Here is a 72089-nt window from a genome sequence, read left to right on the forward strand (position 1 = left end):
AGAGGGACTCTCTAGCTATGTCTAAGCCAGAAATATGAAGTAGAAATGGAGCCAATCATACATATGAATGAGGAAGGTAAGCCTGTATAAGGAAAAGGGGCTTTTCCTCCACCTCGGGCATCTTCCCTTTCTTTATTCATCCATTCATTCACTCAGCAAATAGCTATTGAGCCTTCTCTGTGTGCACAGAATTGTGGTAGGCACTGGAAAAACACAAGGATGAATTAAAATATTGATCCGGCACACCAGGAATTGACTAAGAGAAAAAAGCCTTTCCATAACTAAATATATATAAGATAGGGAAGTGGGAAGTCTCAAAAGAGGCACAGAACAGTGCTAGGAAGTAGGTGTAGGTGGTCCAATGTATTGGCAATTTTAAGAGCTGTAGCTATGGAATCAGAAAGAACAAGACTCAATTGTTCTGTGGACTTGAATGATATTGAGCAACTTACACAGACTCCCCATCTAAAAAGTAAGAATTGCTCAACAGATTTTATATATTTCCCTAGTCAGCACCCTGTCTTCCCCACAAAGCTGTTTTAAATCTTCTCAACTCCCTTGAAACCTCTAACTTACTATGCTTCCCCTCCCTCACAGTAGATGACCTCAATTCCCATCCTCCAGAGGAAATGGAATCCATCCGCTAAAAACCCACTCAACTTCCTGCCACCAGCCTACACACCTAACAGAATCCCAAGCCATCACTCACTCTCAGAGACTCACTTTATTAATTACTTCTCTGCTCCCGTCTTGCAAAGTCAAATGCCCCTCTTTCCTTCCTAGGGCTCATCGGCATTTAGAATTGTACCAGTCTTTACCGTCTTAAAAACAACAAAATCAAAACCTACCCTCCATACTCCTCAATAATCTCTCTTTCTTTCTATACATCCTGCACTCTCTGCTGTGTCCTCTGTGGTTACCACTAGTCACATGTAGTCATTCGCATGTAAATTAATTAAAATTTTTAAAAATTTAAAACTCAATTTCTCAGCGGTAACAGCCACATCTTAAATGACTAATGGCAATCATAGAGGACAGCACAGGGCCAGATTGCAAACTCAGAAAATCTGGAACCAGAGCCTGCAATTTCTATCCCCCCTACTATATTGCATATCTGCTGTGCACTGGGCACTGATATGTGTGTGTGTGTGTGTGTGTGTGTACTGAGACTGAAAGACAGTGAGTATTTAACACATATACATTGAATATGCACTGTCCATTTGACCTTCACAGACCTTCACAGTCCTTCGCAGTGAGCATCACCGTGCCACCATGTAGATCAGGATCAGAGACTACGTCTTGCCCAGAGCCCCTCCTTGTCTGTGCTGGAGTTCAAGTCCTCCACGGTGTGTACAAACAAATAATATTATTCTCTGAATATCTCAATCCACTTCTCAACATTTGACATGTATCTATGTTCACACTCACTTTTAATATAATCAAATGGATATTACATTTGAGGAGCAAAATTTTAAGAAAATAAAGTACACACTTCTCCATTCCACAGAATAAAACTAACCAGCAACTGAAGTCTCAGACAATTACTAACTTAGCTGCAAATCAATCAAATGTGACTGAAGAATTTCTGTTTCCAACTTGCCCCAGCTCATAAAGCCTGGCCAATAGGGTTTGAGCCTGGTACCTGGAGGCTCCCTGCTGTTTGTGTGGCCATGCGGAGTGCTCACAGCAAATCAAAGTCCAGTCTGCAATGTTCAGTGCTGCTGCATTCCCAAGACCTCAGCTTCTGCATGAATCTACATACACAAAGGGTAATAAGCGATATTTTGCACATGAAGCAGACAGCTTCAGGTCCACTCTAAGAACATTAAAAGTAATGTTCAGGCTGGGTGCTGTGGCTCGCCCCTGTAATCCTAATCCTTTGGGAGGCCGAAGCGGGCAGATCACAATGTCAGGAGTTTGAGACCAGCCTGGCCAATGTGGTGAAACCCTGTCTCTACTAAAAATACAAAAATTAGCCAGGTGTGGGTGGTGGTGGGTGCCAATAAACCCAGCTACTCAGAGGCTGAGGCAGGAGAATCGCTTGAAACCAGAAGGCGGAGGTTGCAGTGAGCCGAGATAGGGCCACTGCCCTCCAGTCTGGACGACAAGAACTAAATTCTGTCTCAAAAAAAAAAAAAAAAGAAAGAAAAAGAAAGTAACGTTCAGTCCGTGAGGTCTCTGAGCCCGTATTTGTTCTGGGTAGCAAGAAGTCTGATCTTCCTTTGTCTAGTGTTTCCCTCCATAATTTGAGGATTTCTAGGGTTGCTGACAGTGACCCTTTCAGAGACACGTTTGTTGCCCCTGCCCAGAGTGTAGGTAGAGGCTTAGGGTGCCTCTCAAGCGCGATCACAGAAACTGTGGCGTTCAAGAGAGCAAGCTCGCTGCCTTGGTTATCTCCAGCTGGGTTTCACAGCAACCTACAAAGCAGTCTTTTTCATCACCAGCATCTCAGCTCCCCACCATGGGGCCAGACTCAGATGTCTATCTCTAAAGCCAAAACCTCTACAACCCCCAACAACCAAAAAAAAGTTCCGATTAAATTAATATGTAACGATGTATCCAGCTTGGGTTAGTGTAGCCGGAAGTTTGATTTTTCCTCCTGTGACCGCATTTCTGCCCCGTCTGTCCCACAGTTTACATTTTTTAGCCTTCTCCATTCTATAGACACACACACACCTATTGAAGAAGCCACTCCTCCCTGTCCTGGAGTCTGATTTATATATTACCCAAGGATTAGCCACCTTCACGATTGTGGGCAATAAGTCCACAGAGACAATCACGCACATAATAAAATAATGTAAATTTGGGATTTAAAAAACATATTTATCTCATAACCATTAGGATGGCTACTACCAAAAAAAGATGAAAATTACGAGTGCTGATGTAGATGTGGAAAAATTGAAACGCTTGTTCATTGGTAGTGTAAATCAGTAGAGTAAAACGGTACAACCACCATGGAAAACAGATGGCAGTTCTTGAAAACATTAGAAGCAGAACTACCATATGATCCAGGTATTCCACTTCTGGGTAAACACGCAAACGAATTAAAAGCAGGGTCTCAGAAAACTGTACATTCATGTTCATAGCAGCATTATTCCCTGTTCATAGCAGACAAGAAGCAGAAGTAACCTAAGTCTCCATCAATGGATAAATGAAATATGATATCTACTTACAATGGAAAATTATTCCGCCTTAAAAAGGAGGGCAATCTGACACGTGCTGCAACAGGGATAGACCTTGCGGTTATTATGCTAAGTGAAATAAAACCAGTCCCAAAAGGACAAATATGTAACTCCACTGATACAAGGCAGCTAGAGCCATCAAATTCAGAGGCAGAAAATGGAATCATGGTTTCCAGGGGCAGTGGAGGAAGGGCATTGAGAGGTATTTTAAATCAGTACCGAGATTCAGTCACAAGATGAAAAGAGTTCTGAAGATACATGGTAGTAATGCAATGTTGATGTACTTAATGCCACCGAAGTGTACACCCAAAAATGGTGAAGATCATAAATTATTTTGTGTGTACTTCATCACAATTTATATGTATGAATATATCCATACATTTTTATATATATTTACTTATAAATTTACATCCCCAGAGAGTTCATATACAAACATATATATACATGTATACAGAAAAAGAGAGTTTTTAGTGTATGCCCAGCAGTGGACTAAGCATTTTGCTTCGCATAATCCCCACAAGAAGCCCAAGTAACGCTACTATTATCACCATTTTACAGAGGTGAAAACGGAAGCTTTGAGTGATTAGATGCTTTGTTCAAGGCTATCCAAATAGGAAGTGGCATCCCTGGATGCAAGGCAAAGTCCTCTTGCACTGGAGCTTACAATATTTACCATTCTGTTCTATCTCTCCACGGCCTGAACTGTTTAGTGTTACCTGATGTCACCTTGATACACTGAACAAATCAAGACCTTTAGTCACTCAAATTCTCTGTGGTTGCTCTATAATTCTGGACTAGTACTAGGGAACTTAGAAGTATCATTTTTTGTCTCTTAAAGAGACTATATTTTGTGGGTCATGGCTATTCAGGTTTTATTCCCTTTTTTTTTTTTTTAACATTTTTGTTTTTTATTTCAATAGGTTTTTGGGGAACAGGTGGTGGCTAGTTACATGAATAAGTATTTTAGAGGTGATTTCCGAGATTTTGGTACAGTCATCACCAGAGCAGTGTACACTGCACCCAATGTATAGTCTTTTGTCCCTCACTGTCCCTCACTGCCCCCCACCCTTTCTCTTGAGTCCCCAAAGTCCAATGTATCATTCTTATGCCTTTGCATCCCCATGACTGAGCACCCTCATATGAGTGAGAACACACAATGTTTGTTTTTCAATTCCTGAGTTACTTCACTTAGAATAATGGTCTCCAATTGCGTTATTGGCTGCAAACGCCATCAGTTTGTTCCTTTTCATGGCCGTGTAGTATTCCATGGTATGGAAAAACCCTTCTAGACATTGGTCTAGGCAAAGACTTCACGACCAAGAACCCAAAAGCAATGCAACAAAAACAAAGTTGCATTTTGTGTGAAGGAAGAAAGTGATATATATAACATTGAGACTGAAAGATAGTGAGTATTTAGCACATGTATATTGAATATGCGCTATCCATTTGACCTTCACAGTCCTTTGCAGTGAGCATCGTTATGCTGCAATGTAGATCAGGATCAGAGGCTACTCTTGCCCAGAGCCCCACAGTGTGATATATATGTATATACATATCATTTTCTTTATCCACATTAATTAATGGGCATTTAGGATGGTTCCATATTTTTTGCATTGCAAAATGTGCTGCTGTAAACATATGAGTGCAAATATCTTTTTCATATAATGACTTCTCTACTAGGTAGATACCTAGTAATGGGATTGCTGAATCAAATGGTACATCTACTTTTTTTTTTCTTTTTTTTTGAGATGGAGTCTCGCTCTGAAGCCCAGAATGAAGTGCAGTGGCACGATCTTGGCTCACTGCAACCTCCGCCTCCTGGGTTCAAGCAATTCTCCTGCCTCAGCCTCCCGAGTAGTTGGGACTACAGGTGCCCACCACCATGCCTGGCTAATTTTTTGTATTTTTAGTAGAGATGGGGTTTCACCATGTTAGCTAGGATGGTCTCGATCTCCTGACCTCGTGATCTGCCCGCCTTGGCCTCCCAAAGTGGTGGGATTACAGGCATGAGCCACCACGCCAAGTCTAGTTCTTTAAAGATCTCCATACTGTTTTCCACAGTGGCTATACTAGTTTACATTCCCACCAACAGTGTAAAAGTATTCCCTTTTGACCACATTCATGTCAACATCTATTATTTTTGATTTTTTGATTATGGCCATTTTTGCAGGAGTGAGGTGGTATCTCATTGTGGTTTTGATTTGCATTTCTTTGATCATTAGTAATGTTGATCATTTTTCCATCTGCTTGTTCGCCATTTGTATATCTTCTTTTAATAATTGTCTATTCATGTCCTTAGCCCACTGTTTGATGAGGTTGTTTGTTTTTTCTTGCTGATTTAAGTTCTTTGTAGATTCTGGATATTAGTCTTTTGTTGGAAGTATAGATTGTAAAGATTTTCTTATATTCTGTGTGTTGTCTGTTTACTCCGTGTGAAAAAAAATATTCAGCAGAGTAAACAGACAACCCACAGAATGGGAGAAAATCCCACAGAGTACTTTAATTAAGGCCCATCTGTTTATCTTTGTTTTTGTTGCATTGCTTTTGGGTTTTTGGTCATGAAGACTTTGCCTAAGCCAATGTCTAGAAGGGTTTTTTTGACGTTATCTTCTAGAACCTTTATGGTTTCAGATCTTAGATTTACGTTGTTGATTCAACTTGAGTTGATTTTTGTATAAGGTGAGAGATGAAGATCTAATTTTATTCTTCTACATGTGGCTTATCAATTATCCCAGCACCATTTGTTGAATAGGGTGTCCTTACCCCACTTTATGTTTTTGTTTGCTTTGTCAAAGATCAGTTGGCTGTAAGAATTTGCTTTATTTCTCAGTTCTCTATTCTATTCTATTGGTCTATGTGCCTATTTTATACCTGTACCATGCTGTTTTGGTGACTATGGCCTTATAATATAGTTTGATGTTCTTAAATTTATTGAGACTTGTTTTGCGGTCTATCAAATGGTCTATCTTGGAGAATGTTCCATGTGCTGACAAACAGAATGTGTATTCTGCATTGTTGGGCAGAATGTTTGGTCAATATCTGTTGGGTCTATTTGTTGTAGGGTATAGTTTAAGTCCATTGTTTCTTTGTTGATTTTCTGTCTTAAGGACCTGACCAGTGCTCTCAGTGGAGTATTAAAGTCCCCCACTATTATTGTGCTGCTGCCTATCTCATTTCTTAGGTCTAGTAGTAATTGTTTCATAAATTTGGGAGCTGCAGTATTAGGTACATATATATTTAAAATTGTGATATTTTTCTGTTGGACTAGTTATTTTATCATTATATACTGTCCTTCTTTGTCCTCTTTAACTGCTGTTGCTTTAAAGTTTGTTGTGTTTTTTTTTTGTTTTTTTTTTTGATATAAGGATAGCTACTCCTGCTCACTTTTGGTGTACATTTGCATGGAATATCTTTTCCACCTCTTTACATTAAGTTTAAGTATGTGTTAGGTGAGTCTCCTGAAGACAGAATAAAATTGGTTGGCGAATTCTTATCTATTCTGTATCTTTTAAGTGAAGCATTTAGGCCATTTACTTTCAATGTGAGATTGAAATGGGAGGTATTATTCTATTCATTGTACTATTTGTTGCCTGAATACCTTGGCTTTTCTTCATTGTGTTATTGTTTTATAGGTCCTGTGAGATTTATGCTTTAAGGAGGTTCTATTTTGGTGTACTTTGAGAATTTTTTTTGTTATTATATGTTTACAATTATCATTTATTAAAAATATACTGTATGTTAGGTTTGCCTTAGTTTATTTGCATATTTTCTGCAATACCTACAACATTACTACATGGTAGCATCCTCATTATCATTTGTAAAATAAAAGCCCTGAGGCTTTCTAAAGTTAAGAAACTGGATCACAGCACTAGTCAGATTGAGAGTTGAACCTCAATTTGTTGAACTCTAAAATGTGCTTCACTAAGTCATTCTCCTCTATTGCTCAGCAATCAATGGGCATATGAGCAACTTAGTTTCTCAATCTCTAATTTGGCCTTGGCTTAATATCCTTTCACAGGATTGGTGCCAATATTAACAGTCTGGTTATCTTTAAGACAATATGTATGCTTTTAAAATATTCTTTCAAAGTAAATATTTTCATCAATTCTCCCACCAGTAGGGTTAGGAGGTTGGACTAATAAACTCTCAGTTCTGACATTTTCTAAATTGTAATTCTGTCATATAACTGCATTAAGACAAGAAGACACATGAGAAAGATTGAGAAGCATAATTCAGAGAGGTAATAGGTTTCCCTATAACTTTAATGTCTTACTACAGCCTAATAGGTCTTGCCTTAGAAGTTCAGCCTCTTAATATTACTTTTCATATAACAGACTCTTGACAGCATTTATTATTAATGATCATCTATGAGTTATGAAAGATAAAATCATGTGAATGGAATCCAAAAGTCAAACAACGGTCTCTCAGAAGCAATTGAACCTTATCCAACTGCAGCATAATTTTGGGAATGAGCTAAAGAGTAGCACTAAAGAAAATGCTTTGCTTGAGGCAGTGATTTAATCTCTAAGGAGTGCCACCAGAAATATAAATGGAGCAGGAGACAGGAAAAAGTGGTCACGGTATTAAGAAGCAGCCATGGTCAATCCCACAACAGGTCAGTTACATGTGCATCCCTGAACTTTAAATCACATGGATTCTGAAGGCTTGGACGCAGATATATTTCTTCGTTCAACACTCCCTAGCTCCTCGGTATTGGCAAATTCAGGTCTGTAAAGGGTCAAATGTGTTGAACTCCTGTCAAACTTTCCAGGGTGGGTTAGTCAATAATTTCCATCTTAATCCTGAGGCTTCAGTGTGTTCAAGTTAGAAATCTACTCCATATGTTCATGACATTATTTCACAGAAGTCCCTAGAAGATTTCTTCATGAGAATTCCCTGAGGTTTCCAAACCTCCTTGGCCTCTTAAGATTGATTTAACTTTAAAATAATAAATAAAAATATCTTTAGTTAAAATCAGTATCTCTTATGGAGAATCTAGTATATGCAAGGCACTTTTTCATGTGTTATCTTATTGAATTCTCACAACCAGCCAGCAGATTGGATGGAAGCATCTCCTTTTTCAGATACAAAGGCACAGATGGATCAACAGCCCCTCAAATGTGTCCAGCTGGCTTATGGCCTCTGCTGAGTGCTGAACTAAAGTCTATCTGTCTCCTAAGCTCGTATTCTTTTACCATATCACACTGTTTCTAAAGCTGGTTTCTTTTTAGATTAGAAAATGATAGGTATTCTCTTGAAATATGGGCTATTCCCTTGTTTAGAAGAAAATGAAGCCCAGAACCATGTTCTCTGTTACCTAGCCCCTTTCCCAGCTGACCTGCCAGCCACAGTGACATTGAAATGTTATTATCCTCTAGAGAAAGGGCTCTTTGTGTGGGTCTTTTAAAACTGCAAACTAGTCATTCTGGAAAAGCAAGGCAGGCAGCTTGAACTTGTACTCATAAGTTTGCTTTGTGCCATTACTCGTGCCCCCTTTCTTTAAAATGAACTTGTCAAACTGTTTTTGCAAGTATTCAAAATGTTGCCACCCATTTAGACCTCTCTAGAATATAAATTCTAAATGGTTTTGTACAGAACTGGAAAGTGTTAGTTTTGCTAACATTTGGAAAATTTGAAATTAAAATGGAAAGATGTGAAATGATCAAAAAGGCAAGAGAAAAATCACCAGAGCCAAGATTACTTGCCCTGACTCACCAGCTCCATGGCTGCATTTTCACTGAAGTTTCTGCTATCTTTTATCTTAAGAAAATGCAAATTTGACTTACTCTTCTAAGATGCTATCAAAGTCAACTTTAAATCTAATAAAATAAAAAATCTCCAGCAAATTCTCACATAGAAGAATTAAAAATAGGAAAATGAAAAGTCTAAAAGAAGCATAAATAATTTTTATGCACCTACTCTGTGCCAGAACCCTGTCAGGTATTTTAACCTAGTACCTCTTTCTCACCATGACCCAGGAAAGTAGGCTTTATTCTCATTTCACAAATGAGGCATCTGAGGTCTTAACATCTGAGGTCATATATCTTGCCCAAGGTCACACAAGAAGTAAATAGAAAACCTAGAATCAGAACTAAGCTCTATCTCCAAAACCCATTTCTTTTTCATTTTATTAAACTGTTGCCTTGAATTTTAAAATACATGAAACAGTCACCACACTACATTTTCATTGCCTAATAACTATTCTGGGAGAATTCTTGTAGAGTAATTCATATAGCGGTAGAACTTGCCAAGTAAACATATTTTTAATGATGATGACCAAAGCATACTCATAGTCATTTAAACAGGTGAGGATATCATTATATTGCTCCCCTGTTTAAACAAGGTTTTCATTCATTTACAAAATATGACATGATGCATGTTAGGAAAAGATAAGCCATGCCTCTGAGCCACCATCTGAGGGGTGAAGGCAGAGACCCATGATGTGAGAGGAAAGACAGTGATGTAAAATGTATTTTATCTCAAAGAAGCATATGCCTTGAGGTCTTTTCATTTAAAGCATTAAAGTCCAAGAAAAGAAAAAAAAACTACAGAGCCTTTTTCTTATTTTTCTCATCAACACGAAACGATTTATCTTACTCGCCTTATGTTTTATGCCATAAATAGAAAATGTTGATAAAATTACTGTGCAAACCATTCTAAATAATTATTTCAAATAAATTAGTAAAACATTTTCTATTGAATCACGCTGATGCCGTTAATATTGAAATGAGTAACATCACCCAGCTTATCTGAATCAGTTATCATTTAAGTAAAATACACTGATCCAGGATTTTGCATTTTTCCTCTGTAAGAAAGAAGCATCAATGGAAAGCAATAGAGGAACATAAACAAAACAGACCACATTAAGAAAACAGGTGGCCCCAGAACCTGTGTGAGAAATCTCAGACTCACACTCTTGGCACCATTTCCCCTTGTGCCTTCTGGCTGTTCCTTTTTCCACAAGACACCACTCATCTAACTTGATGTGAAAACCCACCCTTGGGTCATTATCACCAGGTAATGGCGAATGCAGAGAAAACCCTGTGCTTCCAAATCCTGGATTCTCTCATTCCCTTAGAATGTGCTGCTTTTCAGGAAGTATTCATGTCCCTTATGTCAGTAAGCTCCTCACCAGGACTCTCAGCCCCAGTCCATGCAGGTTTGCTGTACCTCTCTGAATCTGAAAGCAGGTTAGCACAGCCTGATCTTTCCCAAGTATGGAGAATCTAATCACAGGCTCTTTGAGTGAGTCATCACTCCTCTTCTTGTCTATTCCATGCTTAGGAAGTTTTGTTTGCTCTTCTTACTCACCAGTCTTGTACCACCAGACAGCTTGGCTGCCTCTCAGTTATTTCCTCTGTTCAACTAGTGTTTGGTCACCCCCTCATCACGATGTGCAGCAGACGGCTTGGGTTGTCCTCCTTCCTGCCTAGCAGAGTTGTGTTACAATAAGCATGACTTCAGTGCCTGTCAGCTAACAGTGCTGTAAGCCACCACTTACAAACTCCCTTCATGAAATTTAATGAGGATGTTTCTTAAGTGGTTATCTTAGTCCATTTTCTGTTGCTTATAACAGAATACTTGAAACTAGGTAATATATAAAGAAAAGGAATTTGTTTCTTAAACTATGGAGGCTGAGAACTCCAAGGTTAAGGGGCTACATTTGATGAGGGCCTTCTTGCTGGTGGGGACTCTCTGCATATTCCCAAGGTGATTCAGGGCATCATATAGTGAGGGGCTGAGTGTGCTAGCTCAGATTTCTCTTCCTCTCTTACAAAGCCACTGGTCCCATTCCCATGATAACCCATTAATCCATTAGCTCATTAATCCATGAATGGATTAATCTTACCCTCATGACCTAATCATCTCTTAAGGACTTTCACTTCTCAGTACTGCCACATTGCGGATTAAATTTCAGCATGAGTTTTGGGGGAAACATTTAAACCATAGCAGTTGTGCTGCAACAACTGACTGTAAAACTCAGGAGTACAGTTTCTGGCATATAACGGTCTGAGACAGTTATACTGCTATCTTCCTCTTGACTTAACTTTGGTCTGGGATTCAACTTGGCATGCCCCATATGCTGATATCCCATAAAACATGCTACATTCTTTTATGTGGTTTTCTACTCTATGCCAACCTGATGCCATGTTATTCATATGAGTTTAATTTAAAACAATGTGTATTAGTCAGTTTTCATGCTGTTGATAAAGACATACCTGAGAATGAACAATTTACAAAAGAAACAGGTTTATTGGACTTACAGTTTCATGTGGCTGGGGAGACCTCACAATCACGGTAGGTCAAAGGCACATCTCACATGGTGGCAGACAAGAGAAGAGAATGAGAGCCGGCCAGGCACAGTGGCTCAAGCCTGTAATCCCAGCACTTTGGGAGGCCGAGGCGGGCAGATCATGAGGTCAAGAGATCGAGACCATCCTAGCCAACATGGTAAAACCCATCTCTATTAAAAAAAAAAAAATACAAAAGTTAGCTGGGTGTGGTGGCGTGCACCTGTAGTCCCAGCTACGCGGGAGGCTGAGGCAGGAGAATTGCTTGAACCCAGGAGGCAGAGGTTGCAGTGAGCTGAGACTGTGCCACTGTATTCCAGCCTGGTACCTGGCGACCAACTAAGACTCTGTCTCAAAAAAAAAAAAAAAAAAAGAGAATGAGAGCCAAGTGAAATGTGTTTCGCCATATCAAAGCATCAGATCTCGTGAGACTTATTCACTACCAGGAGAATAGTATGGGGGAAATGCCCCCGATTCAATTATCCCCCACTAGGTTCCTCTCATAACACATGGGAATTATGGGAGTACAGTTCAAGATGAGATTTGGGTGGGGACACACAGCCAAACCATATTACAATGCAAAATCATTTATTCTTTCAAATATTCTGTTAATATCACACATCAATTCAGAGCAAGAAAACCTACCATACAGCTAGGATAATTATCAGGAAAAAATATCAAAAGACATTATTTTGTTCGACCAATATAGACTAGTGTTTCTCACCACTGGGAGTATATTAGAATCTCCTATGGGACTTAAAAGAATTATAGATGCCTTAACTCCAGATTGCTTATGTTCCCTCCCAAAAGATCAAGCTATTCTAGCTTTTTCCATGGTTCTGACATAGCAATATCTTGAATTTAATTCTGAGGCTCTTAAAGAAATGTGGATAACTAATGAATATCTTGAGCATCTCTATTGTACAGTAAGAAATATTACTGTAGCCATGTAATATGTTTATATTCCAACCAGAGTTTGCCCTTCCCACTGAGGCTGAGTCTAAGAATTCCAGCTGGTAAATGGATAAATGGAATAAACATCCATGTAAATTATAAGGAGAGTGCAATTAGGATATACTTTTAATTTAAACCCTTCTATGATAGTCTGATTAAACCATTTACCTTTTTACAAAAATAAGACTGTTGTTCCCTTTCAAGTCATTGCCTGAGTTATCCTGAATGCTCAGGTTGCAAGAATAGATACATTCAGGCTATGTCAAATGTTAAATAAATATTGTAAGGCTTATAGGAAAGGAAAGAAACTCCAAAAACTGCAATGCACACCAAAGATTGAAAGCAGAATGTTCTTTATCATTTTTTAGGGTAGAATAGATGGTTCCTAGACAGCAACTCTAGAATTTATCTCCTTAGCAAAGTACGGCATTGTAGTCTACAAAGGAAATCTCTAGATGCTTCAAGTAGAAGGAATTTAATATAGGAATTGATTGCACAAGTCATGAAAAGGCAAGAAGATCAACAGGCAATGGTGGGTCCCATTAAAAACAACAATACTCTGCTGTCACCCCAAAAGCTGGAAAGACAAAGAGAGGAGGTGGTGTTACAAGAAACCACAAAGCATGGCGGAAAACTGGATGAAATAGTTTCCACCTGCGGGAAAACTGAACCACGTGGGCCTGCCTGGTGGGAACTTGTGTTATCAAATGAGGTGCTTTCAGGCATGAGCTGGAATCATAAGGTTATATAGCCTCTGTCAGAGACACCAACTCAGACAGGAAGAGAAGGAAAAGTATGCTGGCTTTTCCCTTCTTCCTGCAGCCACATCTCCTACCAGTGCCTTCCATCAGCTTAACATAACCAGGAGTTAGTGATAGACATCAGTGCTGGAGAAATACAGAGAATGGATCTGAGGCCAAAGAGGTAAATTTCAGCACAGATGGCATCCATGGCTCCCAGCTCTGTCACTTCACCATCCTGATGATACAGCATCTCGGTTTCTGCTTTGCCTTGGATTGCTTACTTCTCTCTTTGTATGTTATGAATTCAAACTCATAAAAAGAAAGGGTATGTTTGGGATGATTAGCCCTGCTCGATGTAAAGCAATGTCATTAGGTAGAGTTCTGTAGCAATATTGTTTCTGTAAAACTCCCTGTGATTGAGCCACTTACCCAATCAGCTATAGATTTCTTGACAAGTCACTTGGTATAAAGCAAGATAACTACACAAAGGAAACATCCGCAGTTCATGTTCTCAGGAAAGGGACGTGTTACATCTAGAAAGTACTTGGAGTTTTTCTAAGAAATGATCAGTGTTATGAGCTGAATTTGTTCCTTTCTCCCAAATTCGTATGTTGAAGCCCTACCTCCCAGTTGCTTAGAATGTAGCTGTATTTTGAGATAGGGTCTTTAAGAAGGTCATTAAGTTAACGTGAGGTCATCCGGGTAGGCCTTAACCCCATATGACCAGTGTGTAAGAAGGCGAGACTAGGACATAGACACAGAAGGAAGACTGTGTGAAGACAGAGGAAGAAGATGGCCATATGCAAGCCCAGGAGAGAGGCCTCAGGAGAAACCTATCCCACTGTCACCTTTATCTGGGATTCCTATATTCCAAAACTGTAAGAAAATTAATTTTTATTGTTTGAGCGACTCAGTTTGTGGTACTTTGTTATGGCAGCCCTAGTAACCTAATATAGTTGGTAATATTAGGCTGAACTGTGTGTATGGATCAGCTGTCTTTTGAAGATCAATGGTGTGTACAATATATTTAGTGATAAGTACTTCAGTCACCAGGTCTGTTTAACATTGGTCTCTGTGTTAGTCAGCAAGGGCTGCCATAACAAAATAGCACAGACCAACTGACTTAAACAACAGAAGTTTATTTCTTCACAGTCCTGGAGCTGGAAGTCCAGATTGAGTTGTCAGTTCAGTTTCTCCTGAGGTCGCTCTCGTCTGCAGATGACTGCCTTCTTACTGTGTTTTCATGTAGCCCTTTCTCTGGGCAAGCTCATCCCTAATTGTCACTTCCTCTTTTTATAAGGATACCATTTATGTTGGATTAGGGCTCATTCATCTGACCTCATCTACCTTAATTATCTTTGTAAAGGCCCTATCTCTAAATACAGTCACATTTTGGGTTAGGACTTCAACACGTGAATTTTGAGGGAATATGATTCAATCCATAACAGTCTTCAAACGTTTCATCTTTTCTACTTGTAGTTGTAGCTATTCAAAGTGTTCCCATCTGCGCAGCAAAGATCTGGTCTGGAGACCCATCTAGGACACTCCTTCTGAGTGTCATCAAGTTGATCACAAATTCTGATAATTAGTCTTTAGTTCTCTAAAATGGGAATCCAAACCCTTATCTCACAAGGTCTTTGTTGAAGTTAGACTTTTGATGAGAGTATTTTGTGCATGATGAGTGATAAAGTTTCATCATTGACATCCTCTTGAGTATCAGTGTAAGTCTTAATATTTACTTCTATCTGGAAGGTCATCCTCCAAATAATCACCAGGTCCAGCCTATTCTTTCCCCCACTGACACATTGTCTAGGTTATATTTTCCACTGGGCCTGGGTGTGACTAGATCTTGTGTCCTACATCATTTCCAAGATGATGACTATTTACAATTTTCTCACCTATAAATGGGATGATATTACCTGTTTCATAGGTGTTTTGAGGATTAAATGATTCAATAGCTGTGCAACACTTAAAACAGTGTTAACTTAGGCACTGTATAATAGTTGGCTATTAACATCACCATCATTATTGCTAGAATTGCAGATGATTTTCTTATCTAAGTGATGGTGGTGGTGTCCTATTCGATTTCCCTTTACCAGGCTCATGCACCCACTGCCCAGCTGCTGCAAGTGTGGGCTGGCACATGTTCAGACCTGCAGCCTTTTCTAGAAGATTGCCCCTGGTGGATGGGGATCGACTCCCCTGAGATATCTGGGGATGCTGTGCCTCCAACCCTGGAAACAATCCACAGCCGATGACTGACTCGTGGAGTCCCCTCTGTGTAGGACAAACTCCGCTGTGGGATTCACTCTCTAGGATTCTGCCATGGGAAAAATCAGAGGCTAGATGTTTTCTGAAACCTCATCTTTGCCCAGCTTCTTTCCCTGCCCCGCCTTGTTTCCCTTACCCTTTGCAGGATGCTCCCGAAAACATTCCCTCAATGAATCACTTGCACAAGAATTTGCATGTCAGGCTCAGAATCTAGGGAACCCAACCTGAAAAACTCACCTTAGAATTAGACCATGTTTTATATATTTTCTTGTCTCTACCATGACATCTAATTTAATACCAGTTTTTTATTAGGCATGTAAACAAATGTTTTCTGGTTAATCTGTTGGAATAGCTTCAAAATATCTCCAGGTATAAACACTGGTAATTTCAGTTTCAAAGACCTAGAGACCAAGAATGTAGCTGCAAAATACAGAAACTGTGAGATGAAAAAATGTACTTGCCTACCTTAACAGCTGATGTAAATCACAGTTAGTTGAGAGCAGTGATTGGTATTAAATGTGAGTACTGCCAAAATGATAGGATCAAGTGTGTCATTTGGAAACTGCATACACACCCAGAGTAAATGTGGAGAATATTGTCATTGAACACTGTCATATGCTTTGCGGATGGATTGTGTCATCTTAGTGACAGCACATGCTGCAGAAAGGGTCTCTGAGGAAGTCAGAGGACAGGTCTTTATCTCTTCAGTTCTCCTGAGATTACAGGAGCAAGTTTCAATTAAAGGCAATGAAAGAATGAGAGCATCTTACACTACTACGAACCACCAGAAGTTTCTACCTTATTTAACCTTACCATATTTCCCATTGACATAAAAGAAAAATAAAATATTATTCAAAGATATAGAAAGCCATAGGCATCTACAGTTGAATCAGCCTTGCCCTTCCTCTCCTGGCTTTCTCATTAAAATCACATAAAGTAACATAGGAAAGAGCTTTTTAAATAGCAATGCACGATGTAATTATGTGGTACTAAATGATTATTATCAACATTGTTTAAAAAATACATTCCCACAGGTATACATAAGGTGTTTAATATATATTAGTCAGAATTTGTTTAGTGGTCAGTTGTAGAATCCTAACTTACACTAGTTCTAGCTTTAAAAGTGCTCAGTCTCCGGGCACAGGGAGTTCCGACAACATATAGCACAAGTCAGAGTTCCAATTGTTAAAACTCACCGCAGAGCTGACTGGGGACAGCATTTCAGTAGAAAGGAAGGCACCAGCTGGCATGATCTATCAGGCATTTGAGAGGTATTAGGACTTCGTAACTAGGACAATGATATCCAATGATTACTGCTAAGTGATATTGATAATCTAAATCTGTGATTCTCAAACTCTGGCATTGCATCAAAATCACCTGGACGCTGGCAAAACACGCAGATTTCTGGGCTCCGGTGTAATGTTTCTAATCGAGAAGGGCTGAGGTAGAGCCAAAGAATTTGCGTTAACAACTTCAATGTGATACTGACGCTGCTGGCTCTGGGACCCTCCTTCGAAAACCACTCTTCCAGAAAAAAATTAATGAAAATGTGCAGGTGATTGACAGCCAATGGAAACCAAGTGTGAAAGCCAGAGGACTTCTGTGGCCTTTCACAGGGAATCCACTTTCTGCAATAGGAGGGAAGAAAAACCTGGACCAGGACCTGGTTTAAGAGTGGCCAAACTCCCGATAAGGGAAAATACTCACACGAAGGCAGGCTGTTAGATAAACATCAGCACCTGGTTGGGAAAAATGAGATTTTTCTGTTTGAAACTGTAGAACCTGGACAAAGGCACCTCAAAATTTTGAAACCAGAGTGTTCTGCAACTTTGGAGCCTGCAGTAGTAGCCCATACGTCTCTATTAAGAGCTGGAATTCCTCCCTTGGTTGAAGATAAAGGAGAGGCTTCTCTCCTGCCAGTTTCCCCCAGCCCCAACCCCCACGTAGGATTCATGGGCATTGATCCCTAAAAATACCCAATATGCCCGAATTTATCTCAGTGTCTGCTTCTGAAGAACACAACCCATGACAGCAGCCTCTAGCTGGTGATGACCGGACTCACAAACTCCACAGCTTTAGAACCCTTGCTTTCAAAATTTTTGCCCTTTTGCTTTTCAGCTTAATTTTCTCCCATTGATGATGTTCTTTCTTAACCCTGTGTGTGGACAGCACAGCTATGGATGTGTCAGACTTACCCTACAACAGCAATTCTGTGGCACGAGAGTCTAAGAGGCATCTCTTCTGATCCAGTTTGAAAAAATCCAGGGAAAAGCCCTTACTGGTCTTGTTACAGGTAGTTAGCCATGAGCAGGGCAGGAGAGGGCTCTCCCACAACACCCGCTGGAAATTTTGGGCGATGGTTCGGGAATTCTTGCATTGCTTCTCTAAAACTGATAATTCGGCAGCCAGGGAGAGTTTCCTTACGATCCACACCTGTCAACATTAAGAGTGTTAATTGAACGCAGGCCCCAGAGAGAAGCAGCTTCTTGGGCATGCGTGTTAAGACACGAAATGGCAAAGTATGATGTTTGGGAGGACACACAGGAGCCGAAAAAGGAAAAAAGCCTCAGACGCGCATGTGTCTAACTCCGTATACACACTGCACATGCTCAGTTCCAAGGGATAAGGAAAGCACTGTGCATGCAGGAAGCCCTCTAAGGGAACAGGCATGGGAAAGAAGCGAGCCTATAAAGTCCTAGACTCGAGGCCAAAGGCTTTTTTTTTTTTTTTTTGAGACAGAGTCTCACTATGTCACCCAGGCTGGAGCACAGTGGCACAATCTTGGCTCACTGCAACCTCCACCTCCCAAGTTTAATCAATTCTCCTGCCTCAGCCTCCCGAGCAGCTGGGACTATAGGCATGTGCCACCACATCCAGCTAATTTATGTATTTTTAGTAGAGATAAGGTTTCTCCATGTTGGCCAGGATGGTCTTGATCTTTTGACCTCATGATCTGCCTGCCTCAGCCTCCCAAAGTGCTGGGATTACAGGCATGAGTCACCACGCCTGGCCAGGCGTTTTTTTTTTGTTGTTGCTTTTTTTCCCGCTGTCTTCTCTTTTCTCCTTTTGACCTTCAGGCACCCACTTGGATCTCATCCAAGGGTTCTTTCCTGTTCTAAAGCCTTTTTTTTTGTTTTTGAGACAGAATCTTGATCTGATGCTCAGGCTGGAGTGCAGTGGCAGGATCTTGGCTGTCTTCAACCTCCACCTCCCAGATGCAAGCAATTCTTCTGCCTCAGTGTCCCAAGTAGCTGGGATTACAGGTATGAACCACCACGCCCAGCTAATGTTTGTATTTTTAGTAGAGATGGGGTTTCACCATTTTGTACAGGCTTGCCTTGAACTCCTGACCTCAGGTGATCTGCCCACCTCAACTTCCCAAAGTACTAGGATTACAGGCATGAGCCACTGCACCCGGCCACTCTAAAGCCTTTTAAATAAACTTCCATCCCTGTTCTGGAACTTGCCTTGGTCCCTTTTTCTGCTTTATACCCTTCAGTAGAATTCTTCTAAGGCACTCACAGTGGATCTCTCCGCAGAAACCCTACAAGCCAGAAGAGAGTGGGGGCCAATATTCAACATCCTTAAAGAATTTCATAACCAGCCAAATTAAGCTTCATAAGCAAAGGAGAAAGAAAATCCTTCATGGACAAGCAATTGCTGAGAGATTTCGTCACCACCAGACCTGCCTTACAAGAGCTCCTGAAAGAAGCACTAAACAAGGAAAGGAACAACCAGTACCAGCCACTCCAAAAATGTACCAAATGGTAAAGACCATCAACACAATGAAGAATCTGTGTCAACTAATGGGCAAAACATCCAGCTAGCATCAAAATTGTAGGAAAAACTTCACACATAACGATATTAACCTTAAATGTAAATGGACTAAATGCCCCAATCAAAAGACACAGACTGGCAAATTGGATAAAAAGTCAAAACCCATCACTGTGCTGTATTCAGGAAACCCATTTCACGTGCAAGGACATTCATAGGCCAAAAATAAAGGGATGGAGGAAGATTTAGAAAGTAAATGGAGAGCAAAAAAAACCAGGAGTCACAATCCTATCCTCTGATAAAATGGGCTTTAAACAAACAAAGATCAAAAGAGACAAAGAAGGGCATGACATAATGGTAAAAGGATCAGTGCATCAGGAAGAACTAAGGATCCTAAACATATATGCACCCAATACAGGAGCACCCAGGTACATAAAGCAAGTTCTTAATGACCTGCAAAGAGACTTAGACTCCCACACAATAATAGTGGGAGACTTTAACACTCCACTGTCAATATTAGACACTCTCTCAAGCCTAAACCAGGAAAAAGTTGAAACCTTTAACAGACCAATAAGAACGGCTGAAGTTGAGGCAGAAATTAACAGCCTACCAACCAAAAAAAGTCCAGATCCAGAAGGGTTCACAGCTGAATTCTACCAGACATACAAAGAGGAGCCGGTACCATTCCTTCTGAAACTATTCCAAACAATACAAAAAGAGGGAAGCCTTCCCAAATCATTTTGTGATACCAACATCATCCTGATACCAAAACCCAGTAGAGGCTCAACAAAAAAAGAAAACTTTAGGCCATTATCCATGATGAACATAGATGCAAAAATCTTCAATAAAATACTGGCAAACCAATTGCAACAGAACATGAAAAAGCTTATCCATCACGATCAAGTAGGCTTCATTCTGGGGATGCAAGGCTGGTTCAACATATGCAAGTCTAGAAATGTAATCCACCACATAAACAGAACCAAAGACAAAAACCATATGATTATCTCAATAGATGCAGAGAAGGCCTTTGAAAAAATTCAACAGCCCTTTATGCTAAAAACCCTCAATAAACTAGGTATAGAAGGAACATATTTCAAAATAATAAAAGCTATTTATGACAAACCAACAGCCAATATCATACTGAATGGGCAAAAACTGGAAGTATTCCCTCTGAAATCCGGCACAAGACAAGGATGCCCTCTGTCACCACTCCAATATAGTATCGGAAGTTCTAACCAGAGCAATTAGGCAAGAAAAAAAAAAATAAAGGGTACTCAATTAGGAAAAAAGGAAGTCAAATTGTCTCTATTTGCAGACAACATGATTGTATATTTAGAAGACCCTATCATTTCAGCCCAAAATCTCCCGAAACTGATAAGCAACTTCAGCAAAGTCTCAGGATACAAAATCAATGTGCAAAAATCACAAGCATTCCTATACACCAATAACAGACTAACAGAGAGCCAAATCATGAGCAAACTCCCATTCACAATTGCTACAAAGAGAATAAAATACCCAGGAATCCAACTAACAAAGGATGTAAAGGACCTCTTCAAGGAGAACTACAAACCACTGCTCAAGGAAATAAGAGAGAACACAAACAAATGCAGAAACATTTCATGCTCATGTTAGGAAGAATCAAATGGCCATACTGCACAAAGTTAGTTATAGATTCAATGGTATTCCCATCAACCTACCAATAATCTTCTTCACGGAACTGGAAAAATACACCTTAAACTTCAAATGGAACCAAAAGAGAGCCCACATAGCTAAGACAATCCTAAGCAAAAAAAACAAAGCTGAAGGCATCATGCTACCTGATTTCAAGCTAAACTACAAAGCTACAGTAATCAAAATGGCATGGTACTGGTACCAAAACAGAGATATACACCAGTGGAACAGAACAGAGGCCTTAGAGGCAATGCCACACATCTATGGCCATCAGATCTTTGACAAACCTGACAAAAACAAGCAATGGGGAAAGGATTCTCTGTTAATAAATGGTGTTGGGAAAACTGGCTAGTAGTGTGCAAAAAACAGAAACTAGACCCCTTCCTGATACCTTACACTAAAATTAACTCCAGATGGATTAAAGACTTAAACGTAAGACCTAACACCTTAAAAACCCTAGAAGAAAACCTAGGCAATACCATTCAGGACATAGGCATAGGCAAGGACTTCATAACTTAAACACCAAAAGCATTGGCAACAAAAGCCAAAATAGACAAATGGGACATAATTAAACTCCAGACCTTCTGTGCAGCAAAAGAAACAATCATTAGAGTGAACTGGCAACCAACAGAATGGGAAAAAATTTTTGCAATATGCCCATCTGACAAAGGGCTAATATCCAGAATCTACAAAGAACTAAAACAGATTTACAAGAAAAATCAAACAAACCCATCCAAAAGTGGGAGAAGGATATGAACAGACACTTCAAAAGAAGACATATATGGGGCCAACAAACGTGAAAAAATGCTCATCATCCCTGGTCATTAGAGAAATGCAAATAAAAACCACATTGAGATACCACCTCTTGCCAGTTAGGATGGCAATTATGGAAAAATCTGGAGACAACAGATGCTGGAGAGGATGTCGAGAAATAGGAACAGTTTTACACAGTTGGTGGGAGTGTAAATTAGTTCAACCATTGTGGAAGACAGTGTGGCGATTCCTCAAGGACCTAGAAATAGAAATTCCATTTGACCCAGCAATCCCATTACTGGGTATATACCCAAAGGATTATAAATCATTCTATTATAGAGACACATTCACACATATGTTCATAGTGGCACTGTTTACAATAGCAAAGACCTGGAACCAACCCAAATGCCCATCGACGGTAGACTGGACAGGAAAAATGTGGCACATCACCATGGAATAGTATGCAGCCATAAGAAATGATGAGTTTGTGTCCTTTGTAGGGATGTGGATGAATCTGGAAACCATCATTGTCAGCAAACTGACACAAGAACAGAAAATCAAACACCACATGTTCTCACTCATAGGTGGGTGTTGAACAATGAGAACACATGGATACAGGGAGGGGAGCATCACACACTGGGGTCTCTTGCGGGGGCCAAGGGAGGTACAGCGGTGGGGTGGAGAGGTCAGGCAGGGATAACATGGGGAGAAATGCCAGTGTAGGTGACGGGGGGATGGAGGCAGCAAACCTCATTGCCATGTGTACCTATGCAACAATCCTGCATGATCTACACATATATCTCAGAACCTCAAGTACAAAAAAAAATGTTTAAAAATGAACATTTCTTATGTTTCGGCCAAACTTATTATTAGTGATACTGTATAATGCTGTATGTACTAACATCTCAGTTTCTGTTGTTCAGAATATAGGAAACCTACATCATAAAATGTCATAAGTTAATTGTTAGATAGGCCGTCTTCCTATTTTTGCCTATTATATTCCATCAAGCCTTCGAACTTCATTACAAAGCCATCACAGCCATGGCACTTTAGAAGAATGTCCTTGTGCTCACATCCATGTCTCTCAGCTGTTCTTTGAGTCACGGTAGCACTTTATTTAGCATCAGCTATCATACCGTTTCTCTACCATGTAGCATAGTAATTTTCATATTTAGATAAGGGCAGGATTCCGATAAAAACAACCGTGGCTACGAGGAAAGATAATTTTTTGAGGGGGTTGGGGAAATGTTCCTATGAGCATGGGAAAGTTTTCTCTGAAGAGAGGTGGAAAATTGCCTTCATTTCTGATCCAAAGACGTGCCAAGTTCTGTGTGTTTCTAGAACTATAGCCACTCAGTTGATAAGGGCAAAGAACGCTCCTAATACAAACGAGAGTTCCAAGAAAGGAAGAAAGAAAAGGAAAGTGAGAGGAATATATGAGATAATATTTGCTTTTGTGGTGTAAAAATTAAGGCAGATTTAGGTCTTCACCAGGGGCAGTATCCTAATAGTATCTTATTCTTTAAGAGCCAAGCCTTTTTTGTTCATTTTCCTTATTTGTATCTTTCCTCCCTTCTCTCTCCCTTCCTCTTAGTTCTGCCCCCCTCATCTTTTTATTTAATGTCTATCAGAATGTTGAAAGTGATGCTTCCCAATGTCTGTTTTCTAGAAATCCCTGCTAAAGCCCGGAAGCTGCTGCAAAGCCAGCCTGGCAATACCACTGCCTTCTAAGGGGAGCTTGCAGTCAGGTTAGCCCTCAAGTTAGGTTCTTTAGAGGCCACTGAAGAAGCTTAGGGACCCACATCCAGTCACCTCTGTCCATACTCAATAAATAGATCAGGTATTTGAAGAGGGTGTTATAACTCAGTGACCTAGTAGAGAATGTTTGTGAGCTCGACTCTCCAAGATAATTGCTGATAGAGATAATTACTCACTAGGTTTACAAGAAGGAAAGACTAGTATCTCATTCCTGAGGTGAATGTCTGCTAATGAAATCAACCTCTGATCTACTCTGTGTGTATGTCCATGGGAGAAGAGAATCGGTGGGAGAAGAGGCCCCGGGAAGGGGTCAGCCATGACCTAGTACTATTGCTACTCCGTTGCTTGGAGAGGTTATGATGCATGAGTTTCCTGTGGGGCAGTTGACATAGCTGACCTCATGCCAGTTTTCTTCAACAGAGCTCCTGCAGGGTGAGGGGAACAACAGCAGAGGCTGTGGAGAATGCTACAGATGAAAGAGCTCTGGGGTGAATAGGAGAACCAAGCCAGAGCATTTCCCTGGAAAGAAACTATACTGTGTCGTGTCCCCACTGGCCGGTACCCTGGAAATGACGAATCAGCTCCACTAGAAAGACACCCACTACTCAGAGAAAATCCAAGGTCGGTCCCTGTCAACAAGGGGAAGGCCACAATAGTACTAAGTCAGTGATGTTTGAACTTTGTCATTTCTCCTAATCCTCTATCCTGTTCCCACACAGCCGGAGGAACGGAGATCCACAAGAGGGAGGGGGAAGAAAAGTTGTAGGAACTGACCACATCGGCCTTCTCTGTTGGGTCCCTTGAGGCAACACAGGGAGGGAGTAAAGCATTAAATAATTTAAATATGGAGTTGAAACCTGACTGACCTGGACTTGTTAGACCCAGAATCACTAGAACATGAAATGTGTGTAAGATGATGCAAAAGAGATGGGAATTCAGGAGAGCATGATTGAACACCGCTATTAGAAAAAGAGAAAGCCGTATCATGTTTATATCCTAACAATTTTTAGACTGCTCAGTAAACTTCATGCTATTTGGAGGCATTGCAATTGCACAGTACTTATACTGTCTGTCATAACACTGAAAGTTAACTGACAGCGTGCCTGGTTTTCATCAAGAATCCTGAGAATTCAATAATCTTCATCGAATGACTAGCATGATTCATAATCTAACTCTTTGATTCTAATAACTCGACCCACAATAATCTACTGTGATTTTTTAAAGTAAGCTGTTAATTGTCTTACGTACAAGGCTAGCTTCTGTTATTTGTTACATATTCTGATAAGAACTTCTCAATGGGAATGATAGATTTTCTTTTGATTTTCTATTACATGAAGAGAAGAAACTTTGACAAATTGGCATTTTAGATGCTGCTGTCTCTCAGGAGTCGGTTTTTATTTTTTAAGAGGAGAGCTGTTACATCGAAGCATGCGTTCAAAAGAGATTAAACTAAAAGAAGCTTGCAATGGGATGGATCATTAAGGACCTTCTCAGAAATAGATGAAATGGATGTGGGCTCAGCAGTTGTTGTCGTGGATGATTCGGCACTTCAGGAGCTTGAGATAATTGTCGATCTTGTGTGAATCCCTGCGTAGGCAGTGGAGCAGGTTATAATAAGCAAAAAGGCGAGACTCTTCATCGGCCATCTGCAGGGATGGAAGTCCCGACCAGACGGAGTAGATCTCATTTTCTTTGGTTTCAGGATGAACCTAACCACAAAAAAAGAGTGACTTATTCTTCATATTATTAGTATTTGTATGTCCTTGTTCTTTCTAACTGTTGAATTAAGATTTGAGAATGAGATAGGAACGTACAGTTTTAGCCAAAGGCAGTGATTTTTGTTTATCTGGGCCAGTGTATCAGAAACCTATTAATTTGAAAACTGGAAGAAGAATACATGTTTAGGTTTTCTGACATCAACGTGATTACAGAAAGTATGTTTCTGCAGAAGTAGACAGATGAAGAATAGAAAGTTGCTACGTAAATATCAACACGGATTTGACCAAGAGGCAACGGAGTAGCTAGCTTTGGTTCTCTCACTGAGGAACTATTTCACTTCCTGAGTCTTGTCCCTGATGTGTCCTTTGTGCTTCACTTTTCCTGACATCATTTATTTTCTTCCTGCTTTGAACTCAGTCTAGTCCCTGAATAGTGTATGTTCCAAAAACTTTAAAAATGATGAAGATTGTACTTGTACTTGATGCTTTGGGGGTACAGATAATCTAGTGATGACCATGACTAAGAAAACCTGCTGACACAGTCAGGAGATTTTCATTTCCTTAAATTTCTAGGAGAAATAATTGCTTTCTTTTGAGGTCCCCGGGCTGGGAGGTGCTGGGAAAAGCACCTACAAGAAAGAGGTACAGGCTGGGTACGGTGGCTGATGCTGGCTCACTTTGGGAGGCTGAGGCAGGTGGATCACTTGAGGTCAGGAGTTTGAGACCAGCCTGACCAACGTGGTGAAACCCCATCTCTACTGAAAATACAAAAATTAGCCGGGTCTGTTGGTGCATGCCTGTAGTCCCAGCTACTTGGGAGGCTGAGGCACAAGGATCTCTTGAACCGGAGAGGCAGAGGTTGTAGTGAGCCGAGATCATGCCACTGCACTCCAGCATGGGTGACAGAGTGAGACCTTGTCTTAAAAAACAAAACAAAACGTTGGGAGGCTGCTTGCTGTAGCCCTTGAGTGGTGAGGGGTGTGTGGTAGGGTTAGGGGCATGGCTGTGATAAAAGGAGGCTGAACAGCACAACAGAGAGCAGCCTTTGCAAACCAGGAATGCCCAGAGGTCTTAGAGACCAAGTGACCATTTAGCAACTTTAGGGATGTCAGCTAGTTTGGAGAGCTCTTAGGTATATAAATCTGGGACAAATGTAGACACCGATCTGCTAAACCTTTTCCTACAGAGTGAGAATACCTTTTAAATGTGGCATTTCCTATGGGAATTTAAAGTGTGTGCGTGCGTGTGTGTGTGTGTGTGTGTGTGTGTGTGTATTTATTGACTTTCTTTACATTTTTATTTTTAATTTTTGGTGCTTGAGTCCTAAGACAAAATTTACTGTGTAAGGGATAATTATATGAACAAGAATAAATCTGTGTAAAGAAAAGCAAACAGAAAATGAAGTACTGTAGAACAAATTAGGAACCTCAGAAATTAGGTTTACAGTAATGAAGAAAATAACTGGAAAATCAAGGTATTTATTTCATACGTCTCAAGGTTAAAATGTGCTTTATCTTTGTGTTGGACATATTTTTCTCCCATGAAAATGACAAAAATGATACATGATAGCAGGTACTTAGTACACAAAAAGAGAAATACGAAATTGTTCCTGTTATTATTCCTATAATCATTTATTTTTCTTTAGATGATACATTATCCCTGAAAACCTAAAAAGCTGTTGAGGTGGTATCTCACTAATGTTGAAATCATCCCATCTGAATAGAGATATCTATTGCAAATACTAACAGAATTTAAATATAACAAATTATTTGGGGAGATTAAATGAAATGACATGAGTTTTGATTTTGGAGTCCCAAGAAAAAAAAAAATTTAGAATGAGACAACTTTCTATACATTACAAAATAAAGATATTCTAGAAAAGATATACCCCTTTCTTTTGTGACTCCCTGAAATCTAGTGCTTCGTGGGACCCCCTGAAATCAACACAACGTGTGTGCATTGATGTCACGGTCTCATCGTGCTGACATCTGTGCAGCAGATCGGGCTGAGTGGTTGAGGGCTCATCCAATCTGATTCTGGTTTTCTTCTTTCTCCCCTTCCACTCTCATCCTCTGGTGAGGGGAAGTTTTCAATAGTGGGTGTCCTGGGTTACTCTGCAGAAAAACATGTATCTTGCAGATTCTATTCTCTAGTTTTCTCTCCCTTGAAAACACTTAACTTCCTGTCCTCAGGAAGGTGCAAGTCTTTGGAAGTTTTGCGTATAGTGTAGGGAAAACGGCACCTGTCACATAGCACTCTAAGATTCATTTACATCAGAATCTGTGACTAGGAATGAATGGGCTCTTGCTTTATTTAATAGTGGTCTAAAATACGGAATGCCTAAATTTCCTTCTTTCAAAGGGAAATATTTGTCATCACAGAGGTCACCGCTTATATTAATGAGAAAAACAAAGAAGCACCAAGAGGCTGCTCACCTGGCTGAGTATCAGCTCCATGCCCTCTAGAAGCCGTTTGGTTTGCTCCTCAATCTCTATGGCTTTGGATAGGATGGCCTCTGGGGCTTCTTGCATACCGCGTACTTCCGTGACTAGATGGTACAGAGGCTCATTCCAGGATCGCAGTATGCTGACTATCAGGCTCAGAAAGTCTTTTTGCTACAAAACCGTATAGAACAATTGCATTAAAATAGGTAAAATACAATGGGTTTAGTTACATGTGATTTTTGCTTAGAGAGGCTGGACTAAAATATCTCTTTTTGTTCCTATGTGTAGGTATATTTTTCTTTAGGTGACAGAAAGTATTGAAATGTAAAATTTAAACTACTGGCCTACACTTTGCTAAAATAAAAAAAAAATCTGGCTTATTTCAATGACTACTTTTTCTGATAAGAGTTCTAATTGATAAAAATGAAGAATTTTGTTTTTCCTCTGAAATTCTACCATCTGTCCACTTAGTAAGATCTTTTGTAGTTGTTTGATTTGCTTGTCCCCGGGGAGAAACTAAAATTTTGCTGGAACTCAGTAGGTGCCCAGAGTATCTGACTCATGAGAAACAGATTCCACTGGGTCCATGTCAAGGGGCCCAAATCATTCTCATACAAGCATTCATTCATACTAATGATTCAAATTGTTCCTTGAACTATTCATTTTTGATTTGTAGTTTCATTTTGGATCCTAGAAAAAAGAGACATTGTAGATGACATGGAATTCATTAACATGGTTTCCTCGATCTAGACAACCCCTTGCCCCATGCTGCTAGCAGAGCAGGCTGGTCTCTTGGCTTACGCAGGTGAATAAAATGGAACCAATGCTATCTTGAATGACCATGGAATTCACAATGGAGTTCTGGCTGCCTAGTTTTTTTCTTACTACCAGGATCCTGTAGGAGACTCCAAGTAGCTGATCATCTCTGATGTAAAATGCTTGCTTTGTAGATGTCTCTGAACTAGTCTAGTGGCAACAAAATGAAGAGTAAAGAAGAAATCAATGGACATTGCAATGGAAAGATGTACTAGGATATGAAAGAAAGGAGCTATAAAGAGGTACAGGCCATAAAGTGAGTGTCAGTGTAGTTCTTCTGGGAGCATTGCAACACAATGATTAAGCGTAAAGGCTCTGAACTGAATGAAGCCCAGGCCCACCACTTACTTACCATGTGACTGGTACAAATTCCATAACCTCTCTGAGCTTCAGTTTCCTTATCTCAGTGAGCGTAATAACAGTACCTTGTGCTAGAGGATTAAATATAGTAATGCCCGTAAAGTGTCTGGCAATGTAGCACAAGTTGAACATTCCTAATTAAAAAATCTGAAATCTGAAATACTCCAATGAGTATTTTTTTTTTTTAGCATCATGTAGGTGCTCAAAAAACTTAGGATTCTGGAGTATTTGGGATTTCAGATTAGTGATAACTCAACCTGTGGATCTCAGTAAACATTTCCTCTTCCTCCTCCTTCTCCCCTTTCTCTTTTTCCTCCTTCTGTTATTATTGTAATTATTATTAATGAACAGAGCACACAGAAATGTTGGTGTCATTCCTAAAATTGTAAATGGAGAATACATTGTATTCGTAGGGGGCCTGTACATAAAGATGTTTGTTTTAAATCATGTTAAGACCGATTATGGTGGACAACCAAAAGGGAGAGATTATAACAATAGAGGATTGAAGCTGAGATACATGATTGGGGCTTGATATACAGACTTCGTAGTCATCAGAACAGTGGCGATTGTTGTAGCTGTGAAAAGCAAAGCATAATGTTTTACAGGATCTGTTTATTTTGAGAGGAGTGGTGACTTTTAACCAAGAAGTAAGAGAGGGCAGAGACTCAGTGAAGAACAAAGTAGACGTCAGAGAAGCAGAAACAGAACCAGAGTAGAGTCTTGAAAGTCCAGAGGAGATGGTTCAGATAGTGCAGGGGTCAGTAACGTAACACGCTGTTGATGTAGGAGTCACTAGTAACATGTAATAAATAAAACTGCATTTGTTTTTCTTACATATGCATAAATGTATATTTATCCATAGAAGTCCAATTCAGTTCAAACTTTCATATGCAATCTTAGCAATGAGGCATTGGTTAAAGTGATGTTATCTGCAAGGACAATTTATGGATCTACTATCTAGGTGGCTGCTACCATCTTTACTTAGCATTTGATTTGACTCATATTTCATCAACTATATAATTTTTTGATTGCTTATTCTTCCTATATTTTTTGCTGCATGTACAATTGCCACTAGCTATTACAGCACCTTTAATAACCTGTCACCATGATAACACACATGCACTGCCTTGGTTGTTTTGGTGCAAAACCTGGATGAAGGACTCACACTGATCTGCTGGGCTTGCTCCTTGTCTTCGGGGGTAGCGAGGGAAGAAGTGTGACAGCTGTTGATGGCCTTGCTAATGAACCCCCGGCCTTGGGTATACCGTTTATCCTAGAAATAATGAAACAAATTCAATTAGTTGGGGTTGTTTGGGCATTGAATAAATGAATCTACTACCAGAATACTAATACACTTGACAGATGTGTAATTTTTTAAAATTAGAACTACATACATAAAAATGAAAACTAAAGAGTTAAGAAAGTAACCCTTTTGCCTACTTCCCACCCATTATCTCTATAAACTAATTTTTTCATCTAATTTTTCTAAATCTCAATCTCTTCCCTTCTTGGCAATTCCCTTGTTTATTTTCACTGTTCACACAGTCACACAAGTCACTGTTTGGAAAGCAGATGCTAAAAATAGCAAAAATATGAAACATTAAATGTTGTATTGAGAATCATCTTTCTTCAGTGTTTGAGCCAAATGCCATAGTACAAATATATTTACCTTTATTCATTTAATCTCTTATTTACTGTGGGTCCAAATTGATAGACTTCTGTTAATAGGCATTAGAAAATCTAACTGTTCTCTAAAAAGTTTCTGAGCCCACACACCTGTACCTTACCAAGTTTATCCAAGACATGGAATACAACTTTTGTTTTGATCACAACAAAATAAGTCAGAAACACAGGGCACACAATTTTAGGAACTATAAACAATGGACTGAGGAGAAAAACAGGATAAAAAAGGAGCTAGCACACTGACAGGAAAGAGTAGTCCTTAGTAAAACTTATAAAAGTGTAAAAGAATTACTAGGAAGGTTTGGAAGACAGAAGATGGCCAGTCAAAAATGGAGGATGAAAGAGAAATCAGAGGGAAAAAATACTTTTATGAATGCAAATTTAGTCTCTACGGGGGCCCTTGATTTATTAAAGCACCAATCGATTGTTTGCTTCTTGATTGACCTAGAAGAGTTAACCTATGATTTCCAAAACAGGTTAATCGGAAATAGAGTACATATTACTGAAAAAGAAAAGAGAGGAAGGAAGGAAGGAAGAAAAGAGGGAAGGAAGGAGGGAAGGAAGGAGGGAGGGAAGAAAGGAAGAAAGGAAGGAAGGAGGGACAGAGGGAGGAAAGGAAGGAAGGAAGCAGGGAGGGAGGGAAGGGAGAGAAGGAAGAAACAAAGGAAGGAAGCAAGGAAAGGAGGGAGGGAAGAAAGGAAGGTAGGAAGGAAGAAGGAAAGGAAGGAAGAGAGGGAGGGAGGGAAGGAAGGAGGGAAGGAAGGAAGGACCAAAGGTAGGAAAGAAGTGAGTGAGGGAGGAAGGAAGGAAGGAAGGAAAGGAAGGGAGGGAAAGAAGGAAAAAAGTCCTGGTTTCCAATTTTAAATTAGCCCTTTATTGTAATTATAAAGCCATAGACTGAAAATCTCAGACAAATGATTTCCAGCATTTTGGGGTTTTTGAAAAGTTATTATTTGTTTATTTTCCCCAATATGGATTCAGCTCAATTTAATTCTATTCAATCCACCCAGTTCGCTGCAGCGCAGTTCTTCATTACTGGATATGTATTCCTTGCTAAGTGAAGAATGCCTGTGGAGTCTGACCCCTACGTTCAAATAACAAGAAATCAACACTCTTCCTTCTCCTCAGCCCCACCTAAGCATGCTTTAGGTCCGGTGTTTAATTTTTGTTTTAGTTTTAAAAAATAAGGTGAGTTAAAGAAAAAATTTAAAAATCATTATATTCTTTGAGAATCTTTGAGATTTTATGGCACCATCCCTTTCCTCTTGTTCCACATGTTAGGAGCTGATGTCTTCTTTCACAAGTTAAAGTGTATCCTTTGAAATTGGGCTCAGGAGGTGTTCTAGGTGAAAATGTAGGATAGCCCTGTGGTTCATTCGAAGACTCCTTCAGGGAGGAAGCCCGAAGCACGGTACTTACGAATTCGCTGAACATTTCTGAGGAGAGGTTATGGATGTAGTGGGACAGCACGACGGCGCGGTCAAAGAGGTCTCGAAGGGTCACCTGGCATCTGACAGCCCCGCTGGGACAGATGGGCAAGGGGGTCACGCTCTGGCACAGAAGCAGGTTTGATACCAGCAGCAGCAGGAGGGACCCTGTTTACGTAAGAGCGAGAGCCACTCTGAGATGATCTATTCCACAGAGGTTTTCCACAGTAATCCTGCCGGGGGCAGCCTTATCGCTCCCCACTGTCCTCAGCTGCCTGATTTGGTATTGCAATTGCCAGGATGGGGGAAGAATCAACGTCTTCCACTGTGTAAATGTAGATATGCAATGAGGTTTGCACAAATAGATAGTTTGAGAAGTGGGTGACTTCCTGCATTTTTGTGTGTCTTCTAGAAGTGCTTTTGTACTTTGCAAACTTTAGGAACTTAAATTAGTTCTGAGATAGGGTGTTTGGATCATTCTCTTAAGATAGTTTAATGTCTTGGGAGTTTCTGCAGATTTTCAGCAGTCAGGCTTTCCAAGGGTTTGTATTTTTTTTTTACTAGGTGTGTCTGATATTTACATTTTAGACACTAATATAACAAAAACAGCTCAGTGGATCACTTTGATTTATCTTCCTGCCTGATAAGAATAAACACATGATTGTTTGATGGCGAATACTGAGTATGAAGAGAATTCTAACATAAAAATAATGCTGTAGTTTAGATCTTCATAATCCCATACATTTGTTTGACACTCTGCCAAAAGCACTAAATTTTTTTTTCTATATTTGTGCTTCATAATAACCTTGTGAGATACACTGGGTCATTGCAATTATCATCAAATTCTATTGATGAAACAGATGGCTGAGGAAGGTTAAGTGATTTTCCTCAAGTCCTGTTATTAGTGAGTGAGAGAGGCAAGATGCCAATACCGCGGTCTGTGCATGTCCTCTTGTCACATCGCACACACCTGTGGGCTCTCAGTCTGCATCTGTGTAATGGGGACCACATCAGTAGCCGTGATGGCTCAGTGTTTGCATAGGTTGTTGCCATCACTTATGAAGAACAAGTTCTTTGCCTTGGATTGACTGCATCACAACAGAGGCACCAGAAAACTTGATTTTATCCACTTTTCCTACTCTAATTACAAAACACTCTGACCACTGTTGAAGGTTTTCAAAGCTTTGACAATGATCAGAGATGGCTTCGTCCTCAATTTGCTATCTCAGCAAATGGACAGTTACAGCCCTGTAACATATCAACAATTTATACTTTTTTTTTTTTAGGCAGAGTTTTGCCCTGTTACCCAGGCTGGCGTGCAGTGGTGTGATCTCGGCTCACTGCAATCTCCGCCTCCCAGATTCAAGAGATTTTCCTGCCTCAGCCTTGTGAGTAGCTGGGATTACAGGTCCATGCCACCACACCCGGCTAATTTTTTTTTATATTTTTAGTAGGGACGGGGTTTCACCATGTTGGTCAGGCTGGTCTCGAACTCCTGACCTCATGATCCACCCACCTTGGCCCCCCAAAGTGCTGGGATTACAGGCATGAGCCACCGTGCCTGGCCATCAATAATTTATACCTTCAAAAGATAAGAAACAATATATAGCTACCAAATTAAAATCACTGGTTAACTTCAGTGGCACTACCCCAAAAGAATACCCAATATAAAACTATGTTTATCACAAAACTTAACTTCCTCAAAACCTTTAATAAATGCAATTGGAAATGTCTGAGATAAAACTAGGTAAATGCTAAAGATTAGTTTGTGAAAAAGTACCTAAACCTAAACACTCAAAAATACCTAAAAAGTTGTTTAGTGTAGGAAGTGACTAAACCTTTTAATTGTAAAATAAAAGTTTTGTTTGAGATGATTCCTATTATAGACTTTTAATTGTTCAAAAACATAATACTTCCAAAAAGTTTATTTTATGCATGCTACAATCATATGATGAAACCAAATGTATATTTTATCTACATGTATAAATAAAATGTGCTTTGTAGATAGAGAAATTGGAACAGTATCTCTAGGAAATTCACAACTGGATAAATGTTCTGTAACTCTGAGTACATTTATGTGCACATTTAGCATGGAAGGGATTTTTAAAGCCCAAGAAGAGATAAAATAGACTAATGTTTCTGTTCCTTGTTTCATTAGAAACAAATTTTATGGTTGTTACTAATTTATTTTCCTTGCAAATGTCAACTAAGAAAGTAAAAGTGATTAGTTATTACTAGGCAGCCGTTTTTCCTTTTGAAATGTCATTTGGCTTGAACCGAATTGACAAAGAATAGAAAATTGTGTTATTATTGTCTATTTTATGGCTTCACAATTGAAAGTTTCATCAGGTTGATTTGAGTTGGCTAATCCACATTAGAGGCCTGTCAACCAGAAAAAGTTACTTTCTGCCTTTGAGAGTCGTGACAAATTGGATCCGTTGACTCTTTGAGTCTTACTCTAGTTCAGAGTTTCTCAATCCTGATATTATTGGCATTTTGAGTTGAATAAATCCTGGTTCTGGGGGCTGTTCTATGCCTTGAAGGATGCTTAGCATCCCTGACCTCTATCCATTAGATACCAACAGGACTTTTCTCTCACTTCTCCACCTCAATGAAGATAACCCAAAACATCTGACATTGCCAAATGCCTCGGGGAGAAGAGGAGATTCCCCTGTTTGAGAACCGTTGTTCCATTCTATGGTGATTGCTTCCTAGACCAATTATTAGATTGTGCTTCTAAACCCTGTAAACCTGCAACCTCCTGTTATTAGTTAAAATTTCACATTAATCCCCCCACAGGAGTGTTGATAAAACCAACCCAGTGAGTTGTCGCACATACCTTTCCATGGCGATCCTTTGATGTTCATGTTGGTGATTGTTGCGAGAATCACACTTCACCAGAGAAGATCTGGAAGTCTTATGGTTTTCTCTTTCCCAGATAATGGCTATATAAACATTTGACATCTTCATGAATATAATGAATCAGGCATTCGTTCCCTTTTCTTGCTCATCTATTTCCGTCATTGAGATTATCCCATAATTTCAAACATCAAATGTTATTTTATTTCTTATTCATATTCAGGAAGACATATTCGCCAGAAATGAACATTCTAGGAAGGATTTTGATTAATTAGGCCAAAAGGAAATGAGAGAAATGATGTAGGTGAGATCTGAGACTAGTTTGGTTTGGAGGATCTATAAAACTACAGCAGTCATTCACTTTAAAATTTATTTTATTTCTCTATACTTTCTTGAACATATAGGATATTTCACTTAGGTAATGGTCTCATATATTATCAGTTATCAAGTTTCTTCCTCAAGATTGCTAGGTCGAAATTTAAAAATTTTCACTCTAAATACCAAGAGATATAGAATAAGGATTGAGAAATCATAATTTTTTGGTTCCTTGTTACACTGTCATTAAATTCCCCACATTTTATTGCTTGCTTTTACACATTCTGTTTTGCCTTTTTAAAAATAGCATATCTGGGCAGGGCACGATGGCTCACGCCTGTAATCCCAGCACTTTGGGAGGCCGAGGCAGGCGGATCACGAGGTCAGGAGCTCGGGACCAGCCTAGGGAACATAGTGAAACCCTGTCTCTACTAAAAATACAAAACAGCCAGTCGTGGTGGCTGGTGCCTGTAATCCTAGCTACTTGGGAGACTGAGGCAGGAGAATTGATTGAATCCAGGAGGTGGAGGTTGCAGTGAGCTGAGATCATGCCATTGTACTCCAGCCTGGGTTACAGTGCAAGACTCCATCTCAAAAAAAAAAATCTATATGGTACTTTGTTTTAGAATGTACATCTGCACCTGTTTATTTCTTTTGATTTTAACATATGTGTTAAGTGGCATTATTCTCTCCAGTTTACAGATAAAGAAACAGAAGCTTGGAGAGACTAAAGGTAAGGAATATGAAAGAAGTAGATCAGTGCAAAAGTAATTGCGGTTTTGGGCATTACTTTTAAATGGCAAAAACTGCAATGACTTTTGCACCAACCTAATAATTCTACAGTTGAGTTAAATGAAGGCATAGTTATTACTTCATGGAAAATCAGGAGTCATGTGAGGAAGGCTAGGAAATGAATCCTCTTGTAAACATCCTGTGGACCCACTTCTAAGACAAACAAGCTATAACCCCTGATTAAGAGTTTGTTTAGGGGAAGTGATATAGTAGTTTTCCAGGGCAAACACACACATGTGGACACACACACACACACACACACACACTCTTAAACCCATCATCCTGGTATACGATGTAATAAACTCAAATTCTAGACAATAATTTCCACTCCTTTCAGGGACAGGAGTGTGTAAACCATTATTAACTTATGGTGGTTCTGCCTTCTCTGACCCTGAGCCACTCTGGGGCTAAGGTGACAAAAATTCATTTTTCATGGGCTTAAAAATTCCATTCACCTTTTGGAAATTTCATAAATGAAATGATTATAATGAATAAGAACTAAGTTTTATTGATGACTTTCTCTAATTTTTAAGTCCATGCATCTAAAACAGCCTGTGACCTTTAGTTTCAAATTTGCCATCTCTTACAGTAGACTGATGAATGAGGTAATTAAAAAAATAATCTTCCTATGGCATTTACTTTTTCCATAGTTCCTAGAGCCACGTATGTGCTTTAGCAATTATCTGACTAAGTGCTCTTATGGGGACCTAGAAATCTTAACAAAGACAAACGTCACTGAAAAACTATCTTCCTAATTGCCTTAGTTTAAGGCAATCCTACATTTTGAATCATAAACATCAAATGTGATGATTTGTAGACTCTATCAATCTGAAAGCTGAGTCAGGATTCCATATACTTATATTAGGTATTCATTTTTTCCCTGTATAGTGAAAGTCTGAATTATTGAGAAAGCAGAGCTGTGTGGCAGAGAAATTAACATTACCCTATGTTCTCTTCCGTTCCCAGAAACTTAAGAGTAAGAAAATCTGTTATAAGAACTGACAATGACAACTTAATCTTAAAATTTAAAGGTGTCGTGTAACATTTGTAGATAGCCAGGATAAGAGCAAAACGTAAGCTGTGCTTATTCAGTGGCGACCAGTCGATTTATTTGAATGCAAAGAGGTACATGTACAGCTGTAAAATTTATGGTGTGCTGCTCCACAGCACCACATTTCCTGTGAATGGAATATTGTAATATCTAAATAATGCAAAAGACATATTTTATGCAAAAATCAGAGTTGTCCTGTTTTTCCAGCTGCTATGCATGTTACCCCCTTTTACCTTAATTTTTGTGTGTGCTTTTTTTTGCCAGCCTTTCTCTTTATCAAACTGTGCTCTTAATTTAGAACAATAAAGAAGTTCAGTAAACATAGGGTTGTATGTTTTAAAACTATTTACAAAACTTTATTTGTTTGCCATTTTTGGTCTGAGGGCTTGTGATTAAACTGAGGTGTGATGATTGATTTCTGTCAAGTAGCTGATTAAAAAGCTTAAATTATACTAAAGTTCTCAAGCTATGTTTAGTACCTGAAACTAGTAAAAAAGTTTGTCATCTTTTCTAAAGAACTCTAATTTTTAACATTAAGTAACATCAGGTTGGTTTTTATTCCCAGTTTGGAACAAAGTTTGTTTTTTCTTTTGTTTATCTGTTTTTAAGTTTGGAATAATTTTGGTTTTTCTTGTGTCATGTATGAAGCAAAGTATATGTAAAATCCTTCACATAACTTAAGAGGTGTTTACTGCAAGATATGCTAGGGGATATTAAAGAGTGAAAGAAATAATGAGTTAATAAAATCCTCAGAATAAATGTATTACAAAGATATTTCAATGTATATTAGTAGTGAATCATCTCAAAGTGAAATATGAAATGATTAAAGGTATATTATCTATGAACTGAAAAATTCTCAATAGTTATCTTCTAATACTTGGACTAAAAAATTAAATATATATATTTATTTATATTTATTTCTATATAAAATATTAGAAAATGTAAAGTACAAATTGGAGAAAAGGTCAATAGTGTTTTTTTTTTTGAATGGCACTATTTTTAGAGTAAACTAAATGCAATGACTTAATTATATCCTACTATTTAGATTAAATTCATACTAACGGAATTTGACCTAATGCTGCCCCATTTTCAGTAAACTGCAATCTAACTTAGTATGTAAACAAACTGCAACCTAAATTAATAGTATATTCTTGTAACAAGTAGCTGAGTCTTGGCCAATCTTAGCAGCTGGGCTTTCAGCCAATGACAGGCTACCAACTCCTCAGACATGTCCAAATAAGGCACAGGAGGAACAGTAACCAATGACACTATTTTTGTTTGTTATTTTTTCTGTCTGTAAATATTGCCTGCCCATATTGCTGGGTGGAGCTCTCCAAACCATTACTGGTTTAGGGTGCTGCCTCATTCATGAATTGTCTCTTTGCTCGTTTAAACTCTGCTAAAATTAATTTATCTAAAGATTTTTCTTTTAACAATGATAAGACATGCTTTTGTGTTTTTGAAAGTGTTCGTGTTCAGTGCTTGTTTTTGCTAGGGCTTTGGAGATCATCGGTTTCCCGTAGTGACCCCAGAATGTAAGTTCTTAATCTGTTGTCAGTGCCTTGAGGGCATTTGCTCCTTAGATAAGAAAACCATAGTGGAAGCATTTGGAAATTTTCCCTGTAATTCTTATTTTTTTCCTTTAATTACTGCCATACGATTCATATTTTCTCTAGTTCTTTGAGGTCTCTATGAATTATATGTCACATGATTGTTCTGAATCATGTTTGCCTTTGGACCAATTTTAATGTCTGATATATAATAATGCCAGGTTTAAGGATGATGTGTCCAGAGACTTCACAAATGTAAATCTCACTTTTTGAGAGTTATGTGTTTTGGGGCTGGGCGCGGTGGCTCAAGCCTGTAATCCCAGCACTTTGGGAGGCCGAGGCGGGTGGATCACGAGGTCAAGAGATCGAGACCATCCTGGTCAACATGGTGAAACCCCGTCTCTACTAAAAATACAAAAAATTAGCTGGGCGTGGTGGCATGTGCCTGTAATCCCAGCTACTCAGGAGGCTGAGGCAGGAGAATTGCCTGAACCCAGGAGGTGGAGGTTGGGGTGAGCCGAGATCGCGCCATTGCACTCCAGCCTGGGTAATGAGTGAAACTCCGTCTCAAAAAAAAAAAAAAAAAAAAGAGAGTTATGTGTTTTTTTAGGCAAGAGAATTAAACATTTAGCTGTATGCTAATTGGAAGTAAGGTGGATGATAACTTTCCTTGTGAAAGGTTCCTCACACTTCAATATTATGTGTATGTGCACAGGCACACACATTCTTTATCTGATGGGAAGTAGAGTTGAAGCATGCTTAATTCTAGCTAAAGATCAATTGATCTATCTATCTATCACCTATCTATTAATCATCTATTATTATTATCTAATAGGAAACAAGACTCTCACAGCCATGCTCACTTCTAGGGATAATTTTAAATTTTGTAATTTAAAATTCTAATTAGCACAGGCACTATCAAATAGAATAGAAAGCTATAGTAATAGATCAGGGTGCCTGAGGCCCCCTGAACTCATAGGCATTAATTTTTTCATTGTTTCATAGTGGTGAGACTGTAGGGGTTGACCTATGTGAGGGGTTGGGGGAGTCTGGAGGAATCAGGGCACTGAGGAAGTCAGGGAACAAAGTCTGTACTGAGAAGTATTTTGATATTGTAACAACTCTTAGGGCCACACATGTGCTGACACACTATCACCCCTACCTTCCTCCACTACCAATTTTTTTCTGCATATATTGAAAAGATCCAGATTGAAAAATAGACCAGGCTTTTCAGAGAAAATACCATTTTTCAAACTCAGCCTACATACCCTTTATCCTTCAATACATTTTGCTGTTAGAATTTGTCTAAAGTATCTTAGCTGTGACATATCTGCTTAGTTTTGTTCTTATTTATGTACTCATGTCTTACCAGCATAACCAAAGTGACAACTCTTTAGGAAAGCTCTTTATCACTGGGGTCGGCCTAGAAGAAAATGGACATATAAATAAGAATTAATTATTTGATGCAACGATCTATTGTCCAATAGTAATTCAACTATGTATAGTACTAGGCTTTTAAATGATATATGGGAATATAAAAGTTCAAGGTGATGAAGAAGTCTTCTGGGAAAGGCAGATCACAGAATCATAGCTCTCACTAATTCTAAGAAAATGAATGGAAAATAAGATTAAAAAGAAACTAAAAAATACACTTGTTATCAAAAGTGGAAGGAAGTATGAACATGTTTATTTTTAAAAATGGTTTGTATCTGAGAATCAATATAGTCAAGCTGATATTTTATCTGTTAAAATTTCAGCAGATGATACAAAGTTCTGATTATAACCCTTAGAAAAATGAAAAACATATTGAAAATCTACTAACTTGTCAGAAAAAGAAAATACATACACACACACACACACACACTCCATTTAACACAAGACACTCCATTTAACAGAAAATACAAAAAAAAAGATATATAGGCAAGAAAAATATGTAATTAGGGGCCAGAATAAAATGAAGTATGTTGAGATAAATCTACTTATTGAAAGACAAAAATGACTCAGTTTCTGAAAATGGCAAATTCCAATTAAATGCTTATATACAAGTGACATATCTCATAGGAGAGAAGAGATTCCTTTTCTCACCCATAGATAGGTTTATGCTTGACAGTCCTATAACAAAAGACAGAATAACAAAAGAAAAACACATAGATTTATTCAATATAAATTAACATGAAAAGAGTCTTCAGAAATGAAGAATCAAAGCAACGGAGAAATGTGTATTTTTATGCTTAAGGTTGATGAAAAGTAGACAGTCATGTAGAAATACAGTTGTACAAAAAGGAGTATGAACTAAAACAATCAACTATAGGGAACTTACCAAAGCTTGTATGCTCCATTTCTTATTGCTGTCTCTGTCTTTGAGGCTACTTCTGGAATGAAGGTTCTTATGACCTACTTTATAGAAAAGGCAGAGGATTCTTTTTTATGGCCTGCTTCGGGGGAGAAGGGTGGGAGAAGCTCACAGAGTGGACTTCCTGGTTCTGCTGTTTCCTGAAATGCCAAGATGCCATATTTTGGGGTAGTGTGTTCTGAACCCATCAATCTAAAGGAGTGGTTTTCAAAGGGCAAGCAGTTAGGAGGTGATTTTGCCTCCCAGGAGACATTTGCCACTGTGTGAACATGTTTATGATTGTCATAACTGGAAGTGGGGGTGCTGCTGGCATCTGGTGAGCAGAGACCAGATATGTTGCTAAACATCTTACAACACACAGAGCAGCCCTCAGAACAAAATATTATGCCATCCAAATGTTAGTAGTGCCGCTGTTGAAAAGCCTAGATCTAAAATGGAGTGTCTAAAAAAGCTAGTACAAAAAAAATCACACCAAGCAAATTAACTTGCTGGAGTAATAAATTTATTACTAGGCAAAAATGTTAAAGCAGAGTGCAGTACTTTGTGATATTGTATTGATATGAGGCTGTCTGTAATCTTTTCACATTCAATAATAGGATCAAAAACAAAAAGCATGTATTAAGTAAATGTGAGGGGAAATTAACCAAGACACAGAGTAAGATATGGGTGTTTGTATTTCAAGCACCTAGAACATCTAAAATAGAACACATGGCAAAAATAATATATAAAGAATTTAGTTTGTTTTGTTTTACTGCAGTGATTACCATGATTGTTCAGTGGCTGAATCTAAGTAATTCCTTGAGTTCTTATCTATGTCAATTTTTTTTCTGGCATTCAACCTTATACTGTCCCCTTTGGCTGTCTTATTCAATGTCATGACTTTACTTGTCACACCCATGAAGATGATCCCAGCTCTGTTTATCTTTCCCTAAGTTCTCTTCTGAGCTACTAATTACATGCTAGACATTTCAATCTATATGTCTACAAGTAAGATATGCTGAATTATTAAAGAAAATCCTTAACAATTCATCTTTTCTCTCAAATAGCTTTTCAGTCATCAGCAGTTAACATCTCAGAGTTATATTTATTTCCATGTTTTTTTGTTTCCCTCGCATCACACTCAGCCAGTTGGCATGCTGCAATTATTCTGTCTCTCTAACTCCATAAAATTATCTTTCTTCCTCGATCCAGGTTATCTTGACCTGCTTATGTATAATAGCTTTTCTTACATTTTCTCCTGCCTATGTTCAATTCAATTTCAATCTGTTCATCCGTTGAACAGAGGCTCAACTTCTGGACAATCTCTATTTTGTCTAAATCATAGTATTTTAGAGGTAGAGGGTCATGGGGTAATTTTAACCAAATATCACATTACGGAAATGAAGAAAGGTGGGGTAAACATATTTATTGAAAGAACTGGCACTGGAACTCCAAATCTTTCACCTGCCATACTGGTAATATTTCTTCTTGCCTTCTGTCTGCCCACGTCTATATGCGTTCTTATGTGCCCACTGAGTTGCTTATGCAGCTGATGATAAGTCTTCGTTAGGAGATAAAGATGTGACTTTGAAGACACATTGTGAAACACGTTATTACTTCAAGGAAAAATGCCAAGGTAATTGGGTTTCCAAAGAGAGAGGAGAGATAAATGGAATGTTCTGAAGAATTCAGTCTTTAAGAAAACATGGTCACTGTCAAAGAGAATTTGAGTGTGATTCTAAATCATGTTATAAAAACAATACGTTTGTTAGACTATTTCTTAATGAGTTATGCAGATAAGAGATGAGAAGCTATTAATTTTTTTTTGTCTTCAAATTGGTCTTTGATTTATCTGCCATTTTGGTCTCTAAGAATTCTTTTACTAATATGAGTCTTGCGTGTGTCATAAAATTTTCATTTAACTTTTTCACTTGTCACTTCTACATCATTAGTGGAATGAAAGTCAAAGAATTCTTGAAAATTAAAAAAAGAGATAAAAGGTTATCTGTCGACCACTTGAAAGAAGCTCTGCTATTATTACCATTAGAGGTGATGTGGCATTTGAATGTTCTCTTTTCTACAGTCCATTTTGTACTGGTATCTTATAAAATTAACTTAATAGAAGAGAAATAGTATGTTTCATCAGAAGGAAGCATTGATTTCATAAAGAAACAAAGAGAATGAATATAAAAATTTCTATTAATAACTGCAGAATAACAAATAGTCTTTAATTTCAGCTACACCTGAAAACAGAGAAAGTATCCATTGGAATTAGTGGAAATCATAGGTACATATGTAGGAAACAGCTATGAAATTATGAGAATGTTTTTATGTTTGATTTATAAAAAGCTTTCTCATTGAGGTTAAGTCAATTATATAGGAGTACATACTTTAAGAATATTTTTTGAAGATAACTATGTGAAACAACTGTCTTCCAAACTCTTACCTATATGAATGAAGTTAACAGTGATATAATTATTCATATGTTTTAATCTCAGGGGAACTTTAATACCAAATGTCAAAATTTTTTTTTCCATTTCCAAGTAATTTCAAAAAGTATTCATTGCATTTTATTGTGTAGGTCTGTATCTTATTTTTGTTCAAAACCTTTTAAATTTTTGTTTATAAGTTAGCAAATTAGATGGTTAAAAAGTCAATCAAATTGCAGGTTTTGTAGGCCCTAAGCAATTGTTGGTGAAATTATGAATGATTTTTACCTTTCAAACTCCTTGATGACACAAACAATGATAAAAATAATGAAATCCCTTTATTTAGTGCTCTGATCAAAATCCTATAACATGCCATTGTTGTATAAATTTTATCACTTGAGTAGTTTAACTTTAAAACTTGTATAAATTTTACTGTGTATATGTTGACAGCTACCAGACATGTATGTGTATTTGTTCTGAATTACTCAGATAATTGTCCCAACCTCACTGTGTATCACAAAACTTTACTACATGCAAAATATATGTTAATTCATCATCAGTGTTTTAAAATTTTTGGAAGATATATTTTTAAAAATTACATATAGTATTTTCATTATATGAAGTATTTCTAGCAACAGAACTCAAAATTTCAAATCCCATAAAAATGATTCTACTGAAGCTTTTAGTAACTCTGTAGGAAGGTCTAGAATATTATTGAAAGTGGAAATAAGGCAGCTTTTAATGGACTACAAAATTTCATATAACATGTATATAAAATAAAGGGTAAAATAATAAGTTCTAGATAGCATCTTATCACCCAGGTCCATTTCCACTGATAACTGCTGCTTCAAAGGTTAAATTAAAATGCACACCTGCAGAATATTTGTGTGTTTAAAGAATTCATTAAAAGTGGAATATTCCTTCCTGTTTGGTCAATTCCTTAATGAATATATTTGCATTTAATAATAGCATCTTACCTTTAGAGCTTTCTTGCTCATTTTCTCTGCCTTTATCCTAAGCAGTCAGATTTCCAAGGTTAAGACCAAAGGCTTTGTAAAAATGTCATGGGTTTGTCCTTGTCAAAAAAAAAAAAAAAATTTCAAAAGTCTTTTCTGACAGTTTACTTCAATGTCATTTCAAGCATAAGAAACTTTATCATCCCAGACATGAAATAAAAAATATTGTTTTATACTGTTAGAAAAGATTTTATTATGTATTTTCTGCCTTTGGACAGACACATTTCAGGAAAGTTCAATAAAGATGACATTACAACTGTTTTACTTTCATTGCAACCCCAAATTACAGATCCATATCTTAAGCCTTATCTTTGTAGAAAGGGTTGTATGAAAGCAAAATTCAATATTTTAAATGAAGCAATATGCTTATTTTTCAGAACAAATTCTAGATTATTGTTTGTTAAGGAGTTATGTAGACTTATGTATACATTATTGCATAGGGGAAAGAAGTTTTGAATTATATTATTTGCTCCAATTCTGGCTTACTCCAGCAGTACCTACATGACAAAATAGTATATTACCAATTTGATGGATATGATTTGTCATGCTTTGTGAAGATTCCCGATGCTTCCATTTCCTTCTGCTCATGAAGCTTCATAAACTAGCTATAGTTAGCAACTTCCAGTGATACCTGATCCTGCCAAGGTATTATGAAATCAGACAGGCCAAGGACTCATTTGTAGCAGTGGCCTCTCTGTATAGGGCTGATTTGGTGATCCTTTGAATAATATTTAGAATATCCTCAGTAAGAGAGACTATAAATAGTTGTTTTGATTATCTATGACTGCAAAAACAAAAAACAAAACAAAACAAACAACAACAACAAAAAAACTACCTTCAAATTTTGTGACCTAAACAACAACACTCAATTTGTTATTATCTCTCCTGGCTCTTGTCTGGGATCTTTCACGTGGATTGCAGCCAAATGGTGGCTAGGGCTAAACATACCTTGAAGCCTTCTCCACTCACATGTTTGTTAGTTGATATTGGATGTCAGCTGGGATTGTTCAGTAGAACTCTTACTCAAGGCCTCTCCATATGTTAGGGGCTTCCTCACAACATGGTGGAGGATCTCTAGAGCAACTCACCCAAAAAGACTAGGCAGAAACTCTACCTTCTTTTATCAACAGCCTTGGAAGTTACATAGTATTATGTCCTTCCTTCATGGTCCTGGCAGGCCTGGATTCAAAGGACAAAATAGACCCAAACTCTCACTGGGAGAGGTGTCAATGTCACATTGTAAGAAAATTGTGTGGAATGGCAGATTTTGTCGTATCCATCTTGAAGAACATAATCTGTGCAAATCATTGTACTCCAGGGCTAATCTTATTATCTACTCCTTTAATTATTCTTCAGTGACCTTTGATGTCTACTACCTAACTAACATTTTTTACTCAACCAGCAGCACATTTCCTCGTATTCTACTTCAGGGTTGACAGATAGTAGCAGATTCCTCCTTTGGCTGAAATAACTTTCCAAAACCTTTTCTTCTAACCTGGAACACAAGTCTTATAAAGGAAAGAATACCAAGTAATTATTTTGTTTCCAGAATCTAAATTGGGCATTAGCAAACTTTTACTTAAAAAAAAAAAAAAGATAGTAAATATTTTAGGTTTTGCTGGCCAAGAAAGTACTGATATAAGTGTTTAAAATGTAACTATTAAAAAACGTAATGAACTGTGCATGAGCTAAGAATTCAAACAATTGGTGGGCTGCCTTTGGCTGGTAGGCTATAGTTTGTTAGCCTCTGGCTGAGAATGTTAGGCAGTGATGCAAATCAAAATTTGTAAAGCCCATGAATGACTTTTCATTTGGTTTTATGAATGTATGTAGATGTTGAAAAAATCTGACTCTACACCTATACTGGGCATTGCAAATATTCTGCTTAAAGTTTTCAGTTTTAATTGCAAAGAATCTGCAGCATAATTTGATGGGCTTTTCACAAAATCTGTTAATCAGTTTAAGTTATAAAACTAGTGTGAAAGCAAATCTCTAGATATACAGAGCAAGGTAAAAAATATTCAAAAAAGTCCATTTCTTTTCTCTTTCGGATGGACTTTCATGAAGAACAGAGGCAGGGTATTCATGTGTTATATTCCAAGTTTAAGTCACTTCTTTGCTCCCATATCTGACTGTAGTTTGTTAAAAGCAGTCAGGCCACATCTTGAATGCTTTGCTGCTTATAAATTTCTTCTGCTGAGTATCATAAATCATCACTCTTAAGCTCAAACTTCCACAGATCCTAGGGCATAAACAGAACGCAGCTGTGCTTTTTGCTAGGGTATAATATGCGTGACCTTTGCTCCAGTTTCCAGTAAATTCCTAATTTCCATCTAAGATTTCTTCAGCCTGGACTTCACTGTCCATATCACTATCAGCATTCTGGTCACAACTATTTAACCAGTCTCTAAGACATTCTGAACTTTACTTCCCCTCATGTTCCTGTTTTCTGAACCTTCCACACTCTTCCAATCTACCCATTACCCAGTTCCAAAGCTCCTCCCACATTTTCAGGGTTTTTTTTTTTTTATAGCAATGCCCCACTCCTCAGTACCAATTTTTTGTTAGGCCATTCTGTTAGGCATTGTTATAAAGGAATACCTGAGACTGGGCAATTTATAAGAAAAGAGGTTTAATTGGCTTAGCGTTTTGCAAGCTGTCCAGGAAACACAGTGCCAACATCTGCTTCTAGGGGAGCCTCAGGAAGCTTCCAGTTATGGTGGAGGCAAACAGGGAGCGGGTGTCTGACACGGCAGCAGCAGGAGCAAGTGAGCGGAAGTGGGGGTGGTGGTTGTTTAAGTGTGTGCCACGAGAGAGAGTGAGGGGACTGGTCAAGTGTATGGCACACACTCACTCAAACAACCAGATCTCACAAAAACTCGCCATCATGAGTGTAGCGCCAAGCCATAAGGGATCGGACCGATGGCCCAAACACCTCCCACCAGGCCCTGCCTCCAACACTGGGGACACATTTCAACACAGGATTTGGGCAGGGGCACCTATCCAAAGTATATCAACAACCATTTACTCACTTTCCTTTTTATAGAAAAGATACCAGAGGACAAGCAAATATTATTTTTTCTATCTAAAGTATTTAATATTCGTATTTGTTTTAAATATCCTTATTTTTAATGCCTCATTAAAAATATCTTGGAGAAAGAAGTTTGAAAGTATGTCTGCCAAGGTTACCACTGTCAGGTCAGCATTAGTTTTCAAACGCCATCAACTTTTAATAAACCTTGGTAGCCTGTTCTACCCCTAAAATTAGAAAAACAGTAATAAGAAGCTGATTTTAGGGTAGAAAAATAATGTAGCTAGTGATCTTTGTAAATAAGCAGAATTTAAGACTTAAGTGAGCAATAATTTAGCTTGGGCAAAGATTCATGGATAAAAGAGATTTTATCATCCTTAATGAGATCTGAACAGGATTACTCTTCCAATTTATTAGAAGAATAGTCATTAAATTAAGGATAAAATATTAGCACCTACCAGGGTTTCTCTACTCTTAGTCGACTGGGAATGGCCATAGTGTTTAAGAACAACATTGTTATTTATAATGAGGTGATAAAAACAAAATTAATGGCCCTCAAAAGAAAGACTGAGTTGCGATTACAGCTCTTGACATACTAAGAGCTTACTGTGGCAAGCAAAGAGGCATGAGACTGCATGTGGCATAGAAAGGTTGGTCCCCACGTACTTCTGTGTAGATACATATGTGCCACGCATATATATATATATATATATATATATATATACACACACACACACACATCATATTCTTACATAACACTTTTGAGTCTTATCTAAAGGAGATTTTCTATGTGGCAATAAGTATATCAGAATATCCTAAGTCCTGATGTAATCAATCATTTTATTGGTAAATGAGCAAATATATAATTTTGTCCCATGAAAATGTTATTTTTATTTATTTATTTATTTATTTTTGAGACAGAGTCTCTCTGTGTGGCCAAGGCTGGAGGCAGCGGCACAATCTCAGCTTACTGCAACCTCTGCCTCTGGGGTTCAAACAATTCTCCTGCCTCAGCCTCCCCAGTTGTTGGAATTATAGGCATGCGCCACCATGCCCCGCTAATTTTTGTATCTTTAGTAAAGATGGGGTTTCACCATCTTGGCCAAGCTGGCCATGAACTCCCCTCTGCCTGCCTTGGCCTCCCAAAGTGCTGGGATTTCAGGCATGAGCCACCGCACCCGGCTGAAAATGTTATTTTATGAACAAGTTATGTATAGGAGTAGCTAATATATCACCAAAGATGGTCTCAATGGCTCATCCAGACTGTAATCTGAAGACTTCAATAATCATTGGATAAATATGCGTGATTTTTATAGTTTAGTGAGAAAAATAAACTGACAAATTCTATTGTCTTTGTTTGATTCCGCATTGCAGTGAGATTTAATCCCTGCCTGCTTTCATTTGCAGGTACCATAGTATCCAAGTGTTGAAACTGTGGTGCATTTCAGAAGTGTGCAGACTGAGTATTGTTTCTCAGCTTCTGCTCTGGGTACTGCAGCCGCTTGTTTTCTGGTCCATCCAGTCCCCACCTTTCACTGCTCGGCTACTCCAGTTCCACAGTGGCCTTTGTACGTTAGCTTTCCCCTTTGTCTCCTCTTGTTCTTTTGATGAGATGGATAAGCCTATGGATGGTTTACTTTTCAGGCTCTTTTGTACTTTGTTTCCTGATACTCATTAGTGTAGCTGGTCTCAGATCTGCCTCTGCTCCTGAATTTCACTATCTACGTACGCCCTGCTCCGCTTCCATTATTCATCTAAATTTTGACTTTCAGCTTGATCATACTTTTTATGGACTTAGTTTTGCTTCTGGGGAAGTTTCTGGTATACAGAGCAAGGTTGTTTGTCACTCCTGGCTTGTTCTCAGCTTCTCAAGCAACTTTGAGGACTCTGCTTTGTCTTTAGGCTATGGCATCCCTCATTCCAACCTTACAGCTGACTCTGGAATTCCATTTCCTGCCTCTCATGTTCTTCCTTTTTCTTTATCACATAATTTCAATACCATGTGCCTCTATTTTGGTATTTGTTTCTGGTATTTGGTATTAACCTGATGGGCCAGAAAATTAAAATAAAAAATAGCAGTTCTAATACATATCCTCCAAAATGATATCATCCATTTGCTACCACTTTTTCATGATGGTGTACCCATCGGTATTATTGAGGTTCCTTGCTTATTATCCCTGACTATATGACTCAGTTTGGAAGAGTATTTAAAGAACAGTGGATTGTTATACTGTTGAAATTACCTTGCTTTTTATATGTCTCATTAATCATTATGTAAATACTGGTTATTGCTCCCTTTGGGGATGCCCTGGGGCCCCCGTTATGGTTCACTGTGGGGTGATTGCTATTGAGTGAAGGAGGTACGCCATGGGCTGCCAGGCAGATACCAACATTCTTTGGTGCTTGGGAGGGAAGAGCTCATCATGTCCCTCATCTGCAGTTTAATCTTCAGACCTATCAAAATTCTCACTCTTCTTCCTATGTGAAAGTTGTGACTGTAATTATACGGGGGTTGGTGTCTAAGGAGGAAAAAAAGAACTTGTAAAGGCCGGGTATGGTGGCTGACTCCTGTCATACCAGTGCCTTGGGAGACCTAGTCAGGAGGATTGCTTGAGGCCGGGAGCTTGAGTCCAGCCTGTGCAACATCGTGAGACCCCCATCTTTACAGAAATAAATTAATGAAAGCTAGGCATGGTTACCCATGCCTGTAGTCCCAGCTACTTTGGAGGTGGAAGTGGGATCAGTTTGAGGCTGAAATGAGCTATGATTGCACCACCGCACTCCAACTTGGGTGAAAGAGCACGATCCTGTCTCTAAAACAAACAAACAAACAATCAAACCCCTCTTTTTCTTGGAAGCATCTTCTTGAGAGACAGAATCTGGAAGTTATTGAACGATTTAAGCAAAAGAGTTAATTATTTCAGTAATTCCTGGTGGATGACTGACAATTCGCTTTGTTTTTCATAGGACCGTTTTATTTATTTATTTTTTGGTCTTTTAAATATCTTCGTAGAAGCCATCCCTTTCAGGGCAAATAAACATGCCAGCTTTCATAAAAATGGTCGTTGGTATTACTGGGTGGTTGGTCCCTATAAATGCTAAAAGTTCCTTATTATTTAAACCGTTTGCATGGAATAAAAACCACCCACTCTCTCACTTGTGTTTCTGGGGCGATAGTTCTGAGAGAGGGGTTTTGTTTCCTAAGCTGAGGGCCTCCTCCTGTCAGAACCAGGTAGATGGTGTGTGAGACTTTTGAAGCTGTTTGAGCAGCAGTGGAGGCTGCAGGTATGTAGCTGTGTGTCACTTACACACTCACACACACGTCCCATAATAAAGCTATGGGCTTGGGACTGAAAGTGAGAAATCCCACTTTCCACTCCACAAAGAGACCTAAAGTTTATACTCACTGCTGTGAATTTTTGTTGTCATCCTAATTTTCTTCTTTTCAGAGTAAAATCTGAAAAGGGAGAAATGAAGATAACACATCACAAAACATGAAAATCAGGAGAGAATTTTAACTTTCCTTTCATTCTCAGAAAAAATACATGCATAAATAAAAATACACACGTGTACATACATACACATATATGTAAAGTGTAGCTGAGAGATCTCTTAACAGGGATGCCCTTAACTTTTGTCTTCCAGGACCGTGACAGTGTTTATGATGACCCATCACTGAAAGGATAAGAGTTTTTGATTTGCCTGAACTATTTTTTTCCTGGACACATCAGGTTCTAAAGGCTTTGTGGAGCTACAAATGAAAACAGACAACCTTGTTGTTGTGTTACTATGGTCATTTCTGTAATGCAGTTTTGAGCCCTTTGGAGACTCTCATAAACAGAAGTTTCATCTGAAATGACTGCTGTTAAGGTTCCTATTTATGGTGTAGTGCATATTTTATTTTTAAAATAATTCCATTGTTTGTCAGCATAATAGATGGAATTTTAAAATAATTTTCCAATAGTAGGAAATGTATTATTTTTTGATGTCTGTGTTTATAATGTTTTTAATAAAGAGACAAGGACTTCACATAGGTGTTTTTTTTTTTTTTTTTTTTTAATAACCCTTTGACCATTTGGAGCTGGCAAATACAATTGGGGTGAGCTAATCGCTTTCATTCCTTTTGCTTGGTCACGCAGTATGAACCACATCAGACAGCGACCATTCTGCCCCTTCTAGAATTCCTGGGAAGATCAGACCACAGTCTCCTTTAATGATTCATCCACTCCTGTGCTCAGCAAACCAGACTGTTGGAATTTCTTATTATACATACCTTGCAGCTTGTACTTACCCCATATCTTTTCCCCTTGTTTTCCACAGTTTGAGAACCTACTTACTCTAACAATTCTTTACATACTTAAAGGTTGTTTTTTAAATGTTATTGCTATGATTAAATTTTTTAATAACAATTTTTTAAGGTAAGCGATCTTAAGCATTTCAATATTTGTTGTATGTCTTATTTTCCACTCACTCTATCATGTGTCTGTTTTGGTATATAACTAATATTCATCATCAGAATTATTATAAAGCTTCATCGTTTGCAAGGCACTTTCATATTGATGTTCTCTTTCATTTGGTCCTTCCAAGAACCTTGTGATACACAGGGAGATGATATATTCATTTGGTTAGGCCACACAGGAATGAATCTGGAAGGAGGGTGAAGTTATTCTAATGTGAAATGAAGAATCTTACAGAGAAGGAGATAGATATGAGAGCATGAAACGGTGCTACGATTCGTTATTTCTTTTGCCAGGCAATATAGGAGAGATGTATCTGCCTAAGGCAGCTCCCCTGTTCACACCCACTAATTGTCATATCAAAATCAAAGCCCCTCATTTTTGCAGACTCTTCTAGTTGGCTGACACTAAATTCCACTGTAACTGAGCTGGTGCACAAATGTACAGCATGTTGCATGTGCACATGCAGATCTGTATAAATGAAATGTGTTGGTTACCCACATTGTGGCTACTAGGTGCTCTTCATTCTCCCCTCCAATTTGTTTCCCTTCCATTTTCTGCCCAGTTCCTCTTTCACTAGGTGGGTAGGGAGAGAGAGGAGTTCAGACTTGTCATTATATTAAGATATCTGGGATAAAAGTTAGCTCACAAAATGTTGAAGTCACCTCCATTTACGTAAACCTCAGATAAGTCATTTCTCCATTATTTTTTTCTGAGCAATGCTGAATATAATTTAAAAGCTGAATGTTTTATGTTGTATTAAGAAATAAGAATTATTTACAAAGAATAATTCATTAAAGGACGAACATATAAACTGAGTCCCAGAATGTTTAAAACCCTAGAACATCATTACGCCATGATGAGACCAGGTTGCATAACAGAAGCTCGGGTCTTGTCTCCACAGTGAGTTGACTGGCAAATGATGGGTTGAGTTTGAGCTTGCTGGGGACTGTCTGCTTGTTTCCAGCTTGAGGAACAAGAAAGTCTAAAACGCTATTAGGGTTTTTCTGTTAGATACCCAATGGCAAAAATTTCTCCCAGTCCCCTGTCCCACAAAGAAAATAACCTCTTTTTGAAATTGGAAACTTTGAAAGAAGATTTATTTTTGGGTTTATGAAACCCAAAAACGCCATCTGGTGCTTTGGGGTTTGCAGGCCGGTGGCTTTGACAGTCCTAAGTTTGGACTGGCCCCCATCCCCTCTTCTAGAATTCAGTCTCTACATTGATACCAAAAAGGCTAATCTTCTAAACTTACCGGATAACTTGTAAAAATCAGTAGGATTTAGGATAGTATACCTATGACTTTGAAAGGGCAGTCTTACTGTTTGTTACACGCTGCATTAAAGAGTCCAGTTTGTGAACTCCGAGCCTCCACTCTGCTTAGCTTGCTTGCAGGAGCGCTGTGTAATTTTGGTTTTGTTTTGACAGTTGGTGACCTTTGACCACTCTGAGTAAAATGTTTAGGCTGAGGAAGACTGAAAAGAGCTTTCAGATGGGATATTTCCAACCTCTTTCAAGCTAGAGCAATCTTCCCCTCAGCACAGCAAACCCTTATATAGAAGTGGTTTCAGCCTCTCTCCAGTGCTCTGGTGGAACAAATCAGATCAAAGCCTTTCTTAATATGTTTGAAAAATGCACATCCGCATTGCAGAGCAAAAACATGTTATGGAAATCAATAATATCATATTCAGGCAGCCCTAACTTCAAAGTGAATCCTATGTGTGTTCTCAATTTCAAAAGAAAATGGGGAAAATGAGAACAGGGTGCATAAGTTTTCTCTGCTTAATTCTATTTGTAACTGAGCTGAGATATCGAATGTCTCTTTACTGCTTTTTGACGGGTCCCTAAGGACTCTGGGCGTAGGGCAATCTGCTTATTAATTGCCTGCACCTGTGATAATCTTGAGCACTTAGGTTACAAGAGTGGCAAACTTTTTTCCACTCCATGCTTTGGAATGCAAATTACTTACGTTTTATTGAAAAAGTAGCATTTTAGAGGAGAATATAAAATGAGAAACACAAAGATAACATAGATTAACCTTGCAAATTCTGTTATTGAAAAGAAAATTGTTTTTGAATAGATAGTTTGTTTTTTTCCCCCATTGTTAGTTACAATGTTTGTTGAGGTCCCATTATAAGGCTGTCTGTCACTTTCCAAGTTACAGTATGATCATATTTGTAAATTATACAATGTTTGGAGGTAGGATTGAATTTTTTAACACATTGAACATGATTCATAATAATATTAGAACACATAATTGTATGTGTAATTTTATGTATTTAATTATTTAGTATGTAATATCAATACTTACTTGACACCTGCATCATGCATGCATATATTCTCTTATTTGCTGCAAAGTAAATATTAAGCATATTTTGCTGGAAGGATTGTATAAAAATTAATTGACTGGTTTACTCTTCTTTTTTTCTCTGTGCATCTTTCCTGAAATGGTGATGGTGAACTGTAATATTGTGGTATCCAGGTTCAGGATTTAAAATTCAAAAGGAGATGCCCAAGGGCTGAATCTTGATATTCAGTCTGCTTCTTAACTTGGCTGTTACCTGTTGAATGTCATGTCAAAGGTCAGGCAGGGCAATATGATTCTTTCCACAGCAATGTCTCTTATTTTGCTTCTCAATATCTAATACATTTACTTGCTTGCAACCTTTTCCCAACATAGTGTAAACATGTCAAAGTTTATATAATAGACTGAGATGAAACTGTTTAAATTGTGGGTTTTAAATGATACTGCACAGTCATTTGTTTAGAAAATGGGGAGACTCCAAGTTGACCAGATATGATATACTCAGATACTCGTCTAAATTGATCCCGGACCTGACTCATCTGTGAGTGACTTTTGGTTACCAGAACTGCCTATCGTTTCAACTTAAACTTCAAAAATGCATCAAGGATTGTGTTAAGCTTTCTTTGAGTTTACTTTTAGATAATTCCGCCAGAGGTAGTTTATAGACTAAAGCGTGTCTCTTGACTCTTTACAAAAGAAAATTTCATCCCCTGAAATGGTTCCTGCTTATGCTGCTCAGTAACTGGGGTTATAAAGAGGCAGACTGACTTGGACTGCTGTCCTTTGGACTATGTTGGAATTGGTAGGAAAGAAAAGGTAAGTGTTGTTAAATGAATACGCAGATAGAAGCTCAGGATTATGGAGCCACCTTTCACTGGCTCCTCTCTTTGTTATCCCTATATCCTAGCTGTCACTAGTTTGTTAAGTGTTATAAAAATATTTTTGAGTTTTGACAGTAGTATCAATTTCTGTTTTCTTAACTAGTAGCACCAAATAAACTCCGTCCTGGGGATTACTGTCCTTCAGTCTGCTGATTAATTTGGTCAATGTTTGCCGTAGTCTTTTTAGAAAGGCATGTTTAAAAAAATTACATGATGTAGAGTTAGATGAACCCTCAGAATCCTGACTCAAGCATTTATCTCTGAAATTGTGATATATACACCTCTGAGATCTCTCTCTCTCTCTCCACACACACACACAAACACACATATATAAAATCATGTATGGTCATTGGTGTTTTTAAAAACCTTTTATTTTTCATCAAGAAAGAGCAAAAACAAAAATTGCTGCCTAGTCATTCAAATTAGCAGATTTGTCTTTTCTCCAAAATTTATGAATCAAGTTCTAATTAGTGCAAACGAATCTACTGAAAAGGATTTTCTTAAAAAAAAAGAAAGAAAGAAAGAAAGAAAGCTGGGTGTGGTGGCTCATGCCTGTAATCCCCGCATTTTGGGAGGCTGAGTCGGGCAGATAGCTTCAGCTCAGGAGCTGGAGACCATCCTGGCTAACACTGTGAAACTGCGTCTCTACTAAAAATACAAGAAATTATCCGGGTGTGGTGGCACATGCCTGTAGTCCCAGCTACTTGGGAGGCTGAGGCAGAAGAATCCCTAACCTGGGAGGCAGAGGTTGCAGTGAGCTGAGGTCATGCCACTGCACTCCAGCCTGGATGACAGAGCGAGACCCCATCTCAAAAAAAAAAAAGGAAAAAGGAAAAATGAAAGCCATTTTATTCCACCATTCCAGTAAGGTTTGCAAACTAGGGAGATGTAGGCTTGGGTGCAAAACAAAGGTGTGCTCCGAGAGAACAAAGAGGGTTTGTGTTTTATAGAGGGAGCTCCTGTCAAGTTCCCATGCTGGTCCACTTCCTTAATGGTGATTGCTTGGCACTTGTTGAATTCTGACTGGGTGATGCAGGTTGCACTCTAATGGTTGATTCAGGTGGTATTGACGGGAATAGAAAGCAATGAGAGTCCTAAAGTTAAGTGAGTGTGGGAGTTATCCAGAATCACAGAGTGCATGTGTGACTTCCGGTAAGCAAATGGCTGTTTGGCACTGTTTTGAAATTAGGTCCAATTAGCCACTCAAGATCTGTCTTGAAGGATTGGCTTCTTCAGGGTTCACATTTGTAAGCTCCAGACAAAGTTTGTTACTATTCCCTGCCTCATTAAATGCTTCATCATTGGGTCTTCTTCATTTGTTTTTTGACCACTAAATTTTACCAGTGCAAACCACAGTTTGCTTCGAACCCGTAACAAGAGTTTTCTAGTCTTGACCTCTTGATCATTGGTTTGGGATTTTTATACTCACATATAACCATGGTTTTCTGCAATATTATGGTAAAAATCTCAGTCAAGTTGTTTGTAAAGGGAGTGGGGAAGCTGTATTTTTAGTATTACAGTGACCCCTGGGTCCTGGGTAAAGTGCAGTTGCAGAAAAAGAAGTCATGACCAGTTGAGGAACTTTGGCCTTTGGCTCAGAAATATGTCTTGATGGGTTTCTGGCTGAATTTCCACAGAGATTCATAGTACAATAAAACTGACAAGCATGAGTTTTTCTCATATGTTTATAATGTAGTTTCTCAACAATATGTGAACACAGTTGAAGCATTAGAAATAATCTTGAGATTCTTGAAGTTCACACACATTTGTCTGACCTCAACAAATGCTATAAGCAAGGAATGTGGAATCTCTAGTTCAGAAACACCAAATTAAATGAGATAATGTATGTTAAAGTACTCTGTGGTTTATAACTTCCATCCAGATATCATATTTACAGTTTGATGATTTTCTTTTGTTTCCACGAAACAACGTTCAAGTTAGGTCAGTGTTTATGCATATGTCATTAGTGAAACACAAATTGAATGGGGTTTAGAATAAGAATTGACTCCTTTCTTGTTTCTAAATACCAGAGATATCTGTTGTTTCTGCCTATGCAGCATTCCTTTTATCCCTATTGCTGAGGAACATTGTTGTTTATATGTCAAGAGTCATTGATTCTCCATCTGAGTTTGTGTTTTTCGAGTGTAGCTCATTCTGTTATCCAAGTCCATAGATGGACAGTAATCATAACCTGACCAATTAGAAATCTCTGTGATTAGTTCATGGATGGGCATAGGACTGATGCTAGCTCAGTGATAATCATCTAGAACCTCCAAAAGAAGTAACCTTATAGTTTCTGGTATGTATGTTTTTGATCGTGTGGGGACAGCCTGCCTGAAATGAATCCAACGTGAGGAAGAGAGGAATGAAGAAAGGAGACACTTTCCTGTTGACAAAAGTCAAGCTCCTGCGTCTACCGCGTCTACCAGTGCTCAAAGTCAGTTTTCTTGAATTTCCCAGCTATGTAATCCAATAAACACCTCCATCCTTTTGTCTCTTTGTTTAATTAGTTCCAGAGAAGTTTCTGTTACTGACAGTGGCATGTTCTGTTTTAGTCCCTCTCTGTCGTTCATTGACTGGCTAAGTAGCTGTGTTTCCTTGGGCATGCCACCTAAATTTTATCAGATTGTTTTTCCATCTGTAAAATGAAATTGCGTAACTGAGATATCAAACAGAAAGCATATGGCACACTGAAATTAGAATAGTGCAAGGAGTGTTTATTAATAAAGGTGTGGGAATTGGGTAGTATTAGATGAGCTGCTAACACCCCAGCTCCAAAGGGATGAGAGGAGGAGACGTATTGAACCTGAACAGATAGTCTCGCAGAGGTCGACACCTTGAAGGAATAGTGAGCTGTGTCCTGGACAAACTTAACAGGAAGGAACCAGGGGAATAAATTTGCTGTCTTCTGTCTCCTTCCCACCATCCGCCTCCTGTGAGGATTTCTCACTTGCTAAACCCAGCAGAAAGGCAGAAGGAAGAGAGCCTGTTGATGTGGTTCATGGAGCTCACCCGGTGGAGCAAAACAAAACAACAACAACAACAAAAACAAAACGGAAGTGGGGAGAGTGGACCTGGAGGGAAGCAGCAGATAACCTTGAACTTGGCTTCTGTTTCCAAAACTAAATAGGAATCAATGAAGGAAGTGGAATGAAGTGAGTTTGAGATTAATTTGGATTGATGTACATATGTGAGAACAGAGGAGGAAAATATTCAAATTTGTTTTGTTTGTCTTTTTTCACATTTAACATTTCAATTCATAAAGTTTGATTAATGTCATTTTATTACTTCTAATGACATGGACAAAAAGGGTGAACATATTTGCTAGAGAAATTAGATAATACCATTGTTCAAGTTGTTCTTGAAAGTTTCTTTCAATAATTAGAATGGGATTTTATCTGAGCATCGATTTTAAAAGTAGAAAAAAAAAGCTAATTTCATTTCACCTACAGTGGAGTTATATGGCTTTAAATTGCTCAACTACATGGGCTCAATAAAAGTACAAAAAACAGACACTTTTTTTTTTTTTTCTTGTTTCCAATATAGCTGTTAAATGCAGATCTGGTATTTCATCTGGTTTCTCTATTGAAGAAACACAGTAATTTGTTTCAGTGCTGGAAGAAAAGCTGACTGTGTAAAGCTTATTTAGGGACAGTGAAGTTTGTACAAAACCAGGGATATTGTTCTTCATAGGCAACTTAAGGAATGTTCGAGAGTGACTTTGACTCTATCCAGTTTTTCCCCACTGACTTAATTGTTGAGTAGGATGTGTCTCCACTGCATGGCACATAGAATGCTCAGGGAGAAAATAATACTTTTGCATAATGATATGTAGGTCTTATTAATTTACAAAATGCTCACTCAATTCCTGTTCTTTTATCGGAACTATGTCCTTGTAAATGTGAAGTATAAATAAATGCGTGTTAACACGTAGCATAGAAAGTCCACCTCCTTCTTGTTGGGAGCGATGGCCTGTGTCTCTAGCAAAATGAGCAGGTCAGGCTCCTCCTGTCCTGCCTTGCTGCCTTCCTCCTGTACTCTGATCTAGGGAGGTCCACATATGGCCAATGGCAGAAGTGCCCACTCAGTGTACATGCACCTTGTGCATGGTCCAAAATGCAGTTCTGCAGACCCCTAAGACTCTGTTTTGGCCACTGTGAGTTGCAAAGTATGCAATATCTTAAGATTTTATTCATTCCCAAAGGCATTCCCCACAAGGGGTTCAGCTTACTGCAGTACAAATAGACTTCATTGGAAAAGAATGCAAACATATGGTCTTCACTGTCTTCACAAACTTAATTAGAAATCTTACCAAATTAATTGAGGTATATTCTCAAGTATTTTTTATTAGTTGCTCAATGAATATCTACAACATATAAAGGAAAGCAATAACTAACCTGGAGGACTTGCTCTAGGCAATTTCTACATAGTGACAGACAATGCAACACTGGCCACACTTAATCCCATTTGCACTGGGGCCATTTCCCATCACTGCCATTTGCATTTGTGCACTCTGTGCACAAATTCCTTAAACACAATGGACGATTTCAAAGCTATTGGCTATGACCCAGAAAAAAAAATAATCCAGCTTGTATTACTTGTGAGACGCAAGAAGTTGGTTTCAAACCAAAAATAGCTATTGTCTTTTTTTTTTGATTATCTGTTCCTGCAGGAGATATTGAATACACATTGTCACATTTACATTTCTACTCACACAACAGCATAGGTTAGGGTTAATATCCTTATTATCATTATTTTTTGAGACAGGGTCTCACTCTGTCACCCAGGCTGGAGTGCAATGGCATGATCTCAGCTCACTGCAACCTCTGCTTCCCAGGTTCAAGTGACTCTTCTGCCTCAGCCCTCCGAATAGCTGGGATTACAGGCACACACCACCATGCCCAGCTAATTTTTGTTTTTAGTAGAGGCGGGGTTTCACCATGTTGGTCAGACGGATCTCAAACTCCCAACCTCGAGTGATCCGCCTGCCTCAGCCGCCCAAAGTGCTGGGATTACAGGTATGAGCCACTGTGCCTGGCCTACTTTCAGTTTTTATCTTGAATTTTATGTTGATTTTAAATAATTTTTTTATCATCTAATCTCTCTTAAGTAAAATTTTCCTGAAAGATTACTTTTAAATCACACTATTTCTTGGCTATGTACTTTTGTGTATGTGTTGCCAAGAGAAAGATAAGTTGCTGCTGTATAACGATGTTCGTGTACATTAATAAAGAAAAGAGGAGGAATGAATTTGTTGGCAAATCTTGGGGATGTGGAAGATAAATGTGGCTCATGCTTCTTATCAGTTAGTTAATTTGTGAAGTTTATTAATTCTATTCCAAACTATGGTGAGTAATTGAAATGCAAAGCTTGGCCCTGGCTTCCTTCAGTATTTTGATGGGCATTTGTAAGTACCTCTTTAGTATTTAGCAATTTCTAAAGATTACAGGTTGTCTGAAACCCAAGATAATGAGCAATGTAGAAACACCCCTTATGTATTCTTCTTTTCATATCTTATTTCTTTTTCTGGCATTTCTAATGAGGTCAGAATAACTGAAGACATAGAAACAGATATCTATGGTTGGCTCATGGTAGGAGGGTGGGCATTTAAGTTTGTTTTTGTTTTGAACTCAGGAGTAACTGATGTTTGCCATGAGCTGCCTGGAAGTTACCTGATTCCAGCCGGTGCCAGCTCAACTCTGAATTGCAGGGATTTATGGAACAGAGAGTCTGGAAGGCAGTGTACCTGGCTTTCTGATTGGTGAAGGTTTGAAAAGCAAGTAGCTAGGGAGAGGTTTTCTTTCCAACACAACTTCAATACTTGTGGAAGTTCCTTTATTTTCTAGTTATCTTGTTGCCTGCATATCATTTGTAACTTTTCATGGACATTCCTGTGATTCCCAGATTAATTTAGGCAGCTGTGATGTTGCATTTGTGGTGTTTATGGTGTGATAGTAACAGTGACAATGTTTGAAGGTTTGTTTGTTTGTTGTTTGAGAATGTTCAGCTCAACCATGCCACTCCCCCTTGTTTGCTTATACAACCGATCAGTTATGGTTGAATTAAGTTGATAAACATACTTGAGTTTAGAGCTCTCCTCAGCCTCCCCAGGACTCCTATGATTAACACTACTTAGGTGGCACTGGGGAAACTATGACAATGGTTCAAGTGACTCATGAATGGAGAATAAAATTCTCTGTTGCAGTTCACCTGAAAAATGAACTTGGCTTTGAGTATTAGCAATAGAATACCCAACTTTTATCTTGAGGTGCTTTAAAGCAAAATATCTTTGAAACATTTGTTTATTTTACTGATTTATGTGTTTTGCAATTTTAGAACTAAAATGAATATTCCTTGAGGGAGAAAAAAAACACTGGAAGTGACATTTTTGCTAAGAACTCAAGAGTTACTATTTGTTTTCAAATAGGGAGAAATGTTTCATGTGCTACTCCTTACAGAGACCCTTGGTTCATTTCACAAATAATTTCTCAAAATATGAGATTTTTTTTGAAGCAAAGTGAAAGTCCTAAGTTGTGCATCTAAATTGTCTGGAACAAGCTCTAACTGGGTATTTGTTGCAGGAAGATTCTTGACTTTCTTGATGTGTTTGGTGGAAAAATGAATTTACTTATAATAATAATCAGATAAATGCTATCTGCAGTGGACAGCTTTGATTTTGAACTAGATCTTCTACTTGTCCAAATTTGACCATCAGGAGATGGAGGAACAAGGTGTGTGTATGTGCGAATTGGCAGGGTGGAAGAGCATTGGAGCAGTAATTTGTTTCTTACTTATCTCAGTATACTCTCATGTGGATTTAGCGATGAGGGGTTTGCAAGCTGTTATGTCTTGGACAACTCCTCATTGCTTACTATCACCATGAGAAGCAGAAGATCTAAAAATCTTGGCTGGAGTGGCAAGAAAAGTCACCACTAGATTCTTGATCATTAGTTAGACCCTAGTTAGATAGCATACTTTCTGCCATAGCTGTGTAAATAAATGCCTCATGAGTTGCAAATTTGTTATGAACCCAAAATGGATGTTTTATCAGTAAGTCATTCATTGCTATCTAACTGCTTTTATAAACAATTAAACAGTGCCTTGAACTTTCCCATACTATACCACTATCTTAATTGGTAAAAGGCAACATGAATTTGGGATAACTGAGGCCAGCCTTTGAATGACTGAACTAGACAGTGAAAAAATAATAGGTTATGACCAGGATTATCTTGTATTGAAGATACTTTTGGCATCACCCATACTGTAATATATCAATAAGTTTATTCAAACTTAAATGTTAACATATATACTGTGAACACTTCTTCTTGATACAGCATTACAGTATTTACCTCATAAGACAGAAATAAGAAATCATATTTTCCACCCTAATAGGCTACGTAGTCTTCTTGGGAAAATAGGACATACAATGAGAAAAACCTTCATAGTCGATATTCTTAATGATTACAGAAGATTTTAGATTTGAAAGAGGCTTTTTGACCTCTCAGATCAAGCTCCTTCACAATGTATTCTGTAGAACAGTAGCACACAGTGAACATTCTTGCAAGTGATTCCCCAGTTAACTCTCCAGCTGTAGAGATGCTCTTTATTCCCCTCCTACAAGTATGTACTGATGCCCACTGCTCACTGAGTAGTCACCAGTGGGGGCCATTCTGTAGCTCAGCCATCATAGCTACAGATGAGTAGCTAAGAAGAGTTGATGCTGAGGAGACAATTTTGTTTGTCTTCATCATAGATTATGCCCACGGTGCCTGTTACTGTAATTATATACTATAATGAAATGTTGTGCAAATCAATGACATATGAGTATGGGAAGGGAACTATATAAATAAAAACTAAAATTGAACTTTAGCAAGACCATTGAGTCAAAAACATTACAATCATCTTAGGAGTGACCTATCAACACTAAACAATTTTTAAAAATCACATCATGAGAGTCTATACTCAGATTTCATTTTCATTGTTTTAAAATTATTTTTAATTAAAAGAACCCAAATCTAAAAATCATAGACAATGTATAGTAAGTGTGACTTTTATACACACACACAAAAGGGAGGGCTGTGCTGGAAACTCCACTCATAGTGCATACTCAAAGTAGAGAACATGGCCACCTAGAAAGTAAAAGTAAATTTTTTTTTTTGACATTCATTGGTTATGATTATTGCCTTTGATAAACTTTTTCAATAAAGGAAGAAACTACTGGTGCTGCTCACTTGGTTAAGGGAGATTCTACTACCGACTGTGGTTTCCTATGAGCTAGTCACAGGGCATATACGCATATTAAGCTTCTGATAACTTCTGCAGTAAAGAAATTCAATTACGTTTATTTAACTTAGTGTTTCACATTTTTCTGGGATCTTACATCTCTTTACTGATTCATATTTTGGGGAATTATAATTCTAAAGTAAAATGTTCAATTCCCTACTATTGGTGATATATTAGCAGTGTTAAAAGCTATCCTATGTCCTATGGGGAAGACAAAGATAATTCAGAGATAGGCTTAAGTCTCATGAGTTTACTCTTTAATGTTAGGAAAATATACATGCATAATTAAATGTAATATACTGAGACAGATACAAATATGATAAGATAGATTAAAAATCTTAACTTTATATTTGAAGATACTGGGACACAGAGAGGTTTAAATATCTTGGTTATAATTGAGCAGGGTAGCATGGACTAGAAGCCTGATACAAACTAGTCAGATATTCTCTTTAGTTCAACATGAAATAGAATGATATAACATATACACATAGAGTATGAGAAACAGAAAGCAAAGTTTCACAGTTTTCACTGAAATTAGGTATTAAGAGAATTGAATTATAAAAATAATTTTGTCACTGATTCAGCTTCCTAATTTTGTTTTATGGAATGTGGACTAATGCATATGAGAAATAATGTGTATCATTTTTAGTATGCTTCATTTTAGGTATTTAATTTTTAAAGCATTATTCTCCAATAAGCCATTCAAACATTCCTCCCACCCCCAATATTAGTATAAAAGTTTTTTCCCTGGAAAGAAGGTTTGTATTGATAGCCAGCCAGTTACTAAAATATACAGAATGCCACCTGTGTCTAGGACAACTAAAGCCTCATCTTTCTGTGTTATAATATCAAGGAATTTTGGCCTGGCATGGTGGCTCATGCCTATAATTCCAGCAATTTGGGAGGCTGAGGCAGGCAGATCACTTCATGTCAGGTGTTTGAAACCAGCTTGGCCAACATGGTGAAACCCTGTCTCTACTAAAAATACAAAAATTAGCTGGGCATGGTGACACACACCTGTAATCCTACTCAGGAGGCTGAGGCAGGAGAATTGCTTGAACCCAGGAGGTAGAGGTTGCAGTGAGCCAAGATGGCGCCACTGCACTCCAGCCTGGGTGACGGAGTGAGACTGTCTTAAAAAAAAGAAAATAATTTTTAAAAATATGTTTTTATTGACAAATATATTTCTGGAAAGTCTTTTAATAGGTTGTTCCAATTTACTAGATTAAAAGATCAGAGAAGAGAATACAGATAGTTACTTTTTTAAAAAATCTGCTATCTATATGTATTTAGAAAACATATTTTATGAAAATAATATTCTTGAACAATAAACTTATAATGGTTACTCGTTGAGGGGTTATTCTTGGGCAATAAACTTATACAATGACAGAATATCATCTATTATTTTTCCTTATTGCAGTATAGGTTTCTTCCTAGGTACAGAAAAAGAATGAGTTCAAAAAAGAAAACACGTATATAACAACACCTAAGATGTTATTTGGAGTAGATACGAATGTCGTTGTTTGTTTTTTTCTCTTTTTCAGAGACAGCGTCTCACTCTGTTGCCCTAGCTGGAGTGCAGTAGTGTGATCATAGCTCACTGTAACCTCAAATTCTTGGCCTGAAATGATCCTCAAATGATCCTCCCATCTTAGCCTCCAGAGGAGCATGACTACAGAGGAGACATGCACCATGACACTCAGCTAATTTTTAAATTTACTTTTATAGAGATGGCATTCTCACTATGTTTTGCAGGCTGAGTTTGAGCTCTTGGCCTCAAGTGATCCTCTCACTTCTGCCTCCCAAAGCACTGGGATAGCAGGTGTGAACCACTGTGCTTGGCCTGCTGTTTCTTTTAAAATTCAATGTAGTTGTCTAAAAAGCAAGAGACAACAATATATATTTAAAATAATGTGCAATATTTTCAGTTATAAAATTGGAGGATTAAAAATCCCTTTACAATTTTGAACTAGTGCACTTGAATTTTTCATTATTTTATGACCTTCTCTTTTAAGCCCTTTTTCTATCTGAAAATGCTATTTTATTTGGCAGATCTGTTTGGTTGTAAAATATAATTGCAAGGCTTTAAACATATGTCCCTATTTTCTGGAAGCGAAGTCTGAGAAATGCCTGCATAACTGAGTAGTTTTAGAAGTAGAGGAAAGGCATGTCAAAAACACGGAGACATAAGTGTGTAAGCTTTGTCCAGAGAGCAGCTGAAAGCTGAACGTTCCTTATAGCCCATTTTGCCTGGAGCTTTGGTTATGTGGTTGGAGTGTATAAAATAATTCAGGGTTAGATTGAGAAGGGACTGATGTGACATGTCGATGACTTTGAATTATTTCCTTAAAGAATGGTAAACTTTGAAGGAGGCTGGAAGTGAGGAAAATGTTTAAGAGGAATATGAAAGCAAGATTTTTTTCCCTCTAGTATATCTGATAGAAAAGCACAGACTAACATAGTTACAGACTACGTGTGTTTTCTGTTAAAAACCGAATATCTCAGCTATCATTGCCTTAGGTGTTCATTGCCCCTGCTTACCCCTTAGGTATCACCGCCCCTGCTAAAATAAAAAAGAAGAAAACTGTGTATAGTTTCTCTTGCATGTCAATTATTCATCTTAAAGATGAAGCAGTTGCTTTAAGTGTATGTTTATGAGAGTGTTTCACTGAAGCAGGATTTTGTCCCCTTGGACAATCTTCCTCCTTTCAGAGATCTTCATTGCTTTTCCTTTATGAGAGCTGAAAAGAGTATTGAGTATTGAGAAGATTGAGAAAAGGCAGGTTTAAAACAAGCTCTGAAGTAGTTTGAAAGTGTAATGCAACCTGAAGAAAGGCAAACCAAGGGAGAGAAGATGGGGCAGTCGGGGTCGGGGGAGAAGCGAGGCGAAGTGGGGTGGGGACTCTTGCGAAGTCCAAGCATGGTGGCTCATGATGAGAATAGATTCAAAAGATGTTTTGGTAGAACTGCCAGATTTGGATGATTGCAGGGAGAGGAAGAAAAAAAATTAGTAGAGTTTGCTATTTGGGCAACAAACTATATGGTGAGACAGGAACATGAGACAGGTCAGAGAGAGGGGAGATAAAGTGCCTTGCGAGTGCCTGGGTGTGTTTCCAGACTAAAGAGTCTGAAGTATTTTTAAGAAAGATCTCCATGCTTATCAAAATTACAGGTTCATCAAGAGCTATGATTCCTGCTTCCTGTTAAACAGTCTAATGTGATCTTTAGCATAGCTGCAAACAGATGAATGAATGCTCACTCTTCCCTTCTGATTTGGACAGGGCAAAACAACCCAGGAGAATACTTGTGTTTTTTTGTGTGTCTTTATTTATTGGTACTTTTGTTTTGGTAGCTCTATACAATTAGGTTAATATAAATAGTGTTATTTAAGAGGAGATGTGTTATCCAAAAGATAAATTCAAGTCTGTATAACAACAGGCTGATATATTGTATCTTTTACTGAAGGAAGTAATTCTGTGTCTAATTCTGCCTTTACTGTACAGGAAAATAGCTATTCCTTACTGTAGGAAATGTTTGTTTGAAGGAGTTTGAAAATATATATTTTTGTATATAGTTGTGAGTGATACAAAAAATGAACTTAGTAAATATCTGTTATATCTTCTACCAGAAATTTGACATTCATTGCAAATTGGGCAATGCTATTTTACATTAATACTGAAATGAAAAGAAACATGTAAAATGAATGAGTTGTATTTTATAAGGCAGAACCACTTTGTGGGTGATGTATTTGTAATGATATCTTATATGTTTTTTGATGAGAGAAAAATATACGTTGTGACATGGTGTTCCAAGGTGATTTAGATTTCTGTGGGACAAATGAACTGGGATTTTTGATTGAGATGGATATATCAAATTGTTTTTGATTTTGCTTTATGTGTAGACTTCATAATAGAGTTTTGATTATATAAAAGGGAATTCGTTCAATAAACTAGAGTTAGAAAATCATTTTAAATATTTAATGATTTAATTAAGTTTTGTTAGTGTGACACTCTTTGCATTGCCAATTAAAAATTGACAAGGGCCTCATCTGTCCCTTTTTTGGAAAGTATTAGTTTAGATTTGTTTGTTCTGTGTTTTTATAAACAGTGATAAATACTAATTTCTTAAACTGTTTTTGCACATCCAATGAAACTACAAAGAAGAAAAACAGTAAGAAATTTGAAGCATTGAAATCCACAGGATTGCCTATCACATTACTCCGTTGATTCAAAATCTGCTATTTTGTGATCATGTCTCTAGAGAACATTTGATTTGCTTTACTCTACCGTACTAGGCGTTGCCAGAATATTCAAACAGTTTCACGTCCTAGCACTCAGGCAAGGACACAATGAAGCTCTCAATTGCATTGGACCTTGGGGCCAAGAAGGGAATGAGTCAAGATGATGGTCAAGCCAACAGTGAGGGAGAATGAAGAGCGAATTTCATGAACAATACAACTTTCTGCAATGTGTTCACTGTGAGGAGTCTGTGAAGGAACCTCAGGTTTATACTTCAGGATTATATAGGTATTCCTAGGGTATTGGTTATAGAAATACCATAGCAATCAGAGAGAGACTTTGGCCATATGAGTCACTGTGGCGATTCATATTCTTATTCCACCTATATTTATTTATATAAGAATCTATGCTCTGGACAATTTGATGGCTTGAGAAATTTTACTGACAAGATGAGGGAAGAGGAAGAGAGTATATAGATTGTCATATTTACCCAATGGGCAGGAGTTGGCCCTGGGTAGCAAAAGATATGGTTCTCCAGAGTCTCCTAGCTTGTTCAACCTGCTGTCTACAGGCTGCATGTGGCCAAGGATGGCTTTGAATGTAGCCCAACACAAATTCATAAACTTTCTTAACACATTATAAGATCTGTGATTATTATTATTATTAGTTCATCAGCTATCATTACTGCTAGTGTGTTTTATGTGTGGCCCAAGACAATTCTTCTTCCTATGTGGCCCAGGGAAGCCAAAAGATTGGACACCCTGCTCCAGACTTTCCTGATGAACCCCCTGCCTTATACCCACTGGTAATCAACCATAAAAGTTACCTTTAAATATGCTTCTGAAGAAAACATAATATATGTTTTAGAGATAATAGATGTAGATCATTGTTAGCCAACTTCTTTAATTTTGGAAAAACAAATTTAGTTCACCAAAATTCACCCCTACTTCTGTCAAACTTTTTGAGACTTAGCACAATAGGCTATAGGCAAGTAGGAAGTTATGCTAAAAAAAAGTCTTGTATTTTCTCTATACCATGGAAAGTTGGAAAGTTATTACCCAAGTTGAGAACTGAGCTTCTGATTATGGTAGTCACTAGCCACATGCAGTTATTTAAATTTAAGTATAAACTAATTAAAATTAAATAAATAAAAATTTAATTCCTTCCATAGTTCTGTGTGGATCATGGCTGCCATGTTGGATTGTCAGAAATGTTTCCATCACTACAGAAAGTTCTATTGGGCAGCATTGGTTGAGAAATTCTGTGATCATGTTGCCTAGAAAACAGTATTCTTATGTAGGGTACTACTAGGCACAGTGATAAGCAAAAGCCAACATTTCAGTTCCAATGAATACTGGTCACTCATTAACCTTCTAACATAGCTATTCCCTGTTCTCAGGAAGCTTTTCTCCATGTGGTGAAAGTCCAGGCTCCTCCCATCCTGTGACTCTGCTATGTCCTAACTCCCTGGAGTCCTGTTACCAGCTGCTGGAAGGGGAAAGAGAGGGCACTGGCTTCTTAACCATCTTGGGCTGAAAGTGATGAAATTATTCCCTCATAATCTATAGGTGAGAACAAGTTATACAGCCAATCTAGATGTGAGGCTTTCCAGTAGCAACTCTATCTTATGATAGAAACCTTTGAGAAACCACCAGGACAGTTTCTCAGTAGTGGAGAAACCCTGCAAAATAAATGTAAAATTTATGTGGAAAAGTAACTAATGGTCAAGGGTTCATTTTATAAATTGTTAAACTAATGACATTCTTTCATCTTCAGCATATGTAAAACTGTTTTCTACCTTTTTAAATGAATTGGCTTTCACATTGTAATTTGATAATCTCTAAGAACCAATTAATAATGCTTTCATACTCTTAGTCATGGAAACTCTGTTTTACAAACTAAGGACAACTCAGTAAGACAATGCCATTTTTACTCATCCTTATAAAAAGTTGTAGATTCATGGGAAATTTAAATGAAATTGATTATATATTTATATGTAAAATCTTATATATAAAAACCTACATAAATGTATATATGTAGGTTTTCTTTATTTTATAGAAGCAATAGTGATATTCTTTGTTTCTAGAATTTTCCCTTTGTGCATTTAAATATTATATAATTTAGAAGAATAGAGTGTATATAAAATTAGGATTTCATGTATTATATGGAGTAAAGTACACTTGCAAAGGAGCATCCCCTATTGTTGTATATATGGAGTTGTTGGCAGAACCCTCATAAAATTGTCTCTAGTAAATCAACACTCAAAGATAGATTTCCAGATGACCCATACCCAAACTGTGCATGTTATATGATTGTAAATATGGTAATTGGATATCCAGTGTAAATACATACATCCTCAGTGAATTATGAGGTCCTTTATTGACTTTGGTACTTGGGAGCACATACAAAAAAAGACAGTGGTGCAAAGTTACCACTGTATCTACTAGATTCAGTTTTAACCATTGTCTTCCCTCCATCCCTCTGTCCTATCTTTTATTTTTAACTTTTAAATTCAGGGGCATATGTACAGGTATGTTAAATAGGTAAACTTGTGTCATGAAAGTTTGTTGTCCAGATTACTTCATCACTCAGGTATTAAGCCTAATATTCATTTGTTATTTTTCCTGATCCTTCCCCTCCTCCCACTGATCACCCTCTGATAGACCCCGTTGTATGTTGTTCTCTACGTGTCCCTGTGTTCTCATCATTTAGCCTCCACTTATGAGTAATAACATATGGTATTTGGTTTTCTGTTCCTGTGTTAGTTTGCTAAGGATAGTGGCCTCCATCTCCATCAATGTTTTTGTAAAGGACATGATCTTGTTCTTTTTTATGGCTGCATAGTATCCCATGGCATTTATGTATCACATTTTCTTTATCCAGTCTATCACTGATGGACATTTAGGTTCATTCCTTGTCTTTGCTACTGTGAATAGTGCTGCAATTAACACATGTGTCCATGTGTCTTTATAATAGAATGATTTGTATTTCTTTGGGTATATTCTCTATCTGTCGATCTATCTATCATCTATCAATCTACCTATTTACCTATTTATTATCTATGTATCTATCTACCAGCAATCATTGCTTTGCAGAAGTGTGGGATTGTAAAAATGATCTTTCAAACTGACATTGCACAAAGCAATGTTAATTATCAATGGGAAATAGTCTTCTTTCATGACCTTTAAAATTTTTGTCAAAATATTAAAAAATTCTTTCAGTCTTAAATGTGTAGGAAAATTAAAAATCTGTAAAACTACTTATTTAGTGTATTATTACTTAAAACAGAAATATTGAGAATTAAAGTGTTTTATTTATTTGTAAAAACTTACCAAGGGTAGTCGGAGCCAAGCTTGCCTTCTTTCTATATAACTTATGATGGGGAGCTAATATCTTTTCTCTGCCTTGGTGAATTGCCATATTCCCTTTTAAGTTTAGATCAGCTTCCAACATTTTATCCTTTGTGTGTGCAATGTCACGAATTATCCCCAAGAGTTTTTTTTAATGTGAATATTTTTCTGACACCTCTTCCTCTGGGACATTTTCTTTCTTTTCATCACAATCACTTTCCTCATTTATGTTGGTAAGTTCTCTTTCACTAAGTGTTTATGGATACATGTCTAGCGTCTCTAGAATGGTGGCAGGATCCACATTCCCACGGTCAGCTATCGATGAAACGTTCTAATTCCATGTCCAGTGTCAACACTTTCCTTTGTTTGCTGTAATTTCATGTTTGTTGGCCAATTCTCTCTTTTGCTTATCTATTTTGTAAAATGTCATGTGGGATTATCAATGGAAGACAAGGGAGAGACATAATCACATGCTTTTCTGTCTGCACGTGCAGTGAATAACATAAGGACAACAACCAATCACCAACAGACTTTGAAAGAAGTGACGTGAATACGATTCCCATGAATTCTTAAGGTAGTGATTTGTTGACTGAAGAGCTAGCTGTGACGTTTGACCTTCAAGTGTTACTTCCAGTTAATATACTGTGGTCACTGAAATTGGAATCATACTGCTGGAGACTGGTGGTGTTTAAATAAATCATGGTAAGTGCATTTGTATATATGGGAATCATGCAAACAAAGACTGCCTCTGTGTGTGTGTGTTTCTCTTGTTGAAATCTTTGTCTGGCTTAGATTGTTTCCCATTCTTTGCTATCATTGCTACTGCTACATACTGTATAAAATGAAGCCCCCGAATCCTTTTCTTTACTCTCCCACAATGTGTTGATGACATATACAGGGGCAGGTTTGAGGAAAGTAAGCACCAGCATTGAGTGAAGTTCATAAAGCACTTACTTTGGAAATTGAATATAGGATTAAATTATAGAAGGCTATAGAACACTGCAGTCTGTAGAGGGTGCCACACCCAGGCGAAACTATAGAATCTGTTGATGTGATAGCATTCTAATTTGAGTAAGATGCTCATTACACGAAATAGAAAGTATAATTTGAAACTAGTTAATTACTGGGTTTTGAAAAGAACAATGCTGATATTTACAAACAAACTAGATGTGTCTTTGGTGTGTCTACAAAGCAAATTAAAACAACTTTAAGCTACATTTTAGTAGATAAGGTTTTCCTTTGAGTTATCTATAGTGGAATCTAGATCAGTGCTTTTTAAACTTCAAAATGTATTTGAGTCACCAAGTTAAAACACAGATTCTGGGTGGAGTGGGGTTTGTGTTTCCGTATTTTTT

At 38.0% G+C, this 72089-nt stretch overlaps 1 protein-coding gene across 1 annotated transcript; it reads right to left on the reverse strand.

The window, feature by feature from the left end:
• Nucleotides 1-24758: 24758 nt before the first annotated feature.
• Nucleotides 24759-40808, reverse strand: PRL (prolactin). Its single transcript, XM_012458516.2, has 6 exons — nucleotides 40733-40808; nucleotides 34685-34809; nucleotides 31838-32013; nucleotides 29901-30008; nucleotides 27551-27730; nucleotides 24759-25106 (listed from the first exon to the last, which is right to left on the reverse strand). The coding sequence occupies exons 2-6, from the start codon at nucleotides 34710-34712 to the stop codon at nucleotides 24915-24917; spliced, it is 684 nt and encodes a 227-aa protein (XP_012313939.1). The 5' UTR covers nucleotides 34713-34809; nucleotides 40733-40808; the 3' UTR covers nucleotides 24759-24914.
• Nucleotides 40809-72089: the final 31281 nt, after the last annotated feature.

This window comes from Aotus nancymaae, unplaced genomic scaffold (assembly GCF_030222135.1).
Source record: "Aotus nancymaae isolate 86718 unplaced genomic scaffold, 86718_ANA_hifiasm-v0.15.2.pri h1tg000051l, whole genome shotgun sequence".
Lineage (NCBI taxonomy): Eukaryota > Metazoa > Chordata > Mammalia > Primates > Aotidae > Aotus > Aotus nancymaae.

Coding starts and splice junctions, on each gene's coding strand:
- PRL (XM_012458516.2), bottom strand. CDS start 34,712: ATGAACATCAAAGGATCGCCATGGAAAG. Junction 32,014..34,684: donor CAAAGGATCGCCATGGAAAG/GTATGTGCGACA, acceptor TTACGTAAACAG/GGTCCCTCCTGCTGCTGCTG. Junction 25,107..27,550: donor TGGAGCTGATACTCAGCCAG/GTGAGCAGCCTC, acceptor TTTTGTGGTTAG/GTTCATCCTGAAACCAAAGA.